The following is a 72,089-nucleotide window of genomic DNA, read 5'->3' as shown; positions in this document are numbered from 1 at the left end:
AGGAAGCTCTTGATACCATAACTATCTTCTACCAAAAACGCAAAAACCAATCCGTTGTCATCGAGTCGATTCCAACATACAGTGACCTTATAGGACAGAGTAGAACTGCCCCATGGGGTTTACAAGGAGCAGCTGGTGGATTTGATCTGCTAACCTTTTGGTTAGTAGCTGAGCTCTTAACCACTGTGCCGCCAGGGCTCTGTCTTCTACCAACACTCCCATTATTATAAAACATTAAAAGAGGCTAAGATACCCTGGTGGCATAGTGGTTAAGTGCTACAGCTGCTAACCAAGAAGTCAGCAGTTCAGATCTGCCAGGCCCTCTTTAGGAACCCTATGGGGCAGTTCTACTCTGTCCTGTAGGGTCGCTATGAGTTGGAATCGACTCAATGGCAGTGGGTTTGGTTTTTGGTTTAAGATACAATCTCAAATCCACAGAGTTAACCTTGTAACAGAGGACAGCCTTCAGTGTGACTCCGTCTCAGAGTAAACTTCAGACCATCATGGAATGTCAGAGTTGGAAGGATCATAAGTTTGTTTTAATCCCATGCTCACCAAATATTCGGATGCCATCAGCCAAGAGGTCATGTTAAAAAGCAAACAAACCAAATCAGTTGCTGTCAATTCTGACTCATGACGAGGTCATGTTAGCTTTGCTTAAATACCTCTAGTGATGAGGAACTCACTACCTCCCAAGTGAATTTCCCATTAATTTCAAGGAAACCTATTCTATCTCGACAGTTAGCTAGAAATTGTACCATTCTATAAATTCAGCTTGTTTGCCTCTCTAATTTACTTTTGATAATCTTAGTCTTACTCCTTGGATAGAGGAGCTTAAATTTAAGTGCTGTCCTTCTAAATGCTCAGTTCTTTAACAGGGAAAAGCTGGAAATGGGGTGGTAAAATGTTACTTTTCTCTTTTCAGTATAATAATCATCCCCCAAAACAAGCCCGTTGCCATTGAGTCAATTCTGACTCATGGCTACCGTAGGGGACAGAGCAGAACTGCCCCATAGTGTTTCCAAGGAGCGGCCGGTGGACTTGAACTGCTGACTTTTTGGTTCGCAGCTGAGCTCTTAACCACTGTGCCACCAGGGCTCCATAATAATCATCCGTGATATTTAAAAGAAGGAGAGTGAGAAGTGACAAATGAGTGAAGTACAGTTCTACCTTTACAAATTAAAGGTTAAAAGCGAGTGTCTGATCATTCAGTTTACCATATGTTAAAGGGCCTTAAGGGTCTCATTGACATTTTGACTTGAAATATGAAGAGAACACAATTGAGAAACAAGAAAAAATGTTGGATGCACTGAACTAAATACGTAAGTTGAGCCAAACATCTCACACTTATCAAAGACAAAGGATCATCCTGAAGCAAATCCTGTTATTGCCTGGGAGATTTATATGGCCGAGTGATATATAATATGCATATGTGTATAGACACAGGCTTACATATGTGTAAATATTTTTATGGAAGACACCCTCAAATACTATTAAACTGTAAAAAAGAAGAGCTTTCTTCTTTTGTATGTCAGCTGAAAAGTATATTAGGAAAAAAATCACTTTTTTAAAAGCGACTAGAGGTAGATGGAGGAACCCTGGTGGTGCAGTGGTTAAAGCGATCAACTACTAACCAAAAGGTCGGCAGTTCAAATCCACCAGGTGCTCTGTGGGAGAAAGATGTGGCAGACTGCTTCAGTAAAGATTACAGCCTTGGAAACCCTATAGAGCAGTTCTACTCTGTCCTGTAGGGTCGCTATGAGTAGGAATTGACTTGACAGCGGCGGGATTTAATGGTAGATAATTTTTTTTTTTTTAATGAATTAGAGTAACAGGAAGTAAGAAGTACAAGGAGAAATTCCCAGGTGTGGTGGCATAGGGAACACAGCTGATGCTGAGAGAGCAAAAGCTCCCCTTTATACCTACTTGGCAAAAATAGCAAGATTCCAAAATTTTCTCTTCTCTGAAGTTAGTGTGTACTATGAACGCAGAAAAAGTTTAGCGTCTAGGAAAAAATAGTAGGTGTTTCTGTCCCCATGCTTAGGTACTCTAACTAAAAGAGAAGTTAAGATTAGCTAAATGCAAGAAAAATTTCAGTAAATCACAAATATATAATCAAAGAGAACAATATGTATTTGATATAGAAGCCATGCGTTGCCAATGTTACAATTCTTTATGTTACTTACCACCTGATATAAAATAATTCAGTAAAATAATCTTAGGGCAATGAAACCGAAAGCCAGCATTGACAAGGAATGAAGTATCTCCAAAAGAGTTATAAAAGCTGATAAATTTTAATCAAACCACTGTTCTAAAATCCATGTGTTCACACTTCGACTTTTCACTTTGTTAACCTAGTGTAATGGAGTTCAATTGCTTAATTGTAATTTCATATAAACTAACGATGTGAACAATCCAATATCGGTTCTTACAACTGCATAGGCTATGGTTTAATCCACGGCATATCTTTTTTTTTTTTTTAAAGCACAGAAAATGCTTCTACTTATTTTCTAGAACACAGAAGCTATTGAGGTTTTAAACTGAAAACCATCCACAGTTAAAAGAACAGCAGAAGTCATATTTTCTTTGCGCTGGGGAAACACGTGTTTCAGAATAGGGCAGTGAACTGATACACCTGAAATCTTCGTTTTGTGAAAACTACTGCCAGTGAAAGTTCTGGCCCTATTACATCTTAACTTTCCTGCTAATTTATTAGAAAACGAATCCTTTTTTTTTCTTTTTTAATTGTGCTTTAGGTGAAAGTTTGGCTCAGTGGTTAAGAGTTCAGGCTGCTAACCGAAAGGTCAGCAGTTGGAATCCACTGGCTGCTCCTTGGAAATCCCATGGGGCAGTTCTAGTCTATCCTATAGGGTTGCTATAGTGTCACTATGAGCCGAAATTGACTCAGTGGTAACAAGTAATTTTTTTCTTTTCTTTCTTCTTTTTTTTCAAGTTGTGCTTTAGGTGAAAGTTTATAGAGCAAATTAGTTTCTCATTAAACAATTAACACCCCTATTGTTTTGTGACATTGGTTGCCAACCCCATGATGTGTCAACACACTCCTCTTCTCAATCTTGGGCTCCCTATTTTCATCCGTCTAGTTTTCCTGACCCCTCCGGCCTTCTTATCCTTGCCCCTGGGCTGGTGTGCCTGTTTAGTCTCGTTTTGTTTTATGGGCCTGTCTAATCTTTGGCTGAATGGTGAACCTCAGGAGTGACTTCAGTACTGAGTTAAAGCGGTGTCCGGGACCATACTCTCACGGTTCCTCCAATCTCTGTCAGACCAGTAAGTCAGGTCTTTTTGTGTGTGTGTTTGAATTTTGTTCTGCATTCATCTTGCTATTATTCTGCTTCCCCAGATCAGCTTGTTTAGATTATTTTGGTATATATCTTTTTGTTTTAATTCTCTTCCCCATGGCTATAAATCATTATACACTTCACCGCAATACAAATAATTTCACATTTATTATGGTTTGCTGTTCGATTTTTCAACCAAAATGTCTTCTTATGCCACTAGTGATTCCTTTCGAGAATTTGGTTCAAAATGTCTGAAATAAAAATCAGAATTTACATCAGACCACATGTTCCAAAAGGATTTTGTCTATATTATTTCAAAAGCACTTGAAGCAATGCTTGGCACATAGTAGGTGCTCAATAATTATTTGTTGAATGAACCATCAACCCATGTTTTTTAACTTAGAATCCTCTTGAAACCAGTGAAGTTGGCCCTGAATAAAGGAATGCAGGTCCTTTTTTCAGTTTCAGTATCTGTGTTGAGTTAACTATTGGTAAAAAGGGTCAATGGATAAAGGCAGCTTCATGCACATTTTGGTAAATTTATTTGTTAAGTATGTATTATAATTCAGTATTTCCTCATTTTCATCTCTCAAATAATATTATTGTCAATTAGAATATTTGATCACAAAAAAGTCTACCACACTGATATAATGTAAAATAAACAAAATCAAGAGAAAAAAAGCTATTAGAGTTAGCCTGTTTAGCCTCCTACCAATAAATACAGGTTCTCTCAGGTTTTTCAAAATATCAGATTAACTCAAGGACATCCCCCCCCATAGACACGCACATGCACCCATACCCTCGATCCCTTCACTGGGAATTCTGTGGAAGAAATTTAGAGGGAGATCAGCTCTAACACCAACTTATCTAAACCTAGGAAAATGCCAGCATACTTGGCCCTCCACTTTTTTAATTAGTAGTAAGTCAGCAGTAGTAATGGTTTATATTTATTGATTATCTACTGTGTGCAAGCACAGCTCGATGAGGCTTGTATGTATTACCTCATGGAATCCTCCCAATTTACCAGAACTGTTTTCTCCATTTTACAGATGAGGACACTGAGATATAGACGCATTGAGCCCCTTGAGCCAGAATCTCAAATTCGGTTCTGCCAGACTCGAACATGTCTGCCTTATATAATGTGCTGCAGTATAAACAAAGCCTTGCCTGAAATGAAGCTACTGCACAGAGCAAAACAAATTCTTGTGTATGGGATGTGAATTATTTTTTGAATGGAAGCACTGACGTTTCCCTAGTGTAGAGTTTTTAATACAAAGCCTTTACACCATAAACTTAGCCATCTGGAGACTGAAGGTTAATTACCCTATTTCTGTCCCATATCCTCTGTCGTGTCAAGCATACCGGTTGTCTGTCAGACTTGATATGCTAAATTTTTCCAGACTAGAAAGGAGCAGGTCATTCCAAGGACTAGGCCATCTGAAGGGTGGCTCACAGTTGGGGGCTTGGATTACCTTATCGTTTTATTTCCCCCTAAAAGGGATTTCAGCTTAACAAAATGTCTGAAAGTACCACCAGTGCTGTGTGGTTAGAGGAGGGAGACCCTGTGATGTCTTTGAACACAAGAAAGACAAGCCACCTGGAAGTCCTGCCTCTACTAGAGTCACTTACATCACCATGGACAATGCCTTTGGCATCTCTGGGCCTCACTTTCTGATCTATCAAAGGAGGGAATGCTGTTGGATGAGCTCTAAGTTCCCTTGTGAGGCAGTGGTGGTTCAATGGTAGAATTCTCGCCTCCATTGTGGGAGGTCCATATTCAATTCATGCACAGTCTGTAAGTGGAGGCTGGTGTGTTGCTTCGAAGCTGAGCAGGTATCAGTGGAACTTTCTGAGTGACTAGGAAGAAAGGCCTGGAGATCTACTTCTGAAAATCAGCCAATGACTCACAAAGGTATGATCCCCAATCGATCAGGAGTATGGCACAGGACCTGGCAGTGCTTTGTTCAGTTGTGCATGGACTTTGCCTGAGTCAGGGGCTGACTGGACACCAGCTAACAACAATAACAAGGGCCTTTGTAGCCCTGGCATTCAATACCAAAATTTGCCAGTTGGAGCTGAACAGAGACACACTAGCTAATTTGCTTTCTTGGCAGAAATCCCACCCCAGATCTCAAAGCACAATTCTCAGAAAGATTTGGAACTTAGGGAATGCAAGTGACAGAGTGACTGACAGACTCCACCTCTCACCCTCCAGTACTGGATGCTGCATTACATCAGTAACGTGGAACCAAAGGCGGCCGTGGTCTTTTCTCCCTGTGCTTCATTACGAAGAGTTTCATTACTGAATTGCACTCAGCCCCGCGCAATTACACACATACGAAGCTCTCCCGGCTCCCCTCGGCTCAGGATAAATAGAGACTCCAGGTTATCTCGAAGGCAGCAGCGGCAACAGCTAATGCAGGGGGCTGTGACATTCATTATGCCATTTACACGGGCAGAGGACAAATGATCAAATTCCTTGTGTCAACCACACAGAGCTCGAGTATAATTTTTAAATGCAGGAAATATTTCTCCAGGGCTTTTCTGTTTTGTCCCTCCAGGCTGCAGCGGCATTTGCCAGTGTGCCAAGCTGTGCCAGCCCTGATTTACTGCACCAGGGGCAGTACTCCATCAATGTCCCTTTGCCACCACTGCCACCAAGCTCTCTCTCTGCCCCCAGGCACCTTGCTTACCGGAGAAAATTACTCACTTGCTTGTATGTTACACGCAAAACAAACTATTTTTAGCTACCTACATCTATCACCTCACTTTCCTATCAAGGCTTTTGGGGAGAAAAGGGAAGGACAAAGGAGTGGGAATGCAGAAGAGCTTCCTTTTTAAAAGAGCAAATGATTCACAGGCTGCTGGTGACGTGGCTTATCACTGGCAGTGAGGGAGAAAAGCGCAGGCTGTCGAGGAGCTGTCACGGGAGCTTTGTCTTTTCCTGCCAGCTACCAGCACTGGCTGTACAGTCCATGATGATCGTGGCATGAATGCAATTTTTCTTGTCTGCACAAGAGGCCCTCCGTAGAGCTTCCTGCCACTGATGGGTCTTGTGATTTTCCAAGTGGATGAAGCCTTTTAAATGACTTCTCTGAAAAGGTGGGAAATTGCATGGCACCAAACTCCTTCTTTTGAGGTTTGGGTTTCTTTTATTTTTTTAATTTGGTTTTCTTAAAGTTTAAATTTATGGTATGAGAATTCACACTCAAAATGACAATGTCTAGGATCCTTCAAGAGTGATTTTTAAAATGCTAATTTTCATAAGCACTTTCAAAATATGCATATAACGCTTCTCCTGTTGTTAGCTACTGTCCAGCGGACTTTGATTCATCATGACCTTACATACAATAGGATGAAATGTTGCCCAGGCCTGTTTGATCCTCACAATTGCCAGCATGTTTGAGTTCACTGTGTTTACTATTGTGCCAAACCATCACACTGAGGTATCCCTCACAAACATTGGCCTCCTACTTCACCAGATAGGATGTCCTCCTCCAGCAACAGATTCCTCCTGACGACAAGTCCAAAGGAAGCTAGTGAGACAGTGTTCTGTTGTGATACATAAGATTTTCATTGGCTACTTTTTGGAAGTAGATTGCAAGACATTTCTTACTACTCTATCTTAGTCTGTAAGCTTTACTAACACCCATCCACTATGGGTGACCCTGTTGCTATTTGTAATACAAGTAGCATAGTTGAGCACATCATAGCAACATGTAAGCCACTGCAGTATAACAAACTGACAGATGGATATACAAACTTACATAAAAAAGCTAGAGGCAGAATATAGGATGCTGGGTGTCCAGTCAAATAGAAATCTTCAAGTGGTTAGTGGATGGAAAAGAAACAGGTATTTGTCAAAAGTTCTGATCCACGGAGAACTGGTTGCATAGGGGAGCGTCAGCAGGACCTCGGAGGCTGAAGACGGTGGCCCCGTCATAGTAGGACTCTTGAGATGAGGCAAGAACCACAGTTCTGAGAACTGAAGACACTAAAATAAAAGAGTGACCAGTAGCAGGACTGAGTTAACGCTAAATTAATGCCTTGTTATGTTACAGCTGATTGGGTGGGTTCTAAAGTTTCAAGTGGGGCTGAGCCAACAGATATAGTCTTACTCTGTCCCTTGGATGGACTCAGGGTCAGAGGAGCGAGTGGACTGACAGGCTTGGGAGAATTGCACAATCTGGCACAACTCTTACTGGCCCCATCTTTTTGCTTGAAGTGCCTTTTCCCCATTCCTCACCCTCTTCTTCATCTATCAAGATTCATTCATTCATAACTTCCATCAGTCTGTCAAAACATACTTAATAAGACTGTGAGGGCAGACACCATCTCTTACCATCAAGCAGAATGAGAGACAGACATTAAACAATGTAACAATGAGAAGAATTAAGAAGGCTGTCATGGGGACATATACCCAAGGCACTTAATCTTATTCGGTGATGTCAGGGAAAGCCACCTAGAGGAAGTGATATTTATGCTGACTCTATAAGGATGAATCAGGGTTAGCTAAGGTAAGCTGTCACCGTCCATCAGTTTGTCACATTGTGGTGGCTCAATGTTGCTATGAGGCTGAAAACTATTCACTGGTATTTCAAATACCAGCAGGGTCAACTCTGGTGGACAGGTTTTAAGAGAGCTTCCAGGCTAAGACAGGCTGGGAAGAAAGGCTTGGTAATCTACTTCTGAAAACTAGCAAATAAAAACCCTATGGTTCGCAAAAGAATATTGTCCAATATAGAGCTGGAAGATGTGCTCCCTAGGTTTGAAGGCACTCAAAGTACACAGTGTCTTCAAAACTGGACTTCAGCATCCCAATGGTCATGAAGGTGGTGCAGAACTGGACAACACTTTGTTCCGATACACTTGTAGTTGCCATGAGTGGGAGCTGACTCCACAACAACCAACAACAACAGGGTAAGCTTCAAGTGCGTCAGAGATTCCCATTAGAATAAATTCAAAACTCTTAACATGGCCTACACGCTTTGCAAATTACAGGTCCTACATGTACAGCCTCAGTTGGGATCCATTTTCCATCACTGTCGCCAATGTGGCCATATTTGGCTCCTTCAAACGTGCCACACTGACCACACCTACAAGCCCTCAAAGTGTGCTCTTCCCTATGCCTAGACTGGGTGTCTCTTGAGGCATATTATTTAGTCCTGGTTTAATGTACATGGTTTACTATATTATTTTAATCCACAAACAATAGATATGTCTCTTATTGAATAAGATGAGAGAATATTAAACATTTAGAAAAAAAATCCTAATGATTTCCAAATGTTAATTGACATTGAGAAAGGGTGCTTGCTTTTACTGCATAAAATCATTGTTTTGGATCCATCAACAGCAAAACATGTATCTTCCCATCAGAATTGGAGCAGAGCTCTGAAATCAAAGGCACTAGAGATTTCCTTTGATTCTTGGAGTTTAATCAACTCCCCCAATTCTAACTTGCAACAGCCTTCTCCATTTCTAAATTTTCTACTCTATGCCAGTGCGATACTCCCATTCCACTGTTTCCCCTTTTAATTTGTTTTAATGTTTTGGAGGCCCCCGATGGCACAGTGGTTAAATGCTTGGGTGCTAATTGAGGTCAGCAGTTCAAACCCACCAGCCACTCCATAGGAGAAAGATGTGGCAGTCTGTTTCCATAAAGATTACAGCCTAGGAAGCCCTACGGGGCAGCTCTGCTCTTCCTGTAGGGTCTCTAGGAGTTAGTCTCGACCTGAAGGCCATGGGTTTGTTTTTTGGTTTTGCAATGTTCTGGAGCAGGGCATCATAACACATTATTTTAAGTGCTGATAAACTCAGTAAAGACTCTAGAGGAAGAACGTTCTAGATATGCCGAGGTGTAACTGCTGTGTGTGTTGGATGCAGAATTAGTGTGTGCTTCCTGCCAGTGAATTCTGCCATTGCCAGCGCACCTTTAAAGAACAAGCAGCCATGTTCCCCTGGACTCTAAAAGTACAGCAGTCTTATAGCTCTCAAATGATGGGGGATGACAGGGAATGGAAAGGACCCACAATATTATGGGGGGTTAAAACCCAGAAGAGAAAGCTGCACACCATGTTAACACTAACACTCATTATGATTTCCATTGTCACTGTTACTGTTATTTATTACAGCTCCATATTTCTTTTGAGGCATAATTTAAAAAGATATGTAACTCTAGAGACCCTTACCAAGATAAATTAACAATTTGGGGCTTTTTCATTTTGATACATTTTTCAGGAACAGGAGAAAGAACAAAGTGTGCTAGATACAGCTCTTTGTAGAAACTTCATAGTGAATGATTGCAGGATGGCATAGCCCGCTGCTTTCCTTTAGCTGTAATTTCCTCTACCATTGGCCACACACTATATAGATGTATATTTCATTTTATTTATTTAGGGTGTATCCAGAACTGAAAGCTGTAGTTTACAAGCCAGAAATATCATTAAGCTGATGCAAGAAAGCCTAAATACTTGTGTACATGTCTTCTCTGAGGGGAATAATTTAAGGAAATCAAACATGATTGGTGTTTAAAGGCATATAGATATGTTAGCAGAAATCCTAGAAAATTGCCCCCAAAATTTTTTTTCACAGCTTTTAAAAAGCTTCTGCTTACATAGGAGGCTCAGTTACGGATACTTTCTAGACATAACCAAATACCTTGAGGGACTGGTTTACCGGGTTTGAAGGCTTAGGACAAAAGTCTTGTGGGACAACTTGGTCTACGGGTATAACACAGCTCATAAAGATAATGTTCTACATCCAAGTTTGGTGGATAGTGTCTGGGGTCTTAAAAGCTTTTGAGCAGCCACCTAAGATACAACAACTGGTCTCTACTCATCTGGAATGAGACCTGGTAGCACAGTGGTTAGGCACTTGGCTGCTAACCAAAAGGTCAGCAGTTCAAACCTACCAGCCCCTTCTTGAGGGGAAGATGTGGTAGTCAGCTCTGGTAAAGATTACAGCTTTGGAAACCCAATGAGGCATTTTTATTCTGTCCTATAGGGTTGATATGAGTCGGATCAACTTGATGGCAACAAATTTTTTTTTTTTTTTTTTTAACTTGTCTGGAACAAAAAAGAATGAAGGACACCAAAGACTCAAAGAAGAAACTAGTCCATATGACTAATAGCTTGCATGAACCACAGTCTCATCTAGCCTGAGATCGGAAGAACTAGATGGGGCCTGGTACCACTACCTACCGTTCTGACCAGGAACACTATAGAAGGTCCCAGATAAAAAGCTAGAAAATTGTAGAACAAACTCAAATTCCTACAAAAGGCTAGACTTACTGGACCCATAGAGACTAGAGCCCTCTGAGACTATGTGCCCTAAGATACCCTTTGGACTTCGAACTGAAGCCGCTCTGATGGTCACCATTCATCCCAATAACAGATTGGCTTATAAAATGAACAATATCCCTCCTGAGTACTGGGCTCCCTTACATAACCAACTGTATGAGCCTAAACGGTCAACACTTACCCCAAAGCAAAGATGAGAAACTAAGAAGGGGCAGGGAAGCTAAATGGGAACAGAACAAACAGAATGGTAATAATGAGAATGTCGACACAGTATGAAAAATGTAACCAATGTCACGGAACAATTTGTATAAAAATTGCTAAATGGGAACCTAATTTGCTATGTAAACTTACACCTGAAACAATAAAGTATATTTTTTTAAGTTTCTGCTTTCTTTCTTTTTTTTTTTTTTTTTAACAAAGTGTTAACGTTTTTCTGGCCTAATGAGACTCCAAAAAATATTACATAATTTTTATAGAGTTTTTTATATAGTGTCTTTCCTAGACTCCCTCCTTTGCTTCCTAAAATAATTCCTTTTCCTCAGAAGCACTCTCTTCGAAGCAGAAATTTTCTCTAGCTCTTTCACGTACAATCAGGCCCAAAGCAGCTTTCCTCAACGTGAAGCTCATGGAAACAGTACAGAGAGCATGTTCCATTTTCCGAGTTGCGCCTCAGGCATCTCCAGGACTCTTCATAGAGAAAATAATTCAGATTGATCTAAAGACAAGTTAGAAAGAGCTGAACCGTGTATTTTTAAAATATATTTTTTTAGTAAATATCTGTTTGGCTTTTTCTCCTGTTACTTCTACAGTTTTGCAAAATAAACTACATTATGCTTAGAATCATCTTGCATTCTCCCAAGATTTATTAACTCAAAAAATAAATGTGTACTCAAGAATCAGTCAATATTCGTCTTCAGCCAAAAGAGTTTGGCCCTCATGGGAACCTTCATTCACACGGTCATCCTTTGATGCTGTTTCAACTGACTTCCTATTTTTAAAGTATATTCGAAAGGGGAAGAGAGAAATCTATGGTTATAATGACTAACAAAATCTAATAACAGTGATACTGATACCATAGTGGCAAATGTGACTAACATTTATTGAGCACTTATCATACGCCAGTATTCTAGAAAACATCCTCTATACATTGGGTTGTACAGTTACAGCAACTGTTGTGTGACCCTCATTTACAGTCTGACCCTCGTTTTACAGAGGAAACCGAGGCTCAGGGGGTTTAAATAATTTGTGCAATAACAGGCAATTAGTTGTTGTTGTTGTCAGCTGCTGTCAAGTAGATTCCAACTCATGGCTACCACATGTGTGCAGGATAGAACTGTTCCATAGGGTTTGCGAGGCCTGTCTCCAGAGGCACCTCTGGATGGGTTCGAACCACGAAACTTTGGACTAGCAGTTGAGTGCTTAACTAGTTGTGCCACCTAGGGACTCCAGAAAGCTGGCACTTGACCTCTTAACCACTAGGTTGGGCTACCTTTCTGTAGCTCACACTTACAGAGGACACCACAAAATATATTATCATATTTTATACAACCATCTTGAGACTGTAGATATTCAGATGATGCTCAGAGAGTCTAAATAAAGCACACAGGATACACAGCTACTAAATTATATGTTCAACTATTATGACTTGAAACTTTCAAATCATCTTTGGTTGGATCAATCTAATTTGCTTGTATGGGACAAATTGAGAAAAATGTCCTTTTTCATACTGCATTATAAATGTCCCAGTAATGTATTTGGTTTGAGATCATACAATAATTGGTACCAAATACAGATTTCTCAAAGTCCAATGCAACTGCTAACGCACTATCCCCGGTAGTGGGTTTGCCACTGGAACGGTCATGTCTATGCTCACTTCTGTACTTTCCCCACCCGTTGGCATTCAGCTTCAGTTACACAGCATTGAAATCTTCTCTGACCACTCTGTGGTTCTTGTCAGTTGCCACTGAGTCAGCTCCAATGCATGACGACCTTATGTGTGCTTAAGTGGATGTTTGGTTCTGTGCTGGCCAAATGATTGTTGGTATGTTTGACCTGAGAAATTATTGCCCATTAGATTGGTCAGTTGGACTCATACTAACCATTCTAGTTCACAATAATTTCCCCCTTCTATTGGATTTGCTCTTATTTGTCATTTAACGCATGCCACTTGTACGGTTTATATTTATTTTTACACCTAGCAGTGCTTCTTTGTATAAGATATTGCTGGCCCAAACTTCTAGGCCCGTAGAAGGAATTCTTTCTTTGTTGGTTAATTTGCAAAAAATAATCTTATAAACTGAGGCATAATACCAGACTGATTTGGAAGTGGTTGCTCTGATTTGACTGGGATGAACTTAGGGAAACCAGCCTGACTATTATGTACAAGGTGCTGATATGGTAGGATCATCACTGGCTGTGATGCAGGAGGTGCTGATATAGCAGGAAGTTCTCACTGAGTGTGATGTGGGAGGTGCTGATATAGCAGGAAGTTATCTCTGAGTGTGATGTAGGAGGTGCTGATATAGCAGGAAGTTATCACTGAGTGTGATGTAGGAGGTGCTGATACAGCAGGAAGAGATCACTGACTGTGATGTAGGAGGTGCTGATATAGCAGGAAGTTCTCACTGAGTGTGATGTGGGAGGTGCTGATATAGCAGGAAGTTATCTCTGAGTGTGATGTAGGAGGTGCTGATATAGCAGGAAGTTATCTCTGAGTGTGATGTAGGAGGTGCTGATACAGCAGGAAGAGATCACTGACTGTGATGTGGAGGTGCTGATATAGCAGGAAGTTCTCACTGAGTGTGATGTAGGAGGTGCTGATATAGCAGGAAGTTATCACTGAGTGTGATGTAGCAGGTGCTGATATAGCAGGAAGTTATCACTGAGTGTGATGTAGGAGGTGCTGATATAGCAGGAAGGGATCACTGTGATGTAGGAGGTGCTGATATAGCAGGAAGTTATCTCTGAGTGTGATGTAGGAGGTGCTGATATAGCAGGAAGTTATCTCTGAGTGTGATGTAGGAGGTGCTGATATAGCAGGAAGTTATCACTGAGTGTGATGTAGGAGGTGCTGATACAGCAGGAAGAGATCACTGACTGTGATGTAGGAGGTGCTGATATAGCAGGAAGTTCTCACTGAGTGTGATGTGGGAGGTGCTGATATAGCAGGAAGTTATCTCTGAGTGTGATGTAGGAGGTGCTGATATAGCAGGAAGTTATCACTGAGTGTGATGTGGGAGGTGCTGATATAGCAGGAAGTTATCTCTGAGTGTGATGTAGGAGGTGCTGATATAGCAGGAAGTTATCTCTGAGTGTGATGTAGGAGGTGCTGATATAGCAGGAAGTTATCTCTGAGTGTGATGTAGGAGGTGCTGATATAGCAGGAAGTTATCTCTGAGTGTGATGTAGGAGGTGCTGATATAGCAGGAAGTTATCTCTGAGTGTGATGTAGGAGGTGCTGATATAGCAGGAAGTTATCTCTGAGTGTGATGTAGGAGGTGCTGATATAGCAGGAAGTTATCTCTGAGTGTGATGTAGGAGGTGCTGATACAGCAGGAAGAGATCACTGACTGTGATGTAGGAGGTGCTGATATAGCAGGAAGTTCTCACTGAGTGTGATGTAGGAGGTGCTGATATAGCAGGAAGTTATCACTGAGTGTGATGTAGCAGGTGCTGATATAGCAGGAAGTTATCACTGAGTGTGATGTAGGAGGTGCTGATATAGCAGGAAGTTATCTCTGAGTGTGATGTAGGAGGTGCTGATATAACAGGAAGTTATCACTGAGTGCGATGTAGCAGGTGCTGATATAGCAGGAAGGGATCACTGTGATGTAGGAGGTGCTGATATAGCAGGAAGTTATCTCTGAGTGTGATGTAGGAGGTGCTGATATAGCAGGAAGTTATCACTGAGTGTGATGTGGGAGGTGCTGATATAGCAGGAAGTTATCACTGAGTGTGATGTAGGAGGTGCTGATATGGAAGGAAGTTATCTCTGAGTGTGATGTAGGAGGTGCTGATATAGCAGGAAGTTCTCACTGAGTGTGATGTAGGAGGTGCTGATATAGCAGGAAGTTATCACTGAGTGTGATGTGGGAGGTGCTGATATAGCAGGAAGTTATCACTGAGTGTGATGTAGGAGGTGCTGATATAGCAGGAAGGGATCACTGTGATGTAGGAGGTGCTGATATAGCAGGAAGTTATCTCTGAGTGTGATGTAGGAGGTACTGATATAGCAGGAAGTTATCACTGAGTGTGATGTAGGAGGTGCTGATATGGAAGGAAGTTATCTCTGAGTGTGATGTAGGAGGTGCTGATATAGCAGGAAGTTATCACTGAGTGTGATGTAGGAGGTGCTGATATAGCAGGAAGTTATCACTGAGTGTGATGTAGGAGGTGCTGATATAGCAGGAAGGGATCACTGTGATGTAGGAGGTGCTGATATAGCAGGAAGTTATCTCTGAGTGTGATGTAGGAGGTGCTGATATAGCAGGAAGTTCTCACTGAGTGTGATGTAGGAGGTGCTGATATAGCAGGAAGTTATCACTGAGTGTGATGTGGGAGGTGCTGATATAGCAGGAAGTTATCACTGAGTGTGATGTAGGAGGTGCTGATATAGCAGGAAGTTATCACTGAGTGTGATGTAGGAGGTGCTGATATAGCAGGAAGGGATCACTGTGATGTAGGAGGTGCTGATATAACAGGAAGTTATCTCTGAGTGTGATGTAGGAGGTGCTGATATAGCAGGAAGTTCTCACTGAGTGTGATGGCGTAGGAAGTGTACTAGACTAAATAGACCATTGATTTCTAGTTTCTTTTCTGCTTAATAGCCCACTAATTTACTAAAATTTCTTGGTTTAAGCTGTATCATTTGGTAAAATTGTATATTTTCAGGTGGGTAAGGGAGTGAGTCTATGCTTTACTTAAATTGGTGGATCTGTGATTGGCACATAACTATTCCTACAATTGCCTAAGATTATTTTCCAAATTATGTCATTGCTTCGTAAGGGATGATAATTACATGAATATTATTGATATTAGGTAGAGTCATTTCTTTGCAATCACACAGTAAAACCCACCTAAACCCATTGCCATTGAGTCAATTCTGACTCGTAGCAACCCTATAGGACAGAGTAGAACTGCCCCATAGGGTTTCCAAGAAGCGGCTGGTGGACTCCAACAGCTGCCCTTTTGGTTAGCAGCTGTAGCTCTTAACCACTATGCCACCAGGGCTCCAAAGGGATCAAGTGAAAGCTGCAATTGACTCCATCCATTCTAGAATTTGGATGTTCATCAAATATTGTTTCTTTTCATAATACAAACTCTCTGTGAAGATCCGTAAGATATCAAATATTCATGAAGAGTTTAGACTATGTTGTGTTCACTGTTGCTGTTGTTTTATACAGAAGGTGCACCCTATAAATATTGTGAGAGTTACTTTGGGACTTTCCATATTTATGACTTTTTCTCATGCTTTTATGAGGCATAGAGTCAAACGACACCTCTACAGAGTGGGAAATATACTGGCAATTTTATATGTTTTGGAGGAAAAAAAAACCTATGTCTCCGGAAGCTACGCACTGCAGTATATGTCATTTAAAACAGAAGAAAGTGCTAGATGTGCAATGGAAGCTCCTTGGTACTTGCTTTTAGTTAAGTCAGCATCCACGTTATGAGACTGAAAAAAAAAAAAAAAAAGCCTTTGATAAGATATTTGACAAGCTAAGTGCTTTAGGGGTTTAGATAAAGGAAAAGGACACAAAAGAAGCAGAAGAATAGAGCTGCAGCCTCGTAAATACAGTGAGGTAAGTTGAAATGAAATACAGGTTTTTAAAAAAGTAAAATAAAATAAATAAACATGGAACTTTTCCCTAAGTCCATCCTTTATGGACTTTGTAGTATCTTCCAACATAAAAGCTGAAGACACTGATCTAATTGCATCAGAAATCCTTGATGTCAGCACAAAAAGGATTTAATTTGTTATGACCCTTACTATCTTTAATTACCCTGGGCACATGGGCCACCCTGACCATCAGCAAAGATGGTATGAAATTGTAATTCTCTGTTTACCACCGTAGCATCATACATGTGGCATAGGAAAGCCAGACATCAGTTGCATAGAAAAAGAAAAAAAATGGATGACTCAAAATAGATGCATGGTTTCTTAGCTGTTGTAGATTCTTTTAAGTAGTAAGGTCACTAAAAAATGCTGATACACCCTAATCGTTTAAATGTTTATGTGTGTGCGCATGGTGGGAGAGAGCTTCTCTATTATGATTGGCCGACGAAAGTGATATGAGCTTGACTTCCAGAAATTCTCTCTTCCCCCAAATGAGGTTATCTTAAGGATATTGGAGAATTTCTCCTTTTGTGCCAAGGCAAAGAAGTCTTGGTTGTACAGTAGTTAAGTACTCAGCTGCTAACCAAAATGTTGGTGGCTCGAACCCACCAGCCACTCCATGGGAGAAAGATGTGGCAGTCTGCTTCTGTAAAGGTCACAGCCTTGGAAACCCTATGGGGCAGTTCTACTCTGTCCAGCAGGGTTGTTATGAGTCAGAATTGACTCCACAGCAATGGGTTTTGGGTGCCAATGTGAACCACACAAATGCTTCAAATGGTGTTGACTATGCTGAGTGAAATGAGTCAATCACAAAAGGACAAATACTGCATAAGACCACTATTATAAAAACTTGTGAAAAGGTTTACACACAAAAAGAAACAGTCTTTGATAGTCACAAGGGAGGGTAGGGGTAGGGATGGGAAAACACCAACTAGACAATAGATAAGTGGTAACTTTAGTGAAGGGTAAGACAGAGCACAATACAGGGGAATCCAGCACCACTAGACCAAGGCAAGGTCACGGAAGCTTCATAGACACATCGAAACTCCCTGAGGGACAGAATTATTGGGCTGAGAGCTAGAGACCATGGTCTCAGGGGACATTGAGCTCAATTGGCACGACATAGTTTATAAAGAAAATGTTCTACATCCTACTTTGGTGAGTAGCATCTAGGGTCTTAAAAGCTTGTGAAAAGCCATCTACTGTCCCCACCCCATCTGGAGCAAGAGAGAGTGAAGAAAACCAGTGATACAAGGGAAAGCTTAGTACAAAGGACTAATGGACCGCAACTACTACAGCCTCCAACAGACTAAGTCTGGCACAACTAGATGGTGCCCAGCTACTGCCACTGGCTGGTCTGACAGGGATCACAATAGAGGGCCCTGGACAGAGCTAGAGAAAAATGTAGAACAAAATTCTAACACATAAAAAAGACCAGACTTACTGGCCTGACAGACTGAAGAAACTGCTAGAGTATGGTCCCTGGCCACCCTTTTAACTCAGTACCGAAGTCACTCGTGAGGCTCACCCCTCAGTCAAAGGTTAGGCAGGCCTATAAAACAAACAATAATAACCTAAGTAGTTCAACCATGTATATGAGACTAAATAAGCACACCAGCCCAGGGGCAAGGGCAATAAGACAGGTGGGGACAAGAAAACTGGACGAATGGAAATGGGAAACCCAAGGTCGAGAAGGAGGGAGTGTTGATACATTGTGGGGTTGGCAACCAATGTCACAAAATACTACGTGTATTGTTTAATGAGAAACTAATTTGCTCTGTAAATTTTCACCTAAAACACAATAAAAAAAATTTTTAAAATGATGTTGAGCTGTTCTCATGTGAGACAGACTGCTGAGCTTCTGCATGGCTTTAGAGACTACAGTGGGCCAGTCACTGGGGCGCAGAATGACAAATTACCTCTCTGCCAGTATCAGAGCGGGGCCAGTTCTCTCCACAGCCTCCTCCAGATGGGCCAATTAAACTATTAGCCAATGAGCAAGGTCTGACGGCTCCATTAGGAACCCTCCTGTGCTTAAATAAACAGCTCAAAATAAATCGTTTTCTCCATTAGAGTGCTTCTTGTGTGCCATTCTGGGCTAGATGTAAGAATCTGGTCACCTCAGGGTCTGCTCTTGGCAAAGGTGGGAAGACTGTTGAGCTCTCTCAGTTCATTTTCCTGCAGTTCTCTGAGACTCCGGAACATGCTAGTGAACAGTACAACAATGGTGACGTGAGGAGAGGAAAGCAGTTTTCCTGCTTCGGGTAAATTCAGTTGCAGCCAGACTGCCATGGTCATTTTCGTTATTAGCAGTGCCCCATCTGTTGATGCTTGTCAATAAAGTGACTTTTCCTTGGACTGCATCCAGAGCCACCTCCTGCATTCAGGATGACAATTCCTTGCTAACTAAATATTTTTCTCTCAACATATGGAAATTTTAGACAAATATTGTTTTGTCCTTTATAATCATTGCCACATTAAAGACAAATTTTATGTATGATGGATGAAAATTCTAAGAACCAAATAAGTCACCTCGTCCAGAGTTTACCAAGTACCAAAAACAACAACAACAACAACCCACTGTCGTTGAGTGGAATCCAACTCACGCTGGCCCATGTGTTACAGAGTAGAACTGCTCCATAGGGTTTTCTTGGCTGTCATCTTTGTGGAAGTATATCACCAAGTCTTCCTTCTGTGGCACCACCAGGTGGATTCAAACTGCCAACCTTTAGGTTCGTTACCAAGCACAGACAGTTTAAACCACCCAGAGAGCTGTACTGAGAACAGGTACCTATTAAGCTAAGAAAGGAAATTGGGTCTACGATGATCTTTTTTTTCCCTTTTTTCTCGTAAAGAGGATGGTTTGCCCAGCACAGTGTTTACACTTGTGTAAAGTACCTAGAGGACTTCCTTACATAAACAGCAACAGACACCAGGCTTCTCAGTGGGACAGTGGAGCTCGACAGGGAGGTGGCAAGGCCAAGGGAGCCTGCAGAGACCTGCAGGCAGAGGTAATAGTGCTTATCATCACTTCATTTCAGCCCAATCACTTATCATTTGCAATGGTATTTTAGAAAAATATTGGTTGAAAAAATGTCAGTTCTTGAGAACAAAAAGTAAGAAAAAGAAAAAAAAAAAGCACAAGCTAAGGGACAAAAGTAGAGTTAAAACACTCTACACAGAAAATCCACCAGCCATCCGTCAGTTTGTCATTCTATGGTTACTTGAGTATTGTTGTGATGCTGGTAGCTATGCTGCTGGTATACCAAACACCAGCAAGGTCACCCATGGTGGACGGGTTTTAGCAGAGCTTCCAGACTAAGACAGACTAGAAAGACAGACCTGGTGACCTACAATGAAAACCCTAAGGGTCACAACAGAATACTGTCCAGTATACTGACGGAAGATGAGCACCCTAGGTTGGGAGGTACTCAAAATACACAGTGGCTGCAACAATGGACTCTCGTGAAATGGCACAGGACCAAGCAACGTTTTGTTCTGTTTGTATGTGTGGTTGCCATGAGTCACAGCCAACTTGATGGCAACTAACAACTACAATATATAGAAAAGTTTTAAACACAAAGAAGCTGTGATTATAAATTCTATTAAAATCACATGACTTCTCAAATAGGACGGGGACTTGAATTTTTATTTGTTATTATCATTATTGTAGTCTACTAATTTTGGTGATTTCTGATTGGTTATTTGATATTTGAGATGTTCTGAGAGTTCACATAATGTGAGAATCAAAGTGGTGCAGTTCTCTGCCTGCTCTTGTCAGAAGGGGCAGCACCTTACCCTTCAAGCCCACGATCTTCCTCTGAGAAAGCACAGTCCCTTGCTAACATTTTATAAGATAACCTCTATAATGCCTAGTAGGGGAATAATTCCATGACTATTTCTATAATTACATCTAAGACATTTATTCCATTGAGCATCTACTACATACCAGGCACTGGACTGGGTGCGAGGAGGTAGCAGTGTCTGAAACGGACCTAACTCCCTGTCCTTGATGATTTACATTCTCTGTTTAATCCACTTAGTGTAACTCGTAGGTCAGCACAATTGTAAACAAGTCAGTAGTTTGTGCCCCTTCCTTTGGAAACACCACGTTTTTCAGTTTTGATTCTTCCTCAACTGTCATCTAGTCGCAGGATAGGACTGGAAACTTACTGGTGGTAAATTCTAATAGCTAATTTGTAAATTTAGGACTACTGACTAGTTTTTTTAGTTGTTAGCTGCTTTTATCAAGTCAGCCCCTGACTCACGGTGACCCCGCACAGGACAGGATCAGATAGCTGTGATCCATAGGCTTTTCGCTGGCTGATTTTTTGAAGTAGACCACCAGGCCTTTCTTCCCAGCCCGTCTTAGTCTGGAATTGCACCGAAACCTGTCCAGCATCACAGCAACGTGCAAGCTTCCACTGACAGATCGGTGGTGGCTGCACATGAGGTGCCTTGGCTGGGAATCAAATCCAGGACTCCTGCATGGAAGGTGAGAATTCTACCACTGAACCACCCTGCCTTCCTACTTCAGGTATTACTCTCTTTTAACAGAGAGGGACCTTTTACTACTAACAATAGTAGTAGTCGTTTGGTAGGATTAAGACTTTCATTATTATTATTACTCATTATTTTCTTTGTCTCTCTTTTTTTTTTTTTTTTTTTTGCTATTGAGTCCAGCATTTTTGCTTGTTTTTGTTTTGTTTTTACCTTTTCAGTTCTCATGGGCTCAAACCATCATTACATTAGGCTGGCTTTGTTAGCACTGACAATAGGATCACCACCATGAAATATTTATTACCAATTTTTGGTGTTACGTGCTGCATAGAGGCCCAGGGTTGTACAAGCAGTTAAGTGCTTGACTACTAGCTGAAAAGTTAGCAGTTCAAATCCACCATAGACACCTCAGAAGACAGGCCTGGCAATCTGCTGAAAGGTCACAGCCTTGAAATCCTATGGAGTCGCCAAGAGTCAGAATCCATTCTCTGGCAACTAACAACAACAACCCCAGTAACAGCATGTTAACTTGACCACATGTTGCATTCTGAATGAATCCCCTACTATCTCCTCCTCTATCTTAGTCCTGGATTAGACAAAAAAGCAAACCCACCAGTCAATCAATAAAAATATGATGTACGGATTTGTACGCAAACTGGAATGCCCTCTCCCCTCTTTATTAAATCATTCTGACCCATCTTTCAAGACTGTGTCCTCCGTGGAATCACTTTAGAGGAGAGAGGTGGCCACCTCCTACAACCTGAGAGGGTACTTCTGTCTCAATCACTCACATAATGCTTGGTGATACTAATTTAGACTCTCATGTGGAGACTTGGAAATGTTGGCTGAGTAAAGTGAGACTGAGCAGCCATCCCCTAGCGGTCTATCTGCAGAAGTGATTTCTGTAAAGGGAAGAAAGCTTTCCAGGGGGAGATACTGTCAGCAGTTGCTGGGCTTAGTGATAAACAGGGAAGACAGGTAAAGAGGGGAACATTGTGTCGGGATCCTGCCTGGCCTATGATAGGTTTCCAGCTCTCTGTAGAAAGGGGTTAGAGTTAGAAGCAGAGGGAGCTGTTTCTTCATGGAGGACTTTAACAGACACAGGGAAGGAGATCCCACCCTGTGCCACTTTGGAGACATGGAAGGAGCCTTTCTGCCCCTAGCAAACCTGAGCAGAGGATATTGACAAGGGCAAAGTGGGCGCAAAAGAAGAGATTCTTAAAGTGAGGCAGCTGTAGTGTTCCTCAAGTCCCTGTGTGGCACAAGGGGTTTACACTTTGAGCTTGGTAGTTGGAACACACCCAGCATTACCACAAAAGAAAGCCTTGGCGATCTGTTTCCATAAAGATTACAGCCGAGAAAACCCTATGGAACATTTCAATGCTGTAACACATGGGGTCAGTTTTTGGTTTGGGTAGGACTCTTCAGGAGCTTGCAGACAACAGGGGAATTGGTGCATAGAGTTTGCCTAGGGATGGTAAACCAATCAAACCAAACTTGTCATCGAGTCGATTCCAACTCATAGCGACCCTATAGGACAAAGTAGAACTTCTCCATAGGGTTTCCAAGGAGTGCCTGCTGGGTTCAAACCACTGATCTTTTGGTTAGCAGCCCCAGCACTTAACCACTAAGCCACCAGGGTTTCCTAGGGATGATAATTACTCTTAATAATCTTCATCTGATGCCAATAAAGTCTGTGGGTGTATGAATTTCCCAGGGCTGCCTAACAAAGTACAATAGACTAGGTGGCTTATGAGCACATAACTTTATTGCTTCACAGTTCTGGGGGCTACGAGTTAAAATCAATGTGTTGGTAGGGCTATGCTTCCACTGAAGTCTCTAGGAGAAGACCATTTCTTGTCTCTCTCAACTTCTGGCAGCTCTAGTCATTCCTTGGTTTGGAGATGCACCTTCATATGCCATTCTTTCTCTCTCTGTACGTCTGTATCTCTTGTCCCTTTTTCTAAGGGCACCAGTCAGACTGAAGTCAGAGCCACCCTACTGCCCTATAACTTCATGTTAATTTAGCTAATAACATCTTTAAAGACCCTATTTCCAAACAAGTTCACATTCACAAGTATGGGGGTTAGGACTCCAACCTATCTTTTGGGGGAACACTCTTTTTTTTTTTTTTAAATAAAATACATATAATTTTGGAGGTGGAGCCAAGATGGCAGAATAGACAGGCACTTCCATCGAGCCCTCTTTACAACAAAGACCCGAAAAAACAAGTGAAACGAGTATATTCGTGACAAGCTGGGAGCCCTGAACATCAAACGCAAGCTTAGACATTGAATAGAGGGGCAGGGGGAGGAAGAGGCCATTCGGAAGTGGAGAGGAGTTACCGGACCTGAATCGCGGGGAGCCCTCAGGCACCATTCCTGGGGTGGTGGCGGCGGTGGGCTGGTCCTAGTGTTCGGCAGCAGTTTCCTCAGGGAGAAGCAGCCAACCACACAGCCCACTCACACCTCCGGAACCTGAGGAGAACAGAGCTCTCGGCAAAAGCTAAGTACTTGAGTATATTTTAACGCCCCCCCCACCCCCAAGCCGGCTTCAGCGGCTGAATCCCTGGGCCTGAGATAGACCCTGGTGAGCACCTAGAGCCATCCTCCAGGCCTTGGGGAAGGAAAAAATTTGCAACTGGGAGGAAAAGATAATTTGCTAGCTCCATTAACTGGGGGAGCTCAGGACAGAAGTGGCTCCTGTCCAGGCATAAACTGTCCATGGACCTTGAGCACCTATCCCTTCTGCATGGACCTGTGTGGGCCTGTTTCGGGAGAATAGGCCCTTGTTGGCAAACTCCGACCATTTCAGCTGTGCGGTGGAGAGGTGGGTGTATGACATTTGACATTGCTTTGCCTATTAAACAAGGTCCTCACCTACCGACATCAGGGACCCAAGGACTGGTAGCTCCACTCAGGTCACCCAGCCACCCATGACAGGGGTCCAAAGATAATTGGTACCTCCCAGTCCTTACAACCAAAAACTTTGGGTGTCCATGGTCCCTCTACAGAACCCACCCACCAGCACGCTCTAGGGAACAGAGACGCATTTTCCTCAGAGACACTTGGGGGTCTGTTCTCAGCCCTCTGCCTTGTTCAGAGCATGACCCCCTGCTGCAATCAGATACTGGTATGTATGCCAATCAACCCTGCCCCTCTAAGACTGTAGAACAGAGCCTGTACCACACACTTGATGATCAGCTACCTGGACAGCTGAGCTGAACTCATACAAGAAAACTGAATGGACTCCTAGACTGATATACCTGAAAACAGCTCTAGCCAGATGGGGACAAGACACCAGAGCTTCAAAGGTGAAAATCAAGCTAGCTCACTCAAGCAACCCATAAGGGTATACCAAAACAAAGCAAAGGAAGCAGCTATGACACAGTAAGCAAGTATAAACTAATACAATAACTTATAGATGGCTCGGAGACAACAGTCAATATCAAGTCACATAAAGAAACAGACCATGATCACCTCAACAGCATCTCAAAACAAAGAATCCAGGGACCTTCTAGATGAAAGTGCATTCCTGGAATTACCAGATGCAGAATACGAAAGTTTAATATACAGAACACTTCAAGACATCAGGAAGGAAATGAGGCAATATGCAGAACAAGGCAAGGAACACACAGATAAAGCAACTGAAGAAATTAGAAAGATTATTCAGGAACATAATGAAAAATTTAATAAGATGGAAAAATCCATAGATAGACAGCAATCAGAAATTCAGAAGATTAACAACAAAATTACAGAATTAGATAACTCAATAGACAGTAGGGGAGCAGAATTGAGCAAGTAGAAGCTAGCAATTTGGCACTTGAAGATAAATCACTTGGCACTAATATATGTGAAGAAAAATCAGATAAAATAATTTAAAAAAGTGAAGAAACCTTAAGAATCATGTGGGACTACCAAGAGAAACAACCTATGAGTGATTGAAGTACCAGAACAGGAAGGAATAACAGAAGATACTGAGAAAATTGTTGAAAATTTGTTGGCAGAAAACTTCCTGGATATTGTGAAAGATGAGAAGATATCTATCCAAGATGCTCATTGAACTCCACATAAGGTAGATGTTAAAAGAAAGTCACCAAGATATATTATAATCAAGCTTGTGAAAACCAAAGATAAAGAGAGAATTATAAGAGCAGCAAGGGATAAACGAAAAGTCACCTACAAAGGAGAGCCAATAAGAATAAGCTCGGACTACTCGGCAGAAACCATGCAGGCAAGAAGGCAATGGGATGACATATTTAAAAAACTGAAGGAAAAAAATTGCCTGCCAAGAATCATATATCCATCAAAACTGTCTCTTAAATATGGAGGTGAAATTAAGACATTTCCAGATAAACACAAGTTGAGGGAATTCGTAAAAACCAAACCAAAACTACAAGAAATACTAAAGGGAGTTCTTTGGTTAGAAAATCAATAATATCAGGTATCAACCCAAGACTAGAACACTCGGCGGAGCAACCAGAAATCAACCCAGACAGGGAAGTCCAAAAAAACAAAGCAAGATTAAAAAAAAAAAAAAAGCCCAACACAGGGTAACGGCGATGTTACTATATAAAAGAAGACAGCATTAAAATAATAGAGACTAAGAAATGTAAACATACACATTCCGTACGGAGAGGAAGAGACGGCAATGCAGCAAAGAAATAAAAGTTAGTTTTAAATTTAGAAAAATGGGGGTAAATAATACGGTAATGGCAAAGGAGAAAAACTATCCTACTCATCAAAATAAAATACAAGGGAAAAATACAGACTCAGCAGAAACAAAATCAACAACAACAAATATGAGGAAAGGACAATACATAAAGAAAATCTATTCGGCACATAAAATCAAGTGGGAAAAAGAAACTGTCAACACACAAAAAAAGACATCAAAATCATAGCACTAAATTCATACCTATCCATAATTATCCTGAATATAAATAGATTAAATGCACCAATGAAGAGACAGAGAGTGGCAGAATGGATTAAAAAACAAGATCCATCTATATGCTGCCTACAAGAGACACACCTTAGACTTAGAGACACAAACAAACTAAAGCTCAAAGGATGGAAAAAATATATATCAAGCAAACGACAAAAAAAAAAAAGACCAGGAGTGGCAATATTAATTTCTGACAAAATAGACTTTAAAGTTAAATCCATCAGAAAGGATAAGGAAGGAAACCATATAATGATTAAAGGGACAATACACCCAGAAGATATAACCACATTAAATATTTATGCACCCAATGACAGGGTTGCAAGATACATAAAACAAACTCTATCAGCATTGAAAAGTGAGATAGACAGCTCCACAATAATAGTAGGAGACTTCAACACACCATTTTCGGTGAACGTCAGGACACCCAGAAAGAAACTCAATAAAGACAGGGAAGATCTAAATGCCACAATTAACCAACTTGACCTCGTAGACATATACAGAACACTCCACCCAACAGCAACCAACTATACTTTCTTTTCTAGTGCACATGGAACATTCTCTAGAATGGACCACATATTACGTCATAAAGCAAGCCTTAGCAGAATCCAAAACATTGAAATATTACAAAGCATCTTCTCTGACCATAAGGCCATAAAAGTAGAAATCAATAACAGGAAAAGCAGAGAAAAGAAATCAAACGCTTGGAAACTGAACAATACCTTGCTCAAGAAAGACTGGGTTATAAAAGATGTTAAAGATGGAATAAAGAAATTCAGAGAATCCAATGAGAATGAAAACACTTCCTATCAGAACCTTTGGGACACAGTAAAAGCGGTGCTCAGAGGTCAATTTATATCAATAAATGCACACATCCAAAAAGAAGAAAGGGCCAAAATCAAAGAACTATCCCTACAACTTGAACAAATAGAAGGAGAGCAACAAAAGAAACCCACAGGCACCGGAAGAAAACAAATAAGAAAAATTAGAGCTGAACTAAATTAAATAGAAAACTTAAAAACAATTGAAAGAATTAACAAGACCAAAAGCTGTTTTTTTGAAAAACTCAACAAAATTGATAAACCATTGGCCAAGCTGACAAAAGAAAAACAGGAGAGGAAGCAAATAACCCCAATAAGAAAAGAGATGGGCGATATTACAATAGACCCAACTGAAATTAAAAGAATCATATCAGATTACTATGGGAAACTACACTCAAACAAATTTGAAAACCTAGAAGAAATGGATGAATTCCTAGAAACACACTACCTACCTAAACTAACACAAACAGAGGTAGAACAACTAAATAGACCCATAACAAAAGAAGAGATTGAAAAGGTAATCAAAAAACTCCCAACAAAAAAAAGCCCTGGTCTGGATGGCTTCACTGCAGAGTTCTACTAAACTTTCAGAGAAGAGTTAACATCACTACTACTAAAGGTATTTCAGACCATAGAAAATGACAGAATACTACCAAACTCATTCGATGGAGCCACCACATCCCTGATATCAAAACCCCGTAAAGACACCACAAGAAAAGAAAATTATAGACCTATATGCCTCATGAATGTAGATGCAAAAATCCTCAACAAAATTCTAGCCAATAGGATTCAACAACATATAAAAAAATAATTCACCATGACCAAGTGGGATTCATACCAGGTATGCAGGGATGGTTCAACACTAGAAAAACAATTAATGTAATCCACCACATAAATAAAAGACAAGAATCAGATGAATTTATCAATTGATGCAGAAAAGGCATTTGACAAAGTTCAACACTCATTCGTGATAAAAACTCTCAGCAAAATAAGAATAGAAGGAAAATTCCTCAACATAATAAAGGGCAATTATTCAAAGCCGACAGCCAACATCACCCTACATGGAGAGAGCCTGAAAACATTCCCATTGAGATCAGGAACCAGACAAGGATGCCCTTTAAACCACTCTTATTCAACATTGTGCTGGAAGTCCTAGCCAGACAATTAGGCTAGATAAAGAAATAAAGGGCATCCAGATTGGCAAGGAAGAAGTAAAATATCTCTATTTGCAGATGACATGATCTTCTACACAGAAAACCCTAAGGAATCCTCAAGAAAACTACTGAAACTAATAGAAGAGTTCAACAGACTATCGGGATACAAGATAAAACGTACAAAAATCAGTTGAATTCCTCTACACCAACGAAAAGAACATCAAAGAGGAAATCACTAAATCAATTCCATTTACAGTAGCCCCCAAGAAGATAAAACACTTAGGAATAAATCTTACCAGAGATGTAAAAGACTTATACAAAGAAAACTACAAAACACTACTGCAAGAAACCAAAACAGATTTACATAAGTTGAAGATCATACCTTGCTCGTGGATAGGAAGACTTAAGATTATAAAAATGTCTGTTCTACCAAAAGAGATCTATACATTTAGTGCAATTCCAATCCAAGGCCCAAGGACATTCTTTAATGAGATGGAGAAACAAATCGCCAATTTCATATGGAAGGGAAAGAGGCCCTGGATAAATAAGGCATTACTGAAAAAGAAGAACAAAGTGGGAGACCTTGCCTTACCTGATTTTAGAAACTATTATAATGCCACCGTAGTCAAAACAGCCTGGTACTGGTACAACAACAGATACATGGACCAATGGAACAAAATTGAGAATCCAGACATAAATCCATCCACATATGAGCAGTTGATATTTGACAAAGTCCTCAAAAAAGTTAAATGGGGAAAAGACAGTCTTTTTAACAAATGGTGCTGGCATAACTGGATATCCATCTGCAAAAAAAATGAAACAAGACCCATACCTCACTCCATGCACAAAAACTAACTGAAAACGGTTCAAAGACCTAAATATAAAATCTAAAATGATAAAGATCATGGAAGAAAAAATAGGGACAACGTTAGGAGCCCTAATACATGGCATAAACAATATATAAAACATTATAAAGAATGTAAAGAAAAACTATATAACTGGGAGCTCTTAAAAATCAAGGACCTATGCTAATCCAAAGACTTCATCAAAGGAGTAAAAAGACTACCTACAGACTGGGAAAAAGTTTTTAGCTATGACATTTCTGATCAGCGCCTGATCTCTAAACTGTACATGATACTGCAAAAAGACAAATAACCCAATTAAAAAACGGGCCAAAGATATGAATAGACACTTCACTAAAGAAGACATTCAGGTAGCTAACAGATATATGAGGAAATGTTCACGATCATTAGCCATTAGAGAAAGGAAGATCAAAACTACAATGAGATTTCATCTCACTCCAACAAGGCTGGCATTAATCCAAAAACACAAAATAATAAATGTTGGAGAGGCTGTGGAGAGATTGGAACACTTATACACTGCTGGTGGGAATGTAAAATGGTACAACCACTTTGGAAATCAATTTGCCGCTTCCTTAAAAAGCTAGAAATAGAACTACCATACGATCCAGCAATCCCACTCCTTGGAATATATCCTAGAGAAATAAGAGCCTTTACATGAACTCATATATACACACCCATGTTTATTGCAGCACTGTTTACAGTAGCAAAAAGATGGAAGCAACCAAGGTGCCCATCAATGGATAACTGGGTAAATAAATTATGGTATATTCACACATGGAATACTACACATTGATAAAGAACAGTGAGGAATCTGTGAAACATTTCATAATATGGAGGAACCTGGAAGGCATTGTGCTGAGTGAAATTAGTCAGTTGCAAAAGGACAAATATTGTATAAGACCACTATTATAAGAACTTGAGAAATAGTTTAAACTGGGAAGAAAACATTCTTTTGTGGTTACGAGATGGGGGAGGGAGAGAGGGTGGGAGAGGGCATTCACTTATTAGGTAGTAGATAAGGACTACTTTAGGTGAAGGGAAAGACAGCACACAATATAGGGGATGTCAGCACAATTTGACTAAAGCAAAAGTGAAGAAGTTTCCTGAATAATCTGAATGCTTCGAAGGCCAGCGTAGCAGGGGCAGGGGTCTGGGGACCATGGTTTCAGGGGACATCTAAGTCAATTGGCATAATAAAATCTATTAAGAAAACATTCTGCATCCCACTTTCAAGAGTGGCATCTGGGGTCTTAAACGCTAGCAGGAAGCCATCTAAGATGCATCAATTGGTCTCAACCCACCTGGATCAAAGGAGAATGAAGAACATCAAGGACACAAGGTAATTAGGAGCCCAAGAGACAGAAAGGGCCACATGAACCAGCGACTACATCATCCTGAGACCAGAAGAACTAGATGGTGCCCAGCTACAACCGATCACTGCCCTGACAGGGAACACAACAGAGAACCCCTGAGGGAGCAGGAGATCAGTGGGATGCAGACCCCAAATTCTCATAAGACCAGACTTAATGGTCTGAGTGAGACTAGAAGGACCCCGGGGGTCATGGCCCCCAGACCTTCTGTTGCCCCAGGACAGGATTCATTCTCGAAGCCAACTCTTCAGACATGGATTGGACTGGACAATGGGTTGGAGAGGGATGCTGGTGAGGAGTGAGCTTCTTGGATCAGGTGGACACTTGAGAATATGTTGGCATCTCCTTCCTAGAGGGGAGATGAGAGGGTGGAGGGGGTTAGAAGCTGATGAAATGGAGGCGAAAAGAGAGAGTGGAGGGAGAAAGTGGGCTGTCTCATTAGGGGGAGAGTAATTGGGAGTGTGTAGCAAGGTGTATATGGGTTTTTGTGTGAGAGACTGACTTGATTTGTAAACTTTCACTTAAAGCACAATAAAAATTAAAAAAAATAAAACTATACATTTTTTAAAAATTATTTTTAAAAAATGTATATATTTTTTTAATTTTTATTGTGCTTAAGTGAAATTTTACAAATCAAGTCAGTCTCTCACACAACTTATATACACCTTGCTATATACTCGCAATTGCTCCCCCCACAATGAGACAGCCCGCTCCCCACCCACTCTCTCTTTTTGTGTCCATTTCGCCAGCTTCTAACCCCCTTTATTCTCTCATCTCCCCTCCAGTGAGGAGATGCCAACATAGTCTCAAGCGTCCACTTGATCCAAGAAGCTCACTCCTCACCAGCATCCCTCTCCAACCCGTTGTCCAGTCCAATCCATGTCTGAAAAGTTGACTTTGGGAATGGTCCCTGTCCTGGGGCAACAGAAGGTCTGGGGCCCAAGACCACCACCGGGGCCCTTCTAGTCTTAGTCAGACCATTAAGTCTGGTCTTTTTACAAGAATTTGGGGTCTGCATCCCACTGCTTTCCTGCTCCATCAGGGGTTCTCTGTTGTGTTCCCTGTTAGGGCAGTCATCGGTTGTAGCTGGGCGCCATCAAGCTCTTCTGGTCTTAGGCTGATGTAGTCTCTGGTTTATGAGGTCCTTTCTGTCTCTTGGGCTAGTAGTTACTTTGTGCCTTTGCTGTTCTTCATTCTCCTTTGATCCATGTGGGTTGAGACCAATTGGTGCATCTTAGATAGCCTCTTGCTAGCGTTTAAGACTCCAGACGCCTCTCTCCAAGGTGGGATACAGAATGTTTTCTTAATAGATTTTATTATGCCAATTGACTTAGATGTCCCCTGAAACCATGGTCCTGGGGGGACACAATTTAACCTATAACAGTGGGTATATTTGTTCTTGTCTGTCACTAATAAATGTACCTGAATTCAGGATCAAGGACAATACCATGCACACAACAGAGGTTCAATAATACTTGATAAATTAAATCGACTTGAATAATTGATTTCCTTTGCCTTTAAACCTCCTTAAATAGGGTCAGTATTAATGTGGTTATTGAAACAACAATTTGTGAATGAAGGACTGTGGCTGCTTTGGGTTCAGTGGCCCTTCATGTTCAAGTGGGATAAAGAAGAAGAAATAAGTCATGATCTCCACCACCAAAGGGTGTAGGATTTATTAGGAGAAATAATATGTGCATAAAATGACAGGGAAAAAAATCATCTGTATTTCAGAGATGAATTCCACGATAGCAGGTTTGTGGAGAAGGAGCCCTGGTGGCACGGTGGTTAAGTATTTGGCTGCTAACTGAAAGGTTGTCAGTTCAAACCCACCAGCTGTTCTGAGGGAGAAAGACATGGCAATCTCAAGGATTACAGCCTCAGAAACCCTATGGGGCTGTTCTACTCTGTTTTATAGGGTCACTATGAATCAGAATTGACTCAACGGCAATGGATTTTTTTTTTTTTTTCAGATTTAGGTTTGTGCAGAGATATGGTACCTGTATCTCCATCTTCCACCTGAGCAAAGGCCTACATAAAAAAAAAAAAAAATAGCTGTCATAAATATTTTATTATACTTTTCAACATCTGTGTTTCTTCTCCACATGGACTTTCGTTCATGTTTGACCCTTTGCCTCTTTGGCAGTAGCTGATGCCTCAGTTCACATACTGTAGGCCACGTCAGATCCACTTGAAATAAGGTAAGATGAATCAATTGACAGAAGAATTAATCAAACTAATATCCTCCTGATAATACTGCCTGCCCCCTGGATTACTGTAGTTTAGATTTCACACTCAATCTCCATATGTTCATCAGTGAGCAGCTGATGACATACATGCTGGCCGTGAGACTGCACGTCACACCCCCACCTACAGGAATCTTAATTGACCAGGGGAGCACCGCGCTCTGAAGCCTATTGACTGAGCTCAGCAGGGACACTAAGGCAGGCTAGGATCCTGGAAGACGTGCTGATTCATCCTCTTACTTCACAGGTGACTTGGGCTCAAGGCTCCTCCACAGCCTTCCTGAACTTCTCTTAGGCTGTACGGTGGTCTAGAAGCCCCTTTTCCTTCCCTCTCTCTTTCACTTTGGGTCAGACTTACATCATGGTCTGACACTCTCCCAGCCTTTCCCAGCTATCTCCCCAAATTCTCTCACAGATGTTTCCCTTAATTAAATCCTTCCATGTTTAAGCTTCTCAGAGGACCTAGACTAACTCATCCTTGCTGCCTCCCACAAATCTACTCCACCAAAAATGGTTTCCTCTACTCCAGTGGCGGCAACTCCATCCCTCCAATTGTTTAAGACAAAAACTTTTTATTTATTTTTTATTTCTCTCTTTCTTTCACACTCCACATTCAATCCATCAGGAAATTTTATTGGGCCTAGCTTCAAACTATGCCCAGAATGTAACCTGCATTTCAACCACCACCCTATCTAAACTATCACCTCTCTCAGGGTTACTGCTGTAGTCTCCTAACACCCCTGCTCCCACCCTTCCCCACTACAGTCTATTCTCAGCATAACAACCAACTCGATCGATCCTTTTAGTATCTAAGTCAGATCATGTTACTCCTCTGCTCAAACCCTTAATGGCTGCCCATTTGCTCAGAACCAAAGCCATAGTCCTTAAAATAGCCTACAGGACCCTATGTGATCTTTCCAAGCTCCAAATCCCACGTCATCCTCATGAGCTCCCTGACATCATTTTCTACTAGTACCTCATTCAGCTCCAGGTCCTCTGGCCTGAATACAGTTTCTTGAATGGGCCAGACCTCCACTCCCTTTAAAATACGGTTAATTCTCACAATTATTCTTGGTAGCTACATTCTGTAAAGTCTCTTCAAACCTCGATTTAGAGAATACTGAACTATTACTTCTAGGGGAAAAACAGGGTTAGGTTTCTACAAGCCTCTGGTCACAACATTTTTACCAACTGATCAATACAAAACACAATACCAAACTAAACCCACTGTCACCAAGTTGATTCCAACTCATAGTGATCCTATAGGACAGAGTAGAACTGCCCCATAGGATTTCCAAGGCTGTAGTCATTACAGAAGCAAACTGCCACCTCTTTCTCCCGTGGAGCAGCTGGTAGGTTTGAACCGCTGACCTTTTGGTTAGCAGCCGAGTGCTTTAACCACTGTGCAACCAGGATCCTTGATCATTTCATAGCCTTGTTTCAGTTTAAAAACACTTTATTTTATATATATATATATGTATGTATATCACTGATTCATTAATACTGAATTCGCTGCCAACAGCACTATAACTCATACCTGAATGAAGCTTATCTGACATACACATATGTTCTCCAGAAACACGTCACAGCCTTCTTGTGCTTAGGAACATCAGACAGCACTTCAGCACTATGCTTGTGGGCCATCTTAGGTAGCAAAATCTTCCCAAACAGCACAAAAATGCCAAAAAAAAAAAACTTCACACTAAATGGACTGTGACAAGGACACTTGCTTACAATCTGAGAGCTGAAAAAAAAGGCAGGATGTCACCTTGTTTGACCTCAGCTGGGAATGTGCACTTGGCCAACTCCAATTTTTTGTTACTTTGGACATGTTTCAGTGGAGCTGCAAATATTGTTTAGGGGGTTACAGATACCTTTCACTGAGGAGGTGAATTCACTTTTGGACATGTTTCAGTGGAGCTGCAAATATTGTTTAGGGGGTTACAGATACCTTTCACTGAGGAGGTGAATTCACAAACACAGAACCTGTGACTAGTAGGAACTGATTGTGGTCACCTTATTTCCTCTGCTGAATGCTTTTCCCTCAGAGAGCTGCTTGGCTGGCTGTCACCTCCTTCAAGCACTGACACCTGCCACTTCCCCACCATGTGAACCCTTACCTTACTTCATTTTCCCTTTTCTTCTAGAGCATATATAGTACATAATTTACATTTTTGTGTTTAATTTTTATTGTCTTTCTACCCCCTCTCTAGAATATATGTTCCACGAAGGCAGGATTTTTCTCTTGTACACTGATGTACTCCCAAAATAGAATAGTTTCTGAGATAAAAATTAGGCCCTCAATAAATATTTGTTGAAAGAGATTTACTTGTAAAAGGGCTATTTGATACTGATGTATTTAATTCAGAATAATGCCACCAAAGAAAACTTATTTGGTCCTGATTAACCAGAGTATGTTTGATCATAGACTGCAGGAAACCCTTCATTAGGTGTCACCGCTTCTCCACTATCCAGGCTTTTCTTCCCCCAATTCCACCAAAATCCCACACCATCAAGGCCAGTAGGTCCAAATTCCGGAACTCTTGGGGTAATGTTTTAGCCATCCACAATGAAACTCTAAAGTTGTTTTAAGGTGTTAGCAAGTCCATGAAAACTGGTATGTCAGAGTGCAGTGTTTCTTCTTCTTTTATTTGATTACATGTGAGCCTAAGTCTAAAGCAGAATTGGAAGTGGCAAGGAGGATAACAGGGGTCAGATGGAATCTGAGCTTCTCAATAGAGGACGTTGGCTGGTCCTTGAAAGAGAAGTGCACAGAGTGGAGAGGAAGGGGGAGGCGGTACAAAATGCTTAGAAAACAGGTATTCACGTGCACTTTCTCTGTGGTGTTTTCTCAGTGAGCTGGGCGCTTGTGTCTGCATGGCTCTGGAATGTGTGCCTCTGTAACTATCCAAATTTCCTGAAAGATAAACCTGTAGAAAAACTACAGGTTGTTTTTTCAAATAAAGCACAAGTATAGAGCTTTGCAAAATGGATGCCTACTAGAAACACCATGGTACAAAGGGCTTAAAGTCATGGAGTTCACAAAAAGTATTGAATATAACAAGGACTTCCGGAAGAACAAACCAATGAGTCTTACGAGAAATACAACCAGAATGCTCCTTGGAAGCAAGGATGGTGAGACTTTGGCTGGCTTACTTTGGACACATCATGGGGTAAGACCAATCTCTAAAGACAGACATCGTGATTGCTAAAGTAGAGGGTCAGAAAAAATGAGGGAGAACCTCAATGAGATAGATTGACACAATAACTGCAACATGGACTCACACATACCAGCCATCATGAAAATGGCACGGGGCCTGGCAACGTTTTGTTCTGTTATACGTAAGGTCGCCACGTGTCTGAATGAGCTCAATGGCTTCCAACAACAAAAACAAAGTCACATTGCATTCATGGCTGAATTAAATGAACAAGGAAAGAGGGGAGGAGAAAGCAAGCTTTAAGGGTGTCCTCCAGACATACCCTTTCAAGTCCTAGGTTTCCTGTAAAGCTTACTGGGCCCATTAGAAGAGAAAGCTCTTAATCAGTAAGCTGCGAACACCTGTGCAACACACTTAATTATAACTGTTTTGCTGTCGATTGACCATTTCTTCCAACAGAAACACTGTACAACTGCCCCATGTGTTTCACCATCCAAATAAAGTGGCACTGAAATCTTTTGTGTATTTTTCCAACATTCTATGCTATAGATCAAGTAAAGCATTTTAATTGATTAGAGAAAGGATGTGGAAAACCATACGAGAAAAAATGGAATTTACAAAAATGAATTTAAAACCAAAAAGCACTTTTCATTAGAAAAAATCTCTTGTGGGCTTGGCTGACATCCAGAAGGAAATTCATGATTGCTGTCCATCCGGCAGGTGAGCACCTGTGAAGTTTTTCAATATTTATATATGGCCCCTGTTCACAAGTAGGAGTATGAATATCAAATCACCTCTTGGAGGGAGGAAAAATTTCAAATTATATATGAGCTTATGAGTCAGTGGGTTTCAATAAAAACTTGTGCTGAATGAAGTAAATCCATCAAGCTGTGGGTTCCGTGGGTGAGGTATGAATTACACACACACACAGAGTATGTCTCATTCATCTAACTTCATCTAGATAAAGTAATAAAACATACATTCAATTTTTTAGATAGCTAAAATGAACCCACTAAAGAGTAAAGTCTGTATTTATAAAATGTTATTTTTCAGAGATATTTGACTTACATTCCTGCCTTTTTGAAACAAAATATACATAATCATCTAACCATTTTAAGGCATGGGATCATGCCTGTGGATATCAATCAATATCCTGAAAGTAATTTTAAGACAATTCCTTGGGGTCAATAGAGTGTTCAGAAGAGTCTGCCCTTATCTGAGGCCCCAGATGACTTCTGACTCTGGGGTTTCCCAGCCTTCACTCTCCACTCATCATCCTCTGTCACTCTGTGCATCGATTTCTAATTTTACTTTCCTCTTCCATCACGCCTAATAACCCAAAAGACAAATCAGCATTTCTCCTAATGTTTTATTGTGCTGCTTGTATAAATTCTAATGTTTCCAGGGCAATGGGAAGGATTAGATTTTCATGCTGGGCTAGAAAGAGAGCCAATTATAGAAAACCCTTTTTTTTCTATTATAAAGTATATGGTTTTATGAACAATATATTTCTTGTTGCAGAAAGGGCCTTTTCACATAATATTGGGTTTCTAAGTATGGTTTTGGAGTCCCTAGGTGGGATAAAGGGTTAATACACTCAGCTGCTAATAGAAAATCCACCCAGAGGCACCTCTGAAGAAAGGCCTGGCAATCTACTTCCTAAAAATCAGCCATTGAAAACTACGGAGCACAGCTCTACTTGGAGATGCATGGATCACCGTGAGTCAGAGGTGACTTAATGGCAAACGGTTTGTTTATTTTTGAACTGTGGCTTTGGGTGGAAAAATTGACTGTCCTGGATGTGGGGTAGAGTGAGTACAGAATTTGACTGTGTGTACTGAGACTGAATTTCTTCAGACAACTATGTTCATGGCTTGCAAATTAATTATAATAATTATAATTAATAATTTTAAATGTAATATAATTGTCGTATGTGTGTGGGGGGAGCGTATCTTCAAATTATGATCAGGCTTAGTTATCTCGAGAATGTTGTGGATTTCTCGCGTGCCTTGAAGTAGAGACGTTAGCAGAGGTCGGAGAAAAACAAAGCAAACATGTTAAAAAGGAAGATGCTTTAACATGAAAAGTTTAGGAACTCTTCCTTTCTAAAGCAATGCTTTCCATTCTTTTTTTCTTTTTAAACAATGAAGCTTAGGATTTCTGCCTAAATCAGTGATGCTGAATCCTACAATATTCTTTAGCGACACGCACCAGTGAATGTTTCAAAAACAGATCTCCGCATTCAGCATTCCCCAGGTGGCAAATTTCTTCAGATCTAGATTTGCAAAAAATATGAAAGCAGCAAAAGTTATTAATCAAAGCTCAACGGCATATCTCAACTTCAATGAGTTGTTTCAGATAGTACTGCAAATTTAATTAATGGCTTGCTCACTGCAAATAGGAAGTGTGATTTGGCCCTGGGAGAAGAAAGCAGAGAATAACTCATGGAATTTGAAAAATCCATACTCTTCCATGTTTATTTTTCATTTTTTTAAAAAGCCCTGTAAAAGTAATACTTCTTCACTGCATTAGAAATTTTCAAATCATTTCTTCTTTTCTGCTCCCTTGGCCTCTGACAGATTGTGTAGGTTAACATAGCATGCCTTTCATCTCGACTCCAAAACTACAGCTTCATGAGCCTCCTCCTTATTGGAAGTCTCTTGAGGAGTCCAACAAAAGGTGGCTGCTTCTTTGCTGAAGTGGTTACCCAGTAACAGCTCTCAGAAGGCTTCCGAGAATTTAAATATAGTTTTTTTTTTTTTCCTATAAACTGAGTAGAATAATTTAGAATTCCACAGAGAGCCACAATAAAAGCTTCCTTTGATAGGGAAATATCAATCTATAGGCCCAAAGTATCTCTTTCTCTGTGTATCTCTCTATGTATCTATATATCCCTCTTTATGTATCTCACTCTTTATGTATCTCTCTCTCTATGTATATCTCACTGAGAGTAGTGGAGGAGGGCAAACATAAAAAGACTGAGGGTTACATCAGTTTAAATGCAGTGGACAATGGTAATAAGCAAACTCCTGCGACCCTAACACTCCTCAGCATGTTTTCTCCTTTTCAAAATGGGCCACTGATAGTTTGACATAACTAACACCATAATGAACCTATAAGTTTTTCTCCTTCTGCCTGCCTTCTCCTCCTTCACATACCTTTGTTAATGACTTTGTTTTGATCTAGTGTTAATGACTTTGTTCTTTGTTTTGATCTGATGCAAATAGCTTCGTTTTGTTCTGTCTGGTCACCTGTGACTTACAACCCCCTCCCTCCTACAGGGAAATCAGAGCCCAGATGTTTGACATGTATATCTTTAGCCTGATAAAGAGATGTCTGGCATGTACCTCTTTAGTCTGATAGACTCTTTTGTCGCTATCTTGTAGTGAATAACTCCTCCAGCCATGCCATCTATGGGCTACGAAGACACTTCTCACCCTCGTAAAAATTCTGTATAAGCTCTAATGTAAAACTGCTCTTTGAGGCTCCATAGAGACAGTCTGTGTTGCTGTCAGGTTCCTGGTAGTGTATGTATCTCCTAAATAAACTTTCTCACTCTTTCTTACTTGGAGTACATTTCATTGGCTCCACTGCTCCAGGGCACAGACTCTAATCAGGCAACACTCCTAACAGTAGAAGACCAACCCCCCCCCCCCACCAAAAAAAAAATAAATAAAAAATCTGCAGTGAAATGAATTCCTATTCACGGTGACCCCATGTGTGTTAGAGAAGAACCGTGTTCCACAGTGTTTTCAAAAGCTGATTTTTTGGAAGTACATCACCAGTTCTTTCTTCTGAGGTGCCTCTGCATAGACTTGAATGACCAGTCTTTTGGTTATCAGGCAAACATGTTAACCATTTGTACCACTCAGGAACTAGCAAAAAGACAAAACCAAAACCAAACCAAACCTGTTGTCATCTAGTGAATCCCAACTCATAACAACGCTAGAGGACAGGGTAGATCTGCCCCACAGGGTTTGCAAGGAGCAGCTGGTGGATTTGAACTCCTGGCCTTTTGGTTAGCAGCCGAACTCTTAACCATTGTGCCAGCAGGGCAAAAGACAAGCCTATCCTAGAATGATACTTACTTGGTATTTACACTGAGAAATGCTGCTGTGGAGATGAAGGTGTATGTAGCTGCTTTGCGTTCAGGCAACAATGTATGGGAACAGAGCTACACACTTGCCTTAAGTTTCCCAAGACTCTGAAGTATACCACCTCGAGTGCAATTCGTGCAAACTGCTTTTGTGTTTTATTCTTTGAGCTTAATCTCATTGTGGAGGCATAAATTGTTTAAAGTTCTGCTGTTAGTATTTTTATCTTGCTAAATTTCACTCATTGCCCACTTCTCTGCCTAAAGTGCCACGATGCTAGCCAAGCGGGGAGAAAGGTTCTTTTGAGATTGATTTTTTTCCCCCAGACACCATGATTCTGTTCAATTGAATTCACTCAAGTAGTGGTTAACATAAACACTATGGAGAATATGACATGTCAAATTAGGCTTTGCGAAATCTCCTGTTAATTGTCGGCCTAATTAAAAAATTGCTAATTATGTTTATAACTTCAAATAACTGCTCAGCTATAAAGCACTGCCTGTCAGGTGTAAACAGGGGGACTGGAGGGAAAAAATCAATCGACATCTGTTAATTTATCAACAGTGGTACACTAAATTGAAAAATGGATTGCCTAATGCACTGCAAATCTGCATTATGATGAAAAGACCAATTCATTTCAACACCTGCTTAATAAATGATAATGACCATCTTCACTCGCTTGCCCCAGGGTTTCTCTGCTTATCAATTCCCACCCAGTCTAAGAGTTGAGAAAGGTAAGTTCCAACTAAGCAGGAAAGATCTGCTGCTTGCTGACTGCAGAGGTGGGGACTTCACAAAGGGGAAGATGGCGGTTCACCTGGGCCTGCTTTAGAGAGCCATGATGCCGTACAGCTCAACTAGAGATTTAAAAAAAAGAAAAAAGAAAAACAAAACTCACATTTGGTACTATGCCAAACTAAAAACAAAACAAATCTTACAAATTCAGACCATAAAATCAAGACGTCTCACAGCCTGAAAGAACTTCAGAGCCGTGAGGCCAATCACTTCCTCACTTTAGTCTAACTTTTCATTCATATAGACTGTCTAAAAAAAAAAGACTGTCTACTACCTGCTAAATCCTGTGGACCAGGGGAGTTGGAATATGGTAACCACAGTCCCTAAAATGTATATAATTCCAGTCTGACTTCCATGGCCTTGGTGGAAACGTGTTGGTTAAGGTAGTTCTGCACCAACCACTGGAGGGGCACTCCTCCCACTGCGTTACACCACTAAACACTGTGTTCTAATTCATCGCAGGTGCGCTCCTTCTGTCTCTTCAAATGTCTTGTAAACTTTCGAGGGTACAGACCTCCTGCTTTAGCCCTACTCTTTCCTTTTTGATGCATTACAGGCTTCGGAGGAAAGGACACAAAATACCTGTTTCCTGCCCTGTTGATAATGTGCAGAAAAGAATGAACTTTCCAGAAGGAAAAGTCAAAGGTAAACTATCACAGATGTGTTAGTAAGAACTTGGCCGTTGTCTATTCTTGATTCGAGCAGCATTTATTGCAAATTTTACCACATGCCAAGAGTTACATTAAGACAGGTGAAACAAGGATAAACACAAACGCCCTATCCTTTGGAAGTTTACAGACAATGGGACTATACATACTGGATTAAGTCTGAAAGAACTGGCCAATGGTAAACTACATATAATGAGTAGTAAAAAATAAAAAAAGTTCTTTTCTGAGGCTCAACAGCCCCTTGGACCTACATTTTAGGCTGGAACATCTAAAAGAGGCCCAGTCTAAGGGCCTTATTATTTTTTTCCCAATTGTCTCTTGAGTCCTTTATCAGATTCAGTTTACCACATGAATAGGTGTAGGGGAAAGCAAAAGCCTAAGCTTCCTAACTTCACTTCCTTGTTTCCTGACATTTTGACTTTACAGTTGATCTCAGTGCACATTTTAGCCTCATCTTTCCTCAAGGACGTGGTGTTTAGCAGTCACACATCACTGGCTTCGGTCCCAGAGTTCTCTGGATCATAAGGTTGCACATTCCCTCTGGCTAAAACTAAAAACAAAACAAATCTTACAAATTCAGACCATAAAATCAAGACATCGCATAGCTTGAAAGAACTTCTCTCGCTGGAGGTAGGATATGTTTCCACTTTTTGCTAGGCCACTGGTGGCTCATGTCTTAGGGCCTTTTAGGTTATTCCTTCCCTCCCTACCCTACAACCTCTCCTCTCATCTCTTCTCCCCATTAGAGCAGTGAAAGAATTAGGAAGATTGACCCCTTGGAGCAGGTTTCTTAGCCTTATCTTCTTTATTTTATTGGATGGCTTTACTTGTCTGAAGAGACAGTTATGGGTTGGGGCAGCCTAAGCAAGCATGGTGAGTAGGAAGCTCTGACCAAAAGGAAGCTGCGCAGTGAAACTGTGCTTATTAAGTCAATACATGTCAACAATAAAGTGATCTTAATCACTTTTTAAAACAACTGTGAGGTAGCATTATCACTATTTTATAGAGATTTATGGGCACTTAGGACACTGACATTCACAAAGTTATAAGTGTCCAGGTAGAAAGGGACAGAGATAAGATATGAACTCAAGTCTCTTTGACTTTAAAATCTTTACTTCCATTGAACTGCCTTGTTACTGGAAGGGGGGAGCGGTAAGGTGGTGATACAAATGAGTCAAACCAAAAGAAAGGGAAAGGGTTTGTGCTGGGGTAATACTAGTTGCTTTAATAAATATGCTCAAATTACAGTGGTTCTTCATAGAACAAGAAAAGTAACTAGAATGAACCCCAAAGTTGTCCACACCCTAATCCCTGGAACTTCTGAAAATATTACCTTACGTAACAAAAGAGACTATGCAGATGTAAATAAGGTTTCTCCCTCAAATAGGGAGATTAGTCTGTATTAACCTGATGGGCCCAATCTAATCATCAAAAAGAAAGAAAAACAAAGAGAGAGAGAGAAAGAGAGGAAGAGAGAGAGAAAGAGAGAAAGAAAGAAAGGGAGAGAAAGAAAAAGAGAGAGAGAAAGAGAGAGAAAGAGAGAGAAAGAAAGAAAGAAAGAAAGAAAGAAAGAAAGAAAGAAAGAAAGAAAGAAAGAAAGAAAGAAAGAAAGAAAGAAAGAAAGAAAGAAAGAAAGAAAGAAAGAAAGAAAGAAAGGAAAGAAAGAAAGAAGAAAGAAAGAAAGGAAGAAAGAAAGAAAGGAGAGAGAGAGAGAAAGAAAGAGAGAGAGAGAAAAGAAGGAAGGAAGGAAGGAAGGAAGGAAGGAAGGAAGGAAGGAAGGAAGGAAGGAAGGAAGGAAGGAAGGAAGGAAGGAAGGAAGGAAGGAAGGAAGGAAGGAAGGAAGGAAGGAAAAAGGAAGGAAGGGAGGGAGGGAGGGAGAGAGAGAGAAAGGAAGAAAGAAAGGAAGGAAGGAAGGAAGGAAGGAAGGAAGGAAGGAAGGAAGGAAGGAAGGAAGGAAGGAAAAAGGAAGGAAGGGAGGGAGGGAGGGAGAGAGAGAGAAAGGAAAGAAAGAAAAGGAAGGAAGGAGGGAAAGAGAGAGAGAGAAGAAAGAAAGAAAGAAAGAAAGAAGAAGAAAGAAAGAAGGAAAGGAAAGAAAGAAGGAAAGGAAAGAAAGAAGGAAGGAAAGAAAGAAGGAAGGAAAGAAAGAAGGAAGAAAGAAAGAAGGAAAGAAGGAAAGAAGAAGAAAGAAAGAAGAAGAGAGAGAGAGAGAGAAAGGAGGAAGAGAGGAAGAGAGGAAGAGAGGAAGAGAGGAAGAAGAGGAAGAGAGGAAGAGAGGAAGAGAGGAAGAGAGAGGAAGAGAGGAAGAGAGAAAGAGAGAAAGAGAGAAAGAGAGAAAGAGAGAAAGAGAGAAAGAGAGAAAGAAAGAAAGAAAGAAAGAAAAAGAAAGAAAGAAAGAAAGAAAGAAAGAGAAAGAAAGAAAGAAAGAAAGAAAGAAAGAAAGAAAGAAAGAAAGAAAGAAAGAAAGAAAGAAAGAAAGAAGAAAGAAAGAAAGAAAGAAAGAAAGAAAGAAAGAAAGAAAGAAAGAAAGAAAGAAAGAAAGAAAGAAAGAAAGAAAGAAAGAAAGAAAGAAAGAAAGAAAGAAAGAAAGAAAGAAAGAAAGAAAGAAAGAAAGAAAGAAAGAAAGAAAGAAAGAAAGAATGAAAGAAAGAAAGAAAAGAAAGAAAGAAAGAAAGAAAGAAAGAAAGAAAGAAAGAAAGAAAGAAAGAAAGAAAATGGTTCCCCTCTAGTTGATTCCAACTCAGGGCAACCCCATGCATGTCAGAGCAGAACTTCACTCCACAGGGCTTTCAATGGCTGCGACTTTCTGAAGTAGATCACCAGGCCTTTCTTCTTAGGTGCCCCTGGGTAGGTTCGAATTGCCAACATTTTGGTTAGCAGACAAGCACTTAACAATTCACACCACTCAGGAATTTCATGAGCCCTTAAAAGCAGATCATTTTGTCTGGCTGAAGTCAATGAAATGTAGGAGTAAGAAAATTCAGAGATTCTAAGCATGAGAGAAACCCAATCTACCACTGCTGGAGGGGCACATGGAAAGCATGTTTAGAAATGTTGGCAACCTCTAGGAGCAAAGACTCACCTCCAGCTGACAGCCAGCAAGCCTCAGACTTGCAGTCGCAGGAACTAAATTCAGCCAACAACTTGAATGAGCTTGGAAAGGGAACCTTTCCCAGAGCCACCAGACCAGCCTGGCTGACACTGTCTGTCGTTTCATCCTTCAGCTGAGCCACACTGTGCCCAGACTTCTGACCCACAAAACTGTGAGATCATAAGTTGTATTCTTTTAAACTGCTGAGATCTTTTTTTTTTAAACTACAAGAGTAGAAAACTAATATAAGTTTATTTCTTACTCAAGGAACTGTCAAGTGTGGGTGACTCTTCTTGTCATAGTGACTTAGACTCTGCCATCAGCTATGAAACCCTGGTGGTGTAGTGGTTAAGGGCTACAGCTGCTAACCAAAAGGTTGGCAGTTCAAATGCACCAGGTGCTCCTTGGAAATCCCATGGGACAGTTCTACTCTATCCTATAGGGTCACTGAGTCAGCATGGACTTGACAGCCGTGGGTTTGTTTTTTGGTTTTTATCAACCACGACCTCATGAAATCCTTTGCCTCCAGCTGACGACAGAAGTAAGAACATACGGGAAAGCACCACAAACTTCCAAAGCCCTGGAAAGAAGAAATCCACACCATCTCTGCTCATTGTTCACGGAGGAGAAGTAGTCACATGGCCACACCTGGATGAAAGCGATTCTGGGAAATGTAATCTGGCTATGGAAAGAAGAACTCTTTTTTTTTTTTTTTAGGGATGTCAAGATGTCTCTGCTCTTAAAAGACTTTCATCTCAGACAGCAGAGTCCTGGTTATTCAGGGAAGGCACATTGTGTACACATAAAGGCTGTAAGCATCTACGGGACAGGTACAGATGACACAGGAGAGTTACCAATCAAATCAGATGGAGCAGAACTATGCTGTGGTAAGAGAAATATTTGAAACCTTTGCATAAGTAATTTTGGGCAAAGCTGAGTTTAAAGCCATATAGTATGTATGCAATTAGTTGTAATATTCAATTTAATTATTTGATAGATTTAATTAATAAATTATTACAGCATATAATCAAAGAAATTTTATTTAAACTTTTAGTCAATATCCTGGTTCAAGGACTTTGGCAGTGTATTGGTTATGGTACAAATGCTCAAGATGAACATAATTTGGTGACTATTTAGTTCATGCTGCCCCTTCTCCTGGGGACCAGATAGAGAGGAAAGAAGCTTAGCCCAGGAGGCCAGGATATGGGTGGGTCTCTTTGCAGAAAAAGTGGCTATGGAAGCAGGCACAAGCCTAAGCCAGAGGGTGCATGGCCAGGGAGAGAATTTGTCATGTCTCCAGATCTCAGGGGCGTCACAGAAGTAACGTGGTTAGAGAAAGGCCAGAGACTTGCAATATGACCCCTTAAAGAAGGCTTCGTCCCTGCCTGGCACAAACAGTTAAGCACAGGACTACTAGCTGAAAGGTTGGTGGCTCAAACCCACCTAAGAAGTAAGGCCCGGTGATCTCCTTCCGAAAGGTCACAACCTTGAAAACCCTATGGAGCAGTTCTACTCTCACACATGGGGTCAACGTGAGTCAGAATCAACTCAACGGCAACAAAACAAGGAGATGGGATGTGAGATGCAGGCAGCAAGAGGCAGAATGGAAAGAGGAAATGGGCTGCTTCCCCCTCCCCCCCAGCCCCACCAGAATGAAACCAGATCATAATTGTATATTTCCATACATCATGTGAGGAATACTAATGCCAGCAGAAGATATGTTTACATTATACCAAACCAAACCTATTGCTGTCAAGTGGATTCTGACTCAGAGCGACCTTATAGACTGAAGAGAACTACCCCACAAGGTTTTCAAGGCTCTAATCTTTATGGGAGTAGACTGCCATATCTTTTTCCAGCAGAGCAGCCTGTGTGTTCGAACAGCCAACCTTTCGGTTAGCAGCCGAGAGCTTAACTATAGCGCCACCAGGGCTCCTACTTTGCATTATACACAGTAGGAAATACGGAGGAGTGTTGGTGAGCAGCTGAGGGAGGAGCCTGCTGTGCAATGCTGGCCAGGAAGGCTCCTCTGGGGAACAGCAAGGGAAGGGATACAGAAGCCATGGTCAAGTTATCAGTGCTGTGTAACACTGACATCAGCGCTTCCCCATGAGAAGGTCACATGGTCGGAGAACTGAATTCTAGCAGTGATAATCCAATTACTTAATAAAACGAAACCCCGTTGCCTTCAACTTGATTCTGACTCATAGAGCCCTGTGTATGCCATGTGTTAGGTATTTTATATTCATCATCTCATTTAATCATCTCAATGAGCTACTAGGTAGGTACTGTTATCTTTCTCTTACTGGTAAGAAGCCGAAGTCCAGGGAGGTTAAAACCAGTTGCCCTTGAGTCGATTCTGACCTCTGGATTCTATCTCCATCTGTGTCAGAGTAGAACCGTGCTCCATAGGGTATTCAATGGCTGATTTTTTGGAATTAGATCACCAGGCCTTTTTTCTGAGGTGCCTCTGGGTGGACTCCACCCTTCAACCTTTCAATTAGGAGCCAAGGGCGTTAACCATTTGCATCATCCAGGGAGATTAAGTAACTTCAAAAAAAATAAACCAGTAAATAGCAAGAGCTGGATTTGAAACTCAGATGTGGCTGAATCAGAAGCCCACGTTCTGTCTACCCCGTGCTGCTGTATCTCTCTACTGTCTTATGTTCTGGAAAGCCTTCTCAAGCACTGTCAAGGATAATTCTATGCCCAGCTGAGCTGCGTGGGCTTAATTCCTTATAATGAGTTGGAAGAAGAAATATACAGAAGAAAATAGATCACACTTGGGAGGCCACAGAGCCAAAGGGGAAAACAAAAACATGGAATTCAAGGTTTCCCATGTGTACGCCCTAACTAGGGACGATGTGGAAGGAGCGTCTCTATTTTGTCATGAAAATCATAAGAGGAAACAGTGCTTCTTGTATCCAGCACTCCTTTTTTCCCTCAGGAAGCACTAGAAACATAATTAGGAGACAAAAAAATAAAAAGAAAGCTTAGGTCTTTGCTGACTTCCAACTTCAACATCTTTAATTTCAGTTATTTCCCCTGGCTCCTTCACTCATTGCCCTAGATCTTTTCTGAATATTTAAAACTTTGCATAACAGTTAATGTAAAATTCTTTACAACCAACTCCAGTTAATTCAAAAAGTGCAACGAGTGACAACTGTGTGCAGACACTGCATTTGGCTATGGGGGAGCGGTCAATGAAACAGAGGATCACACGCAGATATGGGGAACTCACAGTCTGCTTGGGGGCATAAAACATTTCCATAGACTCCTAGCATTCACAGCTGCCAAAACCTTGGAGGTTTTCTAAACACTTGCTGTTTCAAATGAGGAACCCCAGGCTGAGAGGTTAAGTAGCTTGCCTGAGCCCACCAATTAGATAATGTTCGCATTAGTGCCAGCACCGACACCTCTTGATGCCCTTCGGGTGCTCTCTGCACCATACCCCATGCAGAGAAGTGACCAAGAACAAGAAAGGAAAAATTGTGAAATCGCACCTAGAAATCAAACTCCTTGGTCCTTAGGAAATACAGAATAGGGAAATATGGGAGCCACTGTACCAGAGTTGGAGGTGGAGAGGGAGGAGGGGGATTTTTCCAGGAAGCTCCCTGAGAAGAGGAGACAGTTCTTATTTCCCAAAGAGGAGTCCCCAGCCCAACAGCATCCTGGGCTCCAGGAAGCTAGTTAGATTCGCAGAATCTCAGGATGTACTCAGAACTCCAAGCCCTGAATAAAGGCGAGTAAGGAGGAGGCCACTGAAGAACAGAATAAAATCATGTATCAGCGTATAGGGTACTGAATCTGTAATCACATATTTAGGGGCACGCAGCTTGACTTGATATGAGACGAACAAGTTGAGGTTGAAATGGAGTTCCCAACGAGGGGCATGAACAGCTGCCTCAGAAGCTTACATTTCATGTAAGGAGCCCCTGGCGGCACAATGCAAACAGGGTCCCATCTAGTGCTGCTGTACTCGATGGATGGAGAGGAGTAGAGAAACCAGGCAAAAAGTCAAAACAGTAATAACTCAGATTCCAAGAATCTGCATGCAGAGGAGGCAACGAAACTAAAAAGTATCATGAGAAGATGACACAAAGATTTATGGAGTCCCTGGGTGGTGCAAACAGTTAAAGTGCTTGGCTGCTAACCAAAAGGTTGAAGGTTTGCGTCCACCCAGAGGGCCCTTGGAAGAAAGGCCTGGTGATCTACTTCTGAAAAATCAGCGATTGAAAGCCCGGAGGAGTACAGTTCTACTCTGACATACATCGTGTCACCAGGAATTAGAGTCTACTCGATGTCAACTGTTTTAGAACAAAGTGGGAGAGAAAGAGTTTTCACAGGAGCAAGAAAAAGAATGGGAGAAACGTGGGAGAACTTTCCTGGCATGGCAGAACTCTCAAGGCAAGTAGAGAACCCAGAAGTGACTTCTTTTCCACTCCTGACTCAGTGGCAACGCAGCCTACCCCAGTCTATGCTATGCATCGGAACATTCCAGGTACAGATTTAAGTATCTACAGATTTCTTGGCTCCAGCTCAACTTCAAATCACAATCTTCAGAAGCAGTCTTTAGTCTACATTTTTAATAATTTGTACCCAGGTGATTTTTATGACCAGATAGGTTTGTGCACCACAGATCTTTTGTTACATGACACATGTCTAGGCTGTGTTCCCTGAATCAGATTTCCCCATAAATAGACTAAGAGAGTTTCCATTTTGAAGGACGTCAACACTTCGCCTGTTCTCTCTTCAAGGTTTTCCACAGTCTGACCCTATCACGGGCACCCGACTTCCTCCTACGATCCAATGTACACCTGCCACTCAAAGGATAATTTCAAATGTTGTGCTAGAAACAGTCTTATAAGTACTCAGCTTTCCAACATTTATTCTCATTCTGCTCTTCAACCTCTTTCTTTTTGCAAAAACATGTGACTATTGGAAACATAGAGTGTACAAATAGATAAATAGTACACTATTAAGCCATAATCATTCTTATAATATTTTTAGGAATTTGAGTCTCCAAGAGTGCTAACATTTAATTGTATCAACTTTGAAAAACACTGTTGCAATTACTTTAACATTATGTATTGAAATAAACCCATCTGCTCGAGGATTGAACAGGAACTTTTGACAAAGGTGTATGAGTTTATACACTTCCAGAATTTATGTAGATTCTGAAATGAACCCTACCATAATCTACTAAAAACACAAATTTAGGGGGAATTATTATTATGAAATGAACATCTGTATCAGCATTTGCATTTGAGAAATGTTCTTCCATTTACAGTACATATATTCGTATGAGGAAACCCTGGTGGTGTAGTGGTTAAATGCTATGGCAGCTAACCAAATGGTCAGCAGTTCAAATCCAGCACGCGCTCCTTGGAAACTCTATGGGGCAGTTCTACTCTGACCTATAGGGTCACTATGAGTCGCAATTGACTCGATGGCAACAGGTTTGGGTTTTTTGGGTTTATATTTGTATAAGAAATTGCTTGCATAGATTGTCCAAAATAGAATTTAGTTTGAAACCTTACGTTTCATGATCTGGTCTTATTGGAAAACCAAAGATGATGAATCAAATGTTAAAATAAATGTCATATGATAGGTAGTACTAGTTTAGACCAAAGATCTGTCTGCTTCCTCTGTCTTTCCCTCTGTCTCTCTGTCTCTAGGTAATCAGGACAGAAGCATATGTTTTACAGGGGCTATAAAACAGGTGAACACTTCATTTAGCTTTTTTTTTTGTAAAGACTATACAGACACACAGATTTGATATTTTTTTTTTTTATAAAACAGGTGAACACTTCATTCAGCTTTTTTTTTTGTAAAGACTATACAGACACACAGATTTGATATGTTTAAGCTAAACTCATAGATGGTGTAAGTAAAATTACACACCAAATTATAAATGGGACTCATGGTAGACATATTTGCTAATAAAAACATTTTCATTTTGTACGTAACACCAGAGATAGTTCTAGCAAAATAAATTGTGCATTTTATAAGCAGCAACTACTTCAAAGAAGCAAACTAGGCAGTTTCCTGATTTCTAGTGGAACACAGGGATCCTTGTTTTCACAGCTGAATATTCAAAGGGATGTTTACCATAATTGGAGGATACTTGACAGCTTAAGTAGCCCACACTTAGCAGGCTTCAAAATAAGTCCTAGATTATTTATTTGTCAGAAGCCCTTTAGATAAGCAAGCAAGAGTACTGCTCATTGCTCTAAAAGTCACAGATTAGAGGCATTTCTGGGTTATCCCCAGTGATTTTTCATTCTGAATGTAATGATAAAATTCTGATTTTTATTTGTACTAATCCTCTTCTTGAACTTCACAAGAGCTATCTTTCAAGTTTAATGACGTTCCCTTAAAACGATCCTAAATGTAGATGTAAAATGTAAAGCACAAAAATGGACCGGGGCCTCACCTGGGTGGTCCTGTTGACAATTTACTGGGCTAAAACATCAGGTCAGTCCTACCTTGCCAATAGTTTCTTTGCAACTCGGATATATGACAGCTTTGCTTGTCTAGAAATGAGTCCTTTAAAAAAAAAAAACAAATCGCTGTAGAGTCGGTTCCAACCTGTGGTAACCGCGTGTGTTACACGGTAGAACTGCTCCAGAGGGTTTTCTTGGCTGTAATCTTCAAGAAAGCGGATCAGCACGGCTTTCTTCTGCAGTGCCACTGAGGGGGTTCAAACTGCCAACCTTTTGGTCAGTAGTCAAGAGCAAACCATTTGTGCCGCTAGGGATCCCAAGCTATACGACAATTTCACTTCTCTAGAACTGAGACCACACAGACCTCTAACTAGTCAAAATTAACTTCTCAAAGTTTAGGTGCTGGTCCTTGTGCTTTAGGTTCAGTGGACAGCCCCTCGGATACATGTTCAGGACAACTTCCAATATTTTAGATAGACATCTAAAGAGCTTGGGTTTTGGATTCTCAAACTCTCAACACATGAAAATTAGCCTTTAGAAGCAGCAGTAGGACTCTATGCACATTGACAGTAGGGGAAAGTCATGACGGATACATGACGGTGGAAACACTGGCAGAAATGTAGAAAAAACAAGGGAAAGAATTCAAATAGTAAGTAGCTATGTGGGGCCATATAATGAAGAGACAAATACCTTTATCAATTTTAAGGGTCCCTGAGTACGCTTAAAATTGATAAAGATATTTGTCTCTTCTGAGGGCATTATTAGGTTGTATCTTATGATAACTGATTTTCAAGATGATAAACCTGAGTCTCTGAGGAAAGATTAATTTATGTTTCATATTTTTTTATGTAGACAAAAAGCCATTTTAATCATTTGGATAGCTTTTTTTTTAATAAAAAAAAATCCCCCATTTTACTGCTTAAAGAGTAAAATTCTCCGCACAGCTAGAAATATCTGCTATGTTTAGGAAGACACTTTTTTTTTTTTTTTTTGAGAGCAAAGGTTTGAATTCCATGACAGACTGTGAGCAGACGCAGAGCTATATGAAGTCCGTGTGAGTCCTGCAGGGATGACAGTCACATGGAACTTTCAGCACTGCAGATGTAAGTGTTTGGGAAAATGGCTTTGTATTCTAGCCCACATCAAATTTTGTTTTCATTTGCTAGTATCCAGTATATTTGGGTGAAATTTTTACACTGGTTACATCTTAGTAAGTAAAAAGTTGGTAGGTTTTGCATCACTAGTTATTAATGAGAATTTATTTTATTGCACACAGAATTATACAAAAAAAATGACACTTAGTATCTTTCCCAAAGGTTGGACACTGGTACTCAGAGGGCTGAATCCAGCAGCAGATGGGTTTTGCTTCTACCAAATTACTTTAAAACATTAAATTACTTGTCAGGATTAAACACCAGGAGCTTTCAAGTGAGCAGTTGCTGGTGAGACAACTCTGACTCACCGTAACCCCATGCGTGTCAGAGGAGAACTGTGCTCCATAGGGTTTTCAGTGGCTGATCTTTCGAAAGTACATCACCAGGCCTTCCTTCCAAGATGCCTCTGGGTGAACTGGAACCTTGAATCTTTCAGTTAGCTGTCTAGTGACTAACCATCCGCCCCACACAGGGACTCCTTTTTACACTCACCCCTGGATTATTGGCTTCTCTTGAATGATCAGAATGTCTGGCTACCATGGATCTGTCTTTGCCACTGTCAGTAATTGGCAAATCCTTCTAGCAGCTGCCCTACTTGACTTTGTCACAGTCTTCCCCCACCACTCTTTTATTAACCTGTCTTGCTTTACTCATTTCTGTCATCTGCCTAATACCTGAAAGCATCTGAATTAGCAGCCATGGATGAAGTTCAATGCATAGGACACTGAGGCTTGGAAATTTTGTGACTTGAAAACACCCCACAGATAGGAAGTGACGGAGCACCAGGTTTCAGGTATCCTAAATTGTCCTTGGCAGCTTTTGCTTCTTGGCTCTGCCCTGACTGATATTATACGAGAGTAATTATGACCAGGTAACTGGAATGTTCTGCAGGAGCCAGGGAAAAGATGCCATGCAGACCGCGGGGAAACTCAGAAGTCTGAAAGGGAGGGGGAAGGCGGAAAGTCTCTGCCACAGGTAAACGGGGATTACATTTATTGCTCATCTATTGATTAAGTCAGCTAGGTTTACAGCTTTCTCTTTTTTTTTTTTTTTTTTTGCTTTTTTAAGTGGAATTTCAAATCCTTTATATGGAAAGAAAAAGGTCAATGACAGGTAATTTCATCTTCCTACCTTTCATCCACTTTTGAAATATAATTTTCCAGGCGTGCTGTCTGTTCGTACATCTCCCTCTTGTCTCCCCTCTTCTGAATTGCTGAAGACGTTTCTGGGGCAATGAGGATCCTGGGAAGACAAGGTTAGCTGTCCTATACTGACCGTGCCCCTTGCACCTACAATAGATGCCTAGAAATCTCTTTCCTTCCTTAGCGTAGAGCTTTCTATCTTTCAGATTCCACCAAATATACTTCACTACTGCCTGTCATGGGAGAGGATACATATACTTTTCTTTGTTTATGAAACTGATAATACTGGCTAATTCCAGCCCAGATGATGTAGACGTTTACCTTTTTATGAAATTGAAAATCAGCTACATTTAGAATGAGCCACCCATTGTACCTGGCTTGACCCTTTCAATATCTTGCATTTGTGAACCTACTGGTAAGGCTTACCAGTATCAGCTGCTGTCGAGTGGACGCCAGCTCATAGCAATCCCACGTGTGTTAAAGTAGAGCTGTGCTCCATAGGGTTTTCAATGGCTAATTTTTGGAAGTAGATCACCAAGTCTTTCTTCCAAGGCACCTCTGGGTAGACTCAAATCACCAACTTTTCAATTAGCAGCCGAGAGCATTAACCATTTGGCCCACCTGAGACTCCCTTGGCCAGGCTTAGGGGTTCGATGGGTGAGCTGGAAACAATACAAAGCAAACTTGGTCCATTTGGGTAACATCACACACACTCTCTTCTGGATAATTATATCAACCTGTAACCTCAACTACAGTGCTTGGCACACAGGTCAAATCAGATTCTTAGTTACGTATTTATTACATGCCATTTACTCAAGTATTAGTTTAGCTTTTTAGCTGTAATAGTGTCCCCTGTCTGTAACACCAGACACAATGACCTACAATCGAGGGATGCTCAATAAACTTGTGTCAAATTGAGTTGAATGTAGCTAATCTGCTACAAATAGTAACATTTTATGTCACTAAAATGTCAAAACTTACTGAGAAATTAGGAGTATAAATAAATGCTTATGTATTTTTATTTTCCCTTTTCCTCTCTCTTACTCAGCAAACATGATGGCATCAGCACCTTAGAACTCTTTTCCAGTAGGTGAAGATTTCAGCAATGTTTTTCCTATTTGCTCTGCTCATACATTGGTGTAATAGATACCTCAATGGGAGCCCAGCGCCTAACACAAAAACAAAAAAAAACCCTGTTGCCGTCAAGTTGATTCCGACTTATGATGAACCTATAACATGACATGGGGTGGGGCAGAGACAGCTGGTCACCCATCCCAACATCCATCTGCCTCTTGCCCCTTGGTAATATCAATGTGCACAGCTAAACACAATATTACATTTCCCCAGCATCCTTTGTGGCTAGATGTCACATTTGCCTAGGATATACAGAGGAAACTTGTGTGGCATTCCTGGGAAGGGTGCTTAAAGGGGGACAAGTCATCCAGGAGGGGTGCCCTGTTTCCCCCCTCATTTGTTCCTGCTGCAGGTCTGAAACTCTGATGTGGTGGCTGAAGCTCTCGTTTTGAGGACAGAGCCACATTTTGAAGATGACACCCTAGAAATATGAGTCTAGTTCTTAATGGCATTACAGGTTCCCCATACCAGCTCTAGCCTGCCTACCTCAGGACTTGTTATGCGAGCAAAAAATTGACGTCTTTCTTGTTTAAGCCTTGCTACTTTGTTCCCTTCTTTTATAGTCAGTAAGACTTAATCCTAAGTGATAGCCTGTAGGCTCTTAATTAATATTTCTTGAATGCATGCTTTTGATTGCTTCAAAATTACTAACAATCTGCAATTAAACTAAGGACATGTCTCTGAGTAGGTAAACTGAAAAAGAAAATGAAATCCTGTCTGCTAAGAGGGCTTGCCTCCCAACAGATGATGTGTGCTTTATGCTGCCCTTTCTCCCAGCAAGACCACTCGAATTTCTACCTCTAGCCCTACGCATAACACATAATTTTGTCTACGCGATATTCACTATGTTCCCTTCTGCTCATGCATATTCAACAACTTCCATTTCTTGATGGAATAAGTAAGTTACTGAAGACAAATCATTTTACAAATGAGACAACTCAGGGCTAGAAATGTAGAGTAATTACTTAGGGTGGTTCACAAATCAGTGAAGGGAGAAACAAATTGTTAACTTCAAGATTTCCATCTACCACTCATTGAATGGTGCCAGCCTCATTTCCAGAGATTCTAACAGGCTGGAGGAGGGACAGGCTGGCTGATGACTGACAGCTCCTGTTACTGACTCAAACCCTTACTGGACCAGACATCATCTCAGCTGCTTGTTGGTATACCTTCCTCCAGGGCTAATAACACTGACCTGGGAGTTAGCAATGACATACTCAGAGTCTATAGTCTTGGCATTGGGAGAACTCCCAACTCAAGTTCTAAAAACCTAAATTCTATTATAATATAAAAGTGAATACTATTCAGTGAATATAGATATGTGTGTGTGTATAATGCGACACGAGTAAATTTTTATTTAAAGATGTACATCTTTAAAACTTGAGAAGCCTCTGTGGAAGTAAGCAACTTGCTATCAAAATCTGGGGCTTAGAATATCCTAAGGGGGGGTTCAGAATTTTTCTTTTTTTTTTTACCTAGGGGAATATTTATGAAGCCAACTCATTGAAAGAAAGAAAAAGTTTTAAAACATGAATATTTAAAAAAACAAATTATTTACCTTTTAAGGAAACATGTCTAGTACTTAAAATTTATTAGCATAGACGGCATCTCAGATATCTGATTACTATATAAAGATATACAATATAAGGAAAACACAAAACTCCAACATCAAAAACTATAGAAACGGCTGATACAATAAAGACTCTGAAGAGAAAATGGCAAAGTTCTTTATTTTACTGAATGCGTTGCACACATCAAAATTGAGGGTGGAAGAAGCCTGATATGAGTCACTTCGAGGATAAACATCAATTCAGTTGCTCTGCTACCATTTATTGACGACAGAAATGTGACTTCATATTTCACATGCGTTTCAGGAAAAGTAACCTGATTTACTGGTGACAAGAATGGCCCAGGGCCCAGATGCCTCAGTCTCTGTCTTGGTTCAACTGCTTACGAGGTAGGGGATGTTAGGCAAGCCACTCGGCCTCTCTGTGCCTTCGTTTTTCCTCTTGTAAAATACAAATGAGAGGACTACTACTTTACAGGGTTGTTGTGAGGATGAAATGAGTTAGTGTTTGTAAACAGCTTAGGATAGTAGGCATAAATAATTGTTAAATGTGCAAAATAAAAAAAAAAAATAATGTGTTAATAATCTGAATAACGTTTTGTAAGAGACTTTTTAGCCACTGCAGTCAAGTGAAGTGGAGCTTTAGATGTGAGGGATGAGGGAAGGCATTTAGGAACCACCACCTTGGCGAGTTGCCCAGAAATCGACTCTTGTGTGGTGAGTGCTTTTCACAATGCTTTAGCTTTCTCTTCTGGAAAAAAAAAAGGGGGGGGGGCGTTCTTTTTAAAAATCCAGTTTTTTAAAGTCCTCCAACACCTATGTTAGAAAATTGTCAAGTGTGGTGGCACCCAGAGCTTTCGAATGTGAAATTTCTGAAGTCCTAAATTTCAGATTTGAGGGTGACTTTTTCACCTGACTGTCCATGAATTGGCTACATGTATTTGCAGTGGTTAGAGTTTAGAAAGCTTTGGGCACACTGCTTTTCAATAGGTGGCATCTGTCCACTATGGAGCAGACTTGTAGGAAAAAGTCAGAGCATGTTTATATCACCTAACATGAAACTGCAGTGTTCTTGACCCGATGAACTGCACAAGAATTATTTTCTAGAAGTCACAAGTTATTTGTGCCAAGGCCTTTGGCCATGTTGCATTTGAGAAGGTTAAAGAGTTCATGCTATTTTTTTATTTCTAGCCTTTGGATCATGCCATGATATAACTGCTAGACATTACAAGTCCATGAAGTCATATTATATTCACTAACCAACTGCAAGTATATAAAAGAGTCAAAATACATTTCCAATATGTACAGGAAAAATGGAAAAAAAAGTCTAAGTTATATAAATCTAAAAGTCTATCCAAACTGTTTATGCTATTCAGAAAACCAAATTCTGAGTTAAGAGCATAAGTTTTGGATTCAGGAAAACCAATTACAGTCCAGTCAACTCTGACGCATCATGACCCCATGTGTGTCAGAACAGAACTATGCTCCGCTGGGTTTTCAATGGCTGGTTTTTTAGAAGAAGGCCACCAGGCCTTTCCTCAGGGGTGCCTCTGGGTGGGCTGGAACCTTTAACCTTTCATTTTAGCAGCTGAGTGCGTGAATAGTTTTGACTTTGAACTTTGAGGCTCGGTGTTAATTGCTAAATCTCTCTTAGCCAGTTTCTCATCTATAAAAATTGCAATAATGCCACTTTCAAAGGACTTCTGTAAAGAACAAATGAGAAACTGCATAAAAAATAGTAAGGTCCCTAGAATTTAGTAGGTGCGCTGGGCAGGAGCTGGCAGTGTTTCTTTCTGTTGTATGGAGGAACTGACCCAACAGCACGTAACGACAACATTAAATGGGAAAGAGTGAGTGATTCTGACCACGTGGGAACTCCAACGGTAAAGAGAAATCAGCTACCAGTCCTGCAGCGAATCCTCATCTCACCTCCTCCTCCCACAGGGAAGACAGACATCAAGGAAAACAGACAGCCTGCCACCTCTTTGAATGGCAGCTCAGGGATTGAAAGTGCTTTAGATTTTTTTATGGATCAGATAACTTTGAATTCTCTCAGTCTTGAAACAACTTGTAAATTCTTGGGAACCTAGTGATTTGCCAGATTAGATGAGGGCACGTATCCAGGAATGTATCAAACACAGCCACTTTCTTTGACAAAATGCTCCATGTTGGGATGGATTTATAACTCTCTAGAATTAAGGCCTTGGGCTGGGTTGTGTCTGCATTACAGCCTCACTAGTAGGATGGCTTGCATACGTATAGGACAAAAATGCCATTGGGAGGTTGAAGAAAGGTGTAATATTCAATGAATTCAGTAAATATGTAATTGGGGAATTATTAGGGACTCATTAAAATCCCACTTCTTGCCACAAAAGATAGAAACAGCCTCTAGAGGCTCCTTTCAACCTGTTTTTCTCAGGCCTTCCTTGCAAGCAGCTCAGTGACCCCGCAGGCCTGGGGTTTCATCACTCCTCCAGAGCTGTCCTCGGAGCTGTGATCAAAGCTCCCTCAGATAAGTTTCAGCTTGTGAGTCATTGACTTTTATAGACTAAGAGTTTTTTTTAAGCTCATGAAAATTTTATGGCAAAATATTTACAGCCCATGCAGACAGTACTTTTAAAGAAAAATAGTTCATTAGCTTTAATAATCCACCTCAAAATTACCTGAATATGACCACATTATCAACTAAATGGCCTGGGATTTTTTTTCCCCTCATTTTTATCTCAATCGTTTGTGAGTTTAATACGAACAAAACAGAAGGTTTTAGAAACATGTATATGGTTTTTGTAAAAAAAAAAAAAAAAAAAATCCAAAGACTTGGTTTTCTCTTTTTTTTTTTTTTTTAATGGCAAAATCATTTACTAAATGAAACAATGGTCACAGAAGAACCAAAAAGAAAACAGGTAGGAAAAATCAGAATTAGCCTGGTAAACTATTTGAAGAACAGGTCTCTTTTATAAGCCATAGAAGCCTAGACAAATCTCTTTATTATTAACTTTTATTTTTCTAAAGTCCCTTATTCTGAGTAAGAATCCTTCCTTGAAAATGACAACTGTTAACACTCTGGTCTTGGCAACAGGCAATTTCCCACTTTATCCTGGTAGTTAGGGGAAAATTGGTTAACAATCACGTAAAAGTTCATGGAGGAAGGGATGTCAGTACCTCAAGGTTCACTCCATGGTCCTTTACCTACAGGTATCCCTGGCATTGCTCTTGGTCCATTCTGCTTTCCCTGGCTAAGGGCTACATAAAAATCGCAGGACGAGCTGAAAGTCCTATTGCCAGGACTCAAACCCCTAAGGGGGACCTGTTCTCAAAGTCACCCTTGATGTAAATGAGCACAGTCAAATGGGGACTAAGCCTTCTTTAAAATTTTAATAACTTTTTTTTTTCAATAAGACATTCTACTTTTTTACTAGGAAAAAATAATTCCTAAAGTTTATTTTGACCTTTTTTCAAAGGATGCTCATTGCCACCCCAACTTCATTCCATATCACTCCTGAAAAGGTGAAAATAATTTTTATCAATTTGCTTATTTTTTATTTATTAAAAATTCTGAGCAGGCTTGGAATTTGAAACCCACATATGCAGATTCAGACCAGAATAATTATCTTCCATCCAAATTTTGGGTTTCAACCCAGTTTGTTTGTTTTTAATGTTTGTCTTTAGAGTCTTGCAACTAAAGTAGCAGACATGGCCCTTCTACACTTTCACATTTTTTTTTTTCCAGTATTAAAATACTAAAGTGGGTTCAACAAATTTGCTCAAATGAGCCCAGGCAATTGCTCTACATAACAGAACACGCTAAGGCTAAGTGATGCTGAAATAGTACTGCTACAGTTGTGAGTATGGTGGTCATCAGTTGACAGCAAGTCCATTCCACCTCACAGCAACCTGTAGGACGTCTACTACAGCTGCCCCGTTGGGTTATCTTTATGGAAGCAGACTGCCACATCTTTCTCCCGTAGAGCAGCCAGCGGGTTCCAACCGCCCACCTTTCGGTTAGCAGCCACTTGTGCTTCAACCACTGTGCCAGCAAAAATGGGGAGGTGGAGTGTCAGCCACACATTAGAGGGAGGACTGAGGCAAATGGAGAGTCTTCAGCTGAATGTGGTTTAGAGCTCTGTTGGGAAGTGGAAATATCACTGTGACAATCTCACTAGGGTGGGTTTCTTCCTCTCCTATTAAATACATCATTAATTCAAAGCATTAATAAGGTTGCTGTCTACCTACTGTTTGATTCATTTTTCACCTTTTAAAAACCTCAACTCAAAATTGTGTATTTGCATAATTCAATTACCATGACAAAAGAACAATCCACAGCCTTCTCCAGCTACGCAATGCCTGCCCTTAAAGCAGCCAGTGTAGGCATGCCAGCCTCCCCAGTCTCCACTGATTAACCACAGCACATCCCAGATTTATAAGGTCTATGCCTGCCATCTGAGAGGCAGCCAGCGTGCCGAGCTTCCTTCTCACTCTCCTGGGGATCCCATTTCTAATGCTCTTTTTTTTTTTTTTTATATCCAGTAAACAAATCTATATGTCTTTTCACAGATAGCAGATAATTACCATATGGTTAAAAACCTGCCTGGCTTTTCCTCCAGTTCTTCCTGTAAACTTGGATTATGACAGCCAGGGAGCACCAGGGAAACAAACTCGATCGTTCGGCATCTACCACAGGCCTAGTGATTTTAAAGGTCAATTCCCATTACTATAAATTCAGAAGCAGTAGTAGGTGACTTGGAAAGCAGTGATTTTATAGTTCAGCACAGGAAGAGCAGTTATTGCTGCAAATGTCTAAGTCAAAATTCACACCACTTCAGTGCAGGCATCCATCTATTTCATCATCTGGCCTTCAGTAAAATCACAAACGCCTGCTCATACATAATGGGCTAGGGAGGAAGTTATATGATTTGTAGAGAGGTGATCTGAGATTTGCATCTCTCCCTCTTACTGGGTCTTCCCTTTTCTTGTTCCCGTTTCTTTCCTCCACAGCCCCTTCCTGGCTAATGAGCCTCATACATAGCCAACCCCCATCTTCAGTGGAGGCTTGTGTGTTGTGTGATGCTGAGCAGGTTCCAGCCAATCTTCCAGACTAGGATGGACTAAGAAGAAAGGCCTGGCAATCTACTTCCAAAAACCAGCCAATGAAAACCCTGTGGATCACAAATGTCCACTCAGCAACTGATCATGGGGATGGTCAAGACTGTGCGGTGTTTCCTCCCGTTGTCCATGGGGTCGCCACAAGTCAGAAGCCAACTCACCAGCAACTAACAACGACAGCCTCAGAGCATTAAGAGACCTTGGGGTAATCTACCCCACCTTGAATCCCTTCCACGAGTTCTAGTACAGTTCTAAAATTTACGTATTTTCAGTGGTGAGAAGCTCATTTCTTTTTAAAGGGGCTTCTTCAACTGTAGGCAACTCCACCTGTTCTAAGTTTCAATGTTAAGGTGTAATATTGGCCCTAGGTGTGCCCGGTGAATAGTGCAGAATGAGCCTACCAGCCCTTCTATGTCACAGCTGTTCTGATACTTGAAAGCATTATCTTAGTTCCTTGAAGCCGTTGTGGCCCAGTGGTTAAGAGTTTAGCTGCTAACCAAAAGGTCGGCAGTTGGAATCTAGGATCCACTCCTTGGTAAACCCTATGGAGCAGTTCTACTCTGCCCTATAGGGTCACCATGAGTTGGAATTGACCCGACAGCAACAGGTTATCTTGTTCTTTAAGTCTTCTCCCCCCATGGCTTGTTGTCTCTGCATTTTCTTACACCTTTCTATATTCCAGAACTCTTGATCACTTCCTCTAGGTGTGTCCCTCTGATGCCTAGAACTGGTTCTAATGAGCTGATTGTCATTGATTTGGCACAAATAAAGCAAGGATAGAGGATTCTCTATGTCTCTGGAGGAGTCTTGTGTTGGCTGCTAAACAACCATTTCAGGTTAACATCTACTGAACTTGAACACAATTAAAATTCTCTGGTCGTTTTCACATAAACTTCTATCAGTCACGATTTGGGGCAGTTCTAACAACAAGAAAGACACGTCCTGTGCTATATTTCTGGGAGGTAAGTTTAGACAACAAATATGGGCCACTGGCTGTTTCATCTTTCCAAAGATAACTCAGGCCACTGAAAAGGAGAAGGCGGAGCAGAATAACCCTTCTCGCTTATCCTTCACAAGACGGGACCGTGTGTTCCAGTTGCCAGGGACAGTCCCAGTTTACGCCTATTGTTCTGGCATAATTATTAATAGTGCCCTCTTTCACTTCTGAGAGTGTCCTGGTTTGGGTGATAAATGATACCATCAGCCTATGTAGAGGAGACTTGCGCTGTGCACCATAATAGCAGAGGGCTCTTTAGTTCTCTGGCTCTGCCGTATCATCAGACACACATCTTTCCAAGCAGAGCTAATTACAGTTTTGCATAAACGAAATTACTAAGGAGAGATTTATCCTTGTGCTATGATTTTGGCTCGAAAGCAGTCCTGAACAGAATGGCTGATTTCAGTCAAGGTGATCAGGTATCACTTGGTGTAACTCCTGGGCCCTTAAAATCTCATTTTGTGTGACCCGGTTAATTGGGGTGGTTTTATGTTAATGCTTCCATTATGGCCACTGAAGGGAGAGGCTCAGCCACAATATTTAGATCACTCTTTACCACCGCCCCTCCTAATTCCAGATTTTAAGCCCCAGATTGCTTTAGCCCACATTTACATCCAAACGATCACATATTATTTATTATTTATGAGAAAATGCTTGAACTACTATATCTCTAAGGCTCAGCACTGTGAAATCCAGCCAGGGCTTCGAACTGGTTCCTGCTGGTTTGATCCCTTGCTGAGAATCTGCATTTCTACCCCTGATATGCTGAATCAGAATCTACATTGTAACAAAATCTCCAGGTGATTCTTATGTATAACTTCCTAAACTTGTTAGGAATGCAAATTCTCAAGAGGGATTGGAACCAGAACAATCTGGTTTGAAGCCCTGAATTAAACGAAAGAAATATCTGCTACCTGAACAAGTGGATGATTTCATTTCTTTTTAGTCATTGTGGGTTATCAGGTTTTGTTTTGCTTTGTTTTCCTACTTACCATTTCTTTTGCTAGTCTCAGTTTCCTCCCTCGCTCAGATGTTCAAGGCCAAAATCTCCCCTCTCACATACTCTAACCAAAACCAGCACAAGTAGACGTGCCAAATGAAATCCAAATGCATAGCTTAACACTGTAGGCTTTCCACAATCTTCTCTCCATGTATGCCATCTTTATATGTACATATTTATATTTTCTTTCCTGTGAAAAATCCATAATTCAGACAAACTGGCTAGTGTTCTGGTCATTTCTGGAACATAGATAGTCATATCTTCCTTACTCTTCTCCTTAAGTCTTCTGTTTTCCCCTGCCTGGTATGCCGTTTCTCTCCTCCTTTCCCTCATTTCCATCTTTGCCATGAAAATCACACACACATATCAGGATGAGCCCAGTTTCCTCCATAAAGGCTTTGCTGAGCATCCTAACAGGGGCTGACCCCTTTAACCTCCAAACCCCTATTAGCTGGCCTCTTTAAATCACTCATGTGCCATTGATTTCACACAATATTGCACTGTTTGTATATATCAGATACTTTTGAAAGCAGGGATAGAGTCTATTGTATTTTCCCAGCAGCATTATAGACAGAGGATCCCAATAAAGATGCACTGAATGAGTGACCGAAAGAATGAATGAAGTGATTACTGCTTTATTAGGGAAAGGCTAATCTTCCATCTATTTGTTCCACCCAAACCTCCAGGAAGATTTTGCTGTAACAGTGTTAATGACTAATCCAGGCCCTTGGCCAGAGGTGACTCGGTAACAAGCCCTGGCTGAGCATCTGGCCTGTGCTGGTCACTGGGCTGAGGTTTAAGGAGACCCTGGTGGCGTAGTAGGTAAGTGCTGCGGCTGCTAACCAAAAGGTTGGCGGTTCAAATCCACCAGGCACACCTTGGAAACTCTATGGGACAGTTCTACTCTGCCGTATAGGGTCACTATGAGTTGGAATCAACTCGACGGCAATGGGATTTTGGGCTGAGGTTTCAGGATAGACAAATATATAGTTTTAAAATGTTCTTTTAGGTTCTGTGAAGTCCATACAAGGTTGTACCAATGTTTGATCATATAATACTCTTATTTTTTTGCTAGAGATTGGCAACTCCAGAGAAGAACACAGTATGTTCATGGATATGATGATGGCTCATGCAAATATACCAGGAGCTAGAGACCTCTATGGAATCAGGGCTTAAAAATGGCCCTGAGGGAACGTAGGTGGGTCTTCAGACATCACCTGATCAGGAACGAGACTCCATCTTCCCACCATAGGAGCCACCCTACCACTCACACCTTCAAACACATCATCCTGACTTATTTACAGCTAATTTACTTTACTCAGGGAGAAAACCTTTTATTCGCAGTAAGAATGAAATAATTTTTATGTCCAAGTCATATAGAGAAGCATAAAATTTCTCTAATTGATTTCCTCAAAGTTGCACATTGTAAACAAGAACACATTCAGCATGATTCTTAGTTGCCCTTATCTTAAAGCTTTGTATAAGAAAATTCTCAAAGACATATTATCAGTATTACTACTATGGTTCCATTTTTCCCTGTTGTAGGAAAACCCAGAACTTAAGGAGGCAGAGTAATACGGTTTTTTTAGAAAGCCCTGAGCTGGTAATTAGGACACACGGATTCTAGTCCTGGTGCTGCAACAAGTTATCTAAGTGACTTTGGTAAATTATTTGGATTTGGGGTCATAATCTCCTCACCTATAAAATTAGGTGATCGGACAATCCTGAAGATTTTTTTGTGTGTGTGTAATTTTTTTTTTAATAATTTTTATTTTGCTTTAAGTGAAAGTTTACAAATCAAGTCAGTCTCTCACATATAAACTTATATATACCTTACTACATACTCCCACTTACTCTCTCCCTAATGAGTCAGCCCACTCCCTCCTTCCAGTCTCTCCTTTCATGACTGTTTTCCAGTTGCTAACCCCCTCTACCCTCCCATCTCTCCTCCAGACAGAAGACGCCAACATAGTCTCAAGTGTCCACCTGATGCAAGTAGCTCACTCCTCATCAGCATCTCTCTCCAACCCATTGTCCAGTCCAATCCATGTCTGCTGAGTTGGCTTCGGAAATGGTTTCTGTCCTGGGCCAACAGAATGTTTGGGGACCATGACCTCTGGGATTCTTCTAGTCTTAGTCAGACCATTAAGTCTGGTCTTTTTATGAGAATTTGGGGTCTGCATCCCACTGTTCTCCTGCTCTCTCAGTGGTTCTCTGTTGTGCTCCCTGTCACGGCAGTCATCAGTTGTGGCCGGGCACCATCTAGTTTTTCTGGTCTCAGGATGATGTAGTCTCTAGTTTGTGTGGCCCTTTCTGTCTCTTGGGCTCGTAATTACCTTGTGACCTTGGTGTTCTTCATTTTCCTTTGATCCAGGTGGGTTGAGACCAATTGACGCATCTTAGACGGCCACTTGTTAGCATTTAAGACCCCAGATGCCACACTTCAAAGTGGGATGCAGAATGTTTTCTTAATAGAATTTATTATGCCAATTGACTTAGATGTCCCCTGAAGCCATAGTCCCCAAACCCCCGCCCTTGTTCCATTGACCTTCGAAGTATTCAGTTTATTCAGGAAACTTCTTTGCTTTTGGTCCAGTACAGTTGTGCTGACCTCCTCTGTATTGAGTGCTGTCCTTCCCTTCACCTAAAGTAGATCTTATCTACTATCTAATCAGTAAATAAACCTCTCCCACTCTCCCTCCCTCCCCCTTCTCGTAACCACAAAAGAATGTGTTTTTCTTAGTTTAAACTATCTCTCAAGATCTTATAATAGTGGTCTTATACAATATTTGTCCTTTTGCATCTGACTAATTTCACTCAGCATAATGCCTTCCAGGTTCCTCCATGTTATGAAATGTTTCACAGATTCATCATTGTTTTTTATCGATGCGTAGTACTCCATTGTGTGAATATACCGTAATTTATTTAACCATTCGTCCCTTTGATGGACACCTTGGTTGCTTCCAGCTTTTTGCTATTGTAAACAGTGCTGCAATAAACATGGGTGTGCATATATCTGTTCATGTAAAGGCTCTTATTTCTCTAGGATATATTCCAAGGAGTGGGATTTCTGGGTAGTATGGTAGTTCTATTTCTAGCTTTTTAAGGAAACGCCAGATAGATTTCCAAAGTGGTTGTACCATTTTACATTCCCACCAGCAGTGTATAAGTGTTCCAATCTCTCCGCAGCCTCTCCAGCATTTATTATTTTGTGTTTTTTGGATTAACGCCAGCCTTGTTGGAGTGAGATGGAATTTCATCATAGTTTTAATTTGCATTTCTCTATTTTTTTTTTTTTTTTTTTTAATGGCTAATGATCGAGAGCATTTCCTCATGTATCTGTCAGCTGCCTGAATATCTTCTTTGGTGAAGTGCGTGTTCATATCCTTTGTCCAATTTTTAATTGGGTTGTTTGTCTTTTTGTGGTTGAGTTTTAACAGAATCATATAGATTTTAGAGATCAGGCGCTGGTCGGAGATGTCATAGCTGAAATTTTTTTTCCCAGTCTGTAGGTGGTCTTTTTACTCTTTTGGTGAAGTCTTTAGATGAATATAGCTATTTGATTTTTAGGAGCTCCCAGTTACCTGGTTTCTCTTCATCATTTTTAGTAATGTTTTGTATTTTGTTTATGTCTTGTATTAGGGCTGCTAACATTGCTCCTATTTTTTCTTCCATGATCTTTATCGTTTTAGTCTTCATGTTTAGGTCTTTGATCCATTTGGAGTTAGTTTTTGTGCATGGTGTGAGGTATGGGTCCTGTTTCATTTTTTTGCAAATAGATATCCAGTTATGCCAGCACCGTTTGTTAAAAAGATTATCTTTTCCCCAATTAACTGACATTGGGCTTTTGTCAAATATCAGCTGCTCATATGTGGATGGGTTTATATTTGGGTTCTCAATTCTGTTCCATTGGTCTATGTGCCTGTTGTTGTACCAGTACCAGGCTGTTTTGACTACTGTGGCTGTATAATATGTTCTAAAATCAGGTAGAGTGAGGCCTTCCACTTTGTTCTTCTTTTAAGGCATAGTGGTTAAGTGCTACGGCTGCTAACCAAAGGGTCAGCAGTTTGAACCCGCCAGGCATTCCTTGGAAACTCTATGGGGCAGTTCTACTCTGTCGTATAGGATCACTATGAGTTGGAATCAACTTGACGGCAGTGGGTTTTTTTTTTTTTTAGGTCTACTATCTGCCATTCTCTAGCGAGATGAAGCTCTCTGAGACCCCATGGCTCCATGTTGGGGCTTCCGTTACCCTCAAAAACCACCCCCCCAACGTCATAATTGTGCCTGATAACGTTTGTTTCACATGCAGTGTAAATAATTTCACCCAATGAGGCTTGGTTTTTTTGGTCTAAATGCCTGCAAACAATCCCTAAAGCCACCATATATATCAAGTGAAAGTACAGCCAATTAAAAGAGTGATTCAAGGACATGGATATACAATAGCAAACTGACAGCAGTGTTAATGAATGCAAAGGCATGTCTCCAGGGACACACCATGTTAGAGACAGTGGGTGAAGCCAAGATGGAGTTCCCTAAGCATAAGTGCCCACAGTCGTACTAGATCATATTTATGTGCCATGAAATACCCTGGAAACCCTGACGGCATAGTGGTTAAGAGTTACAGCTGCTAACCAAAAGGTCAGTAGTTCGAATCCACCAGTCACTCCTTGGAACTCTATGGGGCAGTTCTACTCTGTCCTATTGGGTCACTATGAGTCTGACTCGACTCGACGGCAATGGGTTTTTATGCAATACCCCAGGTGCTGGAATAGAGGAATATTTCCAATAGACTGTAAAGTATCATCTCATATGCTATCATTTAACCTGACTCATGAAGGAAGAGTTACAAAAAAGTCAGGTGCAAAAAGGTGGGTGTGAAACCCACAAAGATGGAAAAATAGAGGCACTAAAGAGCATGGTGCATCAAGGGGCTACAGATACTTCAGTGTGGGATTCATAACATGTAGAAGCGGCTAGAAGATAAAAGGCTAAATAAAGCCCAGGAAGACTGATGGCTCAGTGGTGGAACTCTTTCCTTCTGTGCCAGAGCCCCAGGTAGATTCCCAGCTGATACACCTCGTGTGTAGCCACCACCCACCTGTCAGAGGAGGCTTGCCTGTTGCTGTGATGTTGAACAGGTTTCAGTGGAGCTTCCAGCTGAAGATGGACTAGGAAGAAAGGCCTGGCAATCTACTTCTGAAAATCAGCCAATGAAAGCTCTATGGATCAAAACAGCCCGATCTATTTCTGATCATGAGAATGGCACAGGGTTGGGCAGTGTTTTCTTCCATTGTGCCAACTCAGTGGCAGCTCATAACAAGAAAACAACATAATTATATCAAGGGGCCTGGTTTTTCTTCACTGCTTTCTAGGAGTCCACTAAGGGTCTTACCTAAGGGAGTGGCAACCACATAATTTGCCAAAGTGAACAATAAAATAAGGAAGCAGCCTGAGAAGCCAGTAACAATTTTAAGGAGAAAAGTAAAAACCCGTAGCTGTCTTAAGAGCCAACCAACCAAACAAATCACCCCAAATTAAAAAAAAAAAAAAAAAAGCCATTCAGTATTTGGTAGCTGCTGTATTTTGCTTCTTGGTTAGTCATTCACTTCTCCTTAGCCTGGGGTTAGGGCAGCTTCAGGTATAACATCTGCAAGACAGTGTGGTCTCCAACCTAGTTCATTTCAATCAACTGCTTCTTAGGGTTCAAAATGTGCTCTGTGCAGTTAACAAGCCTCCCTACCTGCAATGACAAATGTAAACGTATTGGCATTGCTTTATGTAGTCACGCTAAGTGCACTGACCGGAAGTATTGAAGGCAAACAGACATAAATTAAAAAATAATAATAACGTGCATGTATTTGTTAAAATGCAACAATATTCAAATCAATGAGTAATGAACACACTGCTCAGGTGGACTGGTTCTCACTGCAGTCAGAAGTACCGCGGACAGAACTGTAGAAAGAAAAACAACAGTCTGGTAAAACAGATGGTGTATGCTTTTGTGTATGATTTTGCTTGTTTTTTACAATTTTCTTATGAGGTACACATTATTCTAGTTCCTACACGAGGGCACCTGGTGCACAGAGGGGATACATGGTCAGATTGCAGAGCTAGAAATAGACAACACTAGAATTCCTACTAAGACGTGTTTGACTGCAAAGACAGTTAACTTTTTCATTTTGCCACTTGCATCTCTTGGCCCTAAATTAAACCTTGTTTCTAAGAACATTAAAATTGTTTTTCATAGGGATTTTGAACTGACTAGACTCCTGCTACTTTTGGATCATGACTCTAGATAGAGGAGGTGGAGCACAAAAAGGAGGAAGTCATATGGGTGGCCCATACTAACAGTTTCTAATTTGTTTCAAAAGAAAGCAAAAGGAATAAGAAATCACCTATATTAAGAGTTTATCTGGTCCATTAGAGTGTGGCTTAAAATACTCATAGTTATGTAATACCATGAAAGTTCCCAGCTCCCGGGAAATAGTTCCTTGATGTTGGCTGCAACAAACCAAGTCAATCAGGTCATAGGCAGCAAGCTGAATCTGTTTATTCTTGGATCAGCTTCTTTCTTCAGACTCCAGGCAGATGCCGATGGGAGAGCGGGAGCACTAGATGTTCTAATACCAGCTTCACCAACGTCAAGACAGATTACAATAACACATGTTTACTGGGTTTATTCTATACACCAATCATACTTTCAAACACTACAGAGAATAGAAAGGAAAAAAAAAAAAAAAGACATTATGGCTATTTTGAAAGAAAATATAGCTTGGTTTAGAAGACCAACAAAATTACTAAGAAAGTTATAACTTGATTTGGATGACCAGAGAAAAGGGGCTAAGGCAAATAATAATATAAGAAAATGGCAGAAAATGTCACAAGGCAGTAGGTGATTAATGCATTCTACAAACAATGGTTCTCTGAGTAAAAGGAGACTACTCTGAATTGGACTATTCTAAAAAGATTTTATAAGGAAAGAGGGACTTCAGGTCAGTATCACTTGAAAAATCACTTAAAAAAAATTACGTGTCGAGATTCTAGGACCTAGTATGGAAGTTTATGTGCTATGATCAAAAACAGAAGTTGATATTCAAGTCCCTCTTGAGTTTAAATGCATTTTAAGACTCTAAAGGGTATGTTTAAAAAATTTAAATATACAAAGTAGTTTGAAAGTATTCTCCAAGCACAAGGATTCATTTTACTCAATCTATGGTATTCTAAGATCTTACGTCCAAAATAACCAAACCAATGAAACCCGTTGCTGTCAAGTTGATTCTAACTCATAGCGACCCTATAGGACAGAGTAGAACTGCCCCATAGGATTTCCAGGGAGCGGCTGGTGGATTCAAACTAAGGACTTTTTGGTTAGTATCCGTAGCTCTTAACCACTGCACAACCAGGGCCCCATCCAAAATAAAGTCCCCCTGAGATCCATGACAGAAAAGTAAACATTTTTTTTTCCCTAGAGAAATTTTTGAGAAGACAGTAGAAAACTGTAGACATTTTTCCCAGGTAAAAAACTGGCTTAAAAATGCAATTAAACCGCCCAAACCTGTAAGAAACCCTAAAAAATATTTTTCAGAACTCAGATAAGCAATAAATGTAAAGTGTTTGTTATAGTTTGCAAAGTAGAATTTCGTGCTGGGAAAATATATGTATAGTATATGCACATATATATAGAGAGAGAGAAGCTTGGTGGTACAGTGGTTATGAGCTATGGCCGCTAACCAAAACGTTGGCAGTTCAAATTCACCAGCCACCCCTTGGAAATCCTATGTGGCTGTTCTACTCTATCCTATAGGGCTGCTATGAGTCGGAATTGACTCCACGGCAATGAGTTCAGTATTTGGTATATGTGTATATACATATATATATATACACACACACACACATAGAGACAGAGACAAAGAGATAGAATAACATAATGGTATTCCTTGAATATGTCTCACATACTTTGGACATGCTATCATGAGGGATCAGTCCCTGGAGAAGGATACCGTGCTTGGTAAAATAGAGTCAGTGAAAAAGAGGAAGACCTTCAACAAGATGGATTGACACAGTGGCTGCACAGTGAGCTCAAGCATAACAACGATTGTGAGGATGGCGCAGGACCAGATGTGTTTAATTCTGTTGTACATAGGGTTGCTATAGTCAGAACTGACTCGACGGCACCTAACAACAACAACATTCCTTGAAACTTCAAGTGGAAAGAATGAGTAGAACAAAATTTCTACTCAAAAAATAGATAAATAGTTAGGGATTGTTCTACATTGGTCTTTGTGTTATCAGTGATAACAAAGTCCATGTAACTGAACACAGTTTTCTTTCTATGTGGAAGACAGTTTTCCTTATCTGCAGATTTAAACAAGTGGTTAAAATAAAAATTCTTTATGAAGTCAAATTTACTTAAAACATTTACAGTCTTCCACTGGATATCAGTATTTCAGAATTTTATTTAAAATTATGTAAAATTCAAATTTTATAATATTTGTGAAAAACATTCTTTAAATCAAAACCTCAACACATTGCCAATACAGGAGAAGGTAAGAGGGCTTTGACACGGATGTATTATGGGGAATAAAGCAGAGCTGAGTTTCCATCATCTGCTAGCTATATGCCTCTTTGTACTTTTCAATCATGTGATCTCTCTGGTTCCAGGGAAGGAAAGGGGGTAGCTGAAAGGAACTGCATCATCGGTGACAGGCAACCCCACGGATAGCGAGGCAGAAGAGATAGCCTGGGCACTCACTAAAGTCGATGGGCATTGTCTTTGTTTTCCTATGAAGAGAAAAAAAGCCAGACTCAAAAACACTTAAAAAATGTTGAACTTAAGAATTTCATTCTTTCTTATTCTCCTGCACCTTGATAATGCCTAAGGGCTACTTTCCTTTAGAGATTTCTCTTTCAGACGGGACCAGAAAAAACCATGAGTGCTTCGGAAGCTGGATTATAGAAAGTACTAGATTTCTATTTTTTCTGGTCCCGTAACTGATACATCTGTTAAAATGGGAATAGCTTTCAACCACTCCTCTCCTAAAAACCCTTGAGTATTTTAAACCCTAATTTGTTTTTGCTTTGTTTTGTTTTTATTTATTTTTTGGCGTGTGTAGGTTTGTTTTGCTTCATTTTGTCTTACTAAAAAACGGCAGTGGAACAGGGCAGGTTTTGACACCGTCAAAGCTGATTTCTTCCAAAGGTGTTACAATCTGAGAAGTACACACTGGAATTCTTTGCGAATGAGCAACAAAGTTGAAACAGAAGCCAATGAAAGCAGTTAGTTCTCAGTCCTAGTTCTTTTCTGTGCTAAGAGACCTGGTAGGGTTGTGAGGATTGATGAGAACAGGGAGAACGAAAGACAGAGAATTGCATCAAGCCTCGTAGACTCAATTTTCTTTAGAAAGGACAAAAAAATTAC

Source organism: Elephas maximus, chromosome 4, assembly GCF_024166365.1.
Source record: "Elephas maximus indicus isolate mEleMax1 chromosome 4, mEleMax1 primary haplotype, whole genome shotgun sequence".
In the NCBI taxonomy this organism is placed as follows: Eukaryota; Metazoa; Chordata; class Mammalia; order Proboscidea; family Elephantidae; genus Elephas; species Elephas maximus.
The sequence above is the reverse complement of the archived record's forward strand: the minus strand, read 5'-3'. Positions refer to the sequence as shown.